At 33.7% G+C, this 72,089-nt stretch overlaps 3 protein-coding genes across 4 annotated transcripts in view; 1 reads left to right on the top strand and 2 right to left on the bottom strand.

Annotated features, from left to right (window-relative positions):
• The first annotated feature begins 25,977 nt into the window (after positions 1–25,977).
• LOC148307384 (pyrethroid hydrolase Ces2a-like) lies at positions 25,978–43,429 on the top strand. 2 transcript variants are annotated; one of them, XM_088263418.1, is made up of 12 exons: positions 25,978–26,074; positions 30,682–30,872; positions 32,602–32,694; positions 33,515–33,667; positions 34,524–34,762; positions 35,380–35,471; positions 35,614–35,804; positions 35,884–36,046; positions 36,393–36,731; positions 37,471–37,609; positions 42,055–42,269; positions 43,031–43,288. In XM_088263418.1, the coding sequence occupies exons 1-12, from the start codon at positions 26,020–26,022 to the stop codon at positions 43,171–43,173; spliced, it is 2,013 nt and encodes a 670-aa protein (XP_088119544.1). In that variant the 5' UTR covers positions 25,978–26,019; the 3' UTR covers positions 43,174–43,288. The 2 variants fall into 2 exon arrangements, with proteins under 2 accessions (XP_088119544.1, XP_088119545.1); XM_088263419.1 differs by lacking the exon at positions 25,978–26,074 and adding an exon at positions 27,259–27,590 and having other exon boundaries at positions 43,031–43,429.
• Positions 43,430–47,635: 4,206 nt separating this feature from the next.
• LOC148307383 (tudor domain-containing protein 7B-like) lies at positions 47,636–64,326 on the bottom strand. The gene is made up of 19 exons (XM_088263454.1): positions 64,227–64,326; positions 63,623–63,718; positions 62,388–62,614; positions 61,894–62,001; positions 60,468–60,677; positions 60,183–60,347; positions 58,591–58,758; positions 57,033–57,253; positions 56,807–56,930; positions 55,908–56,066; positions 55,559–55,810; positions 54,711–54,962; positions 53,745–53,950; positions 52,788–52,932; positions 51,810–52,015; positions 50,715–50,925; positions 49,790–49,935; positions 49,057–49,208; positions 47,636–48,787 (listed from the first exon to the last, which is right to left on the bottom strand). The coding sequence occupies exons 2-19, from the start codon at positions 63,705–63,707 to the stop codon at positions 48,564–48,566; spliced, it is 3,261 nt and encodes a 1,086-aa protein (XP_088119580.1). The 5' UTR covers positions 63,708–63,718; positions 64,227–64,326; the 3' UTR covers positions 47,636–48,563.
• Positions 64,327–69,315: 4,989 nt separating this feature from the next.
• The window catches only part of LOC148307382 (polyadenylate-binding protein 1-like), a 2,952-nt gene continuing 178 nt past the window's right edge, over positions 69,316–72,089 (bottom strand). The window contains exons 1-3 of the mRNA XM_088263485.1: positions 71,746–72,089; positions 70,853–71,634; positions 69,316–70,619 (exon numbers count right to left, since the gene is read on the bottom strand). The exon at positions 71,746–72,089 is cut by the window's right edge and continues 178 nt beyond it. Coding sequence (XP_088119611.1) covers positions 69,792–70,619; positions 70,853–71,634; positions 71,746–71,938 — 1,803 coding nt within the window. The 5' untranslated portion in view covers positions 71,939–72,089 and the 3' untranslated portion in view covers positions 69,316–69,791. The remainder of the gene's footprint in view (positions 70,620–70,852; positions 71,635–71,745) is intronic.

Below are 72,089 nucleotides of genomic sequence, written 5' to 3'. Positions count from 1 at the left end.
TTTACTAATATACTTATATAATATACAATATCTACAATATGTTATTCATCTTAGTTGAGATATCAATACAAAATGTTGATATTCATCGTGCATGAATAATAATTTAAATAATATAAAGTAGATTTCACAATTTTCACCACGACTTTGTGGAATTATAATGCTGTTGACTAAACGAATTTAAATATAAATCATACGTAATAATAATATGTAAATAACAGATCATTCAGTACGTAGTAAGGTCCAAAGGTTTCCCACTTGAAGGTATAAATGTAAATAATGTAAAATGAAAATCATAAATCCGATGGCAAATAATAATCACAATGAACTGGCATGTAAGCTAGCCTTCGAAGTAGGTGACTAAGTTTTTTGTTGTCCTACAATTTTATTTGACATCTACAAGCACCACTGTACGGGGGCGATAAAGGGTTGTTAGGTGAAAATTGCAAACTTCGTTTGAACTTTTCCTCGACGTTTTTTTTTTTTTTTTTACTACATATATATTATATTGTTATTACTATTTTATCACTTTTTACTTCTATCGATCAATGAAACTTATTAAATGTTTTTGTTTCTGTATACTAACATCAGTACGTAGATTTTTTTTAAATTATGAAATAGTAGTTTTATTTTTTGGAAGAATAAACGTGATGGCTTTGTTTTCCTTTCCGTTACGTAAATTTAAAAATCTCTTAATATCCCTTGTAAAGCTCAACAAGTTGTTCTTTTGTAGTGCGGAAAGATGTTTTGTCTCCCATTATTCTTTTTTTTTATTAATAAGGATGATCACGCGGATTCCATTGAAATTTATTTTGACATACAACACTTTTAACAACATTATTATTACTTCAGTTGGATGTATTAGAAAATAAAGTGAAGATATTTACTTAATAAGATTTATTAACAAAATTTATGACCGAGCAAGTTTTTTTTTTATGGAACAAATTGCCGAAACGACACTCAATTTTCAATATTCATCCGACTAATGTTTTCCGTAGACTACCAGGAATAAAATATTTGAAATATGAAAGATTTTTTTAAACATCTTTTTAAAAAATACCTCGCATCGTAACTCATTCAAAGTGTGCAAAAAATACCTTTCTAGCCCCTTCATACCGGAAACCTTTGGACCACACTTGCACTACCTACTACACATCTTCGTGTTGTATTCACATTAGTTGAGGTTATCCCGAGTCGGTGGTTATTCCTCGCGGGAATTCCGACAGAAGCGTGAAACTTTCCTACACAGAATAGAATTCATTATTGGTTCCATTATCATAATAATCCTGCCTTTATTTATCAGAACTTAGATAATTCACATCGTAATAATATCCATCCAATTATTTTGATGGGATCTTTGACTAATGGATTTGATAATAGCGAACCAAATATTTATTATTGTTTTCGTCTTTTACTAATGACAACAAACCTTATTTGAACAAAATTAATCGAAATATTAAATTAAGTTTCGTACAACATTTTGAGTGTGTCCAAATACTTGTTCACAAATCTGTTTTTTCTCCAATTGTAGGTGTTATTTTCTCAAATTTTTTGATATTTTATCAAAGATGAAAGATCATCTTCGATGAAATGTCAAAAATAATATGAAATTAGGTAAAATATTATGAAACGTTGTTTAATCTTGATATTTCCTTTTCCTAAATATTAAAATCTAGAGATATCAATATCTTCACTATATGTAATCCATTAAATTTAATGGATGCAATATATTGATATGTACAAAAAATTAGTGCGAATAGGGATCAAAAGAATAGAATATATGTTCCATGATACGTACATATGTATGTGTATCAGCAATCTACAGAAAGCACCGGTCGAGAAATTTCATGAGAAATTTAAAGTTTGTTCTCTCTCGTCTGTTACAAGTACCTGCTAGATAATACAAAACAAACGATGGGGCGATGTACTGTAAATAAGGGAAAATGTTGTAACCATTGTCACGCTGCAAAGATTTGAAAACATGTACTTGGGAATACATATCGCTCACTCCTTTCAAGAACGTCATAAATCAAAAATCGTCAATTTTTAGTTGTGCATGTTGAATGCTCAAAAAATGTACTATATTACAGCAAAAGAGGCATATTTTTAACTTAATATTTGCCCGCTACAGGGCAGAAAATGTTGTTTTTGCATTTTGAAGAAAATGTATAGTTTAATTATTATTTTTTGAATATATTAAATATTTTTCAAATGGAGAAAAAACCTTCGGATTTTACCTAAAAAATTTTGTTGCACTGTAAAAAGTTCAATAAGTGGCTTGATATTTATTTTTACAACATTGTGTTATATTTTTAAACTTTAAAAACGTTCTCCTGAAAAATCAAGTTTTTTTATTTATGACGTTCTTGAAAGGAGTGTGCGATATGTACAACAAACAGACTGAATTTTTTTAAACATTGTTCTTTTAAGCTCAAGTCACAACTCACAATATAACTTTAGGAATATCGACAGTAAAATAATTAAGTAAAAAATTGTTAAATTAGGATATGATTTATTTTACTAATTAAAAAAAAACTGGACTACTTCTTCTGACTCTTGTCCGTACATAAACGTGCAATGAATCAAATATTAACCTTTATTCTTATAATATATCTCTTATGGTATACGTACCAGTCCAGGATTAATAATTAATTAAATTTTCGATTGAAAAATTCGCATGTTTATTTTCACGATCTCTGGGAATTGAACCCGATTCTTTGCAAATGATTGTCAAATGCGCGGACCAACGCATTTGACAATCATTTACGAAGAATTAGACGACAGATGTGGTTTCCTCTGTAAAAATGTGTCATAAATAATGGAGATTTTTAGTGATATCTCAATATAGATGAAAAAGTTAAGAAGGGAGTAAATGATCAGACTTCTTTACAGAGGGAATATGGAATCATTAAGAATTCAGCATTTCTAAAGAAAATTTGTATTTATGTGATTACTGTTGAAATCTCTTTACTTTTTAATGTAGATAGTAACTAAAGATATTGATGTTTTGTCAAAATAAGAAGAAACCTTTAACTTTAGTATTTCACAAACCGCCTTAAAATTCTCGCCCTGATTTCTTTTGTGGGACTCGAGTATTTTGATGCAGTCGGCTAGATAGTGTGATCAAGTGTACTGCTGCCAGCTTACCATAGCCTCCGTCTTCACCGGAGTAGCTTCATTCCAGGAAACAATGCTCATCTCACTCGACTGCTTGTTGTGTCGGAGTACCCTCTTCTCACAACCGGAAAATTTGCGCTGGCATTTTATATATCTTCTCTCCACATTATTTCGCACGATTGATTTCGAATGCATCGAAGTTTTATAGCTTCGAGAAAGTTTGTCTGTCGGGGGAATAGACAATGCGATCACAAGAATACTATAAGTTTTACTAACGTGTCATAAATAACTGATTGTGAATCGTGATGGGAACCCGTGTTATTTTTAATTTACTATGTTTTCAACAGTCAGTTTTTCTTGCTTAACGTATAAGTGTACGAAATACGATAATAATGATAAATTTATGTTGATAAGTTCAACTGGTTTTGTTAAGGGTATCATAAATTAATTGAGAAACATCCATCAATATCAGAAAATGACTCACGATGCCAAAATAAAGTTAATATAGTAAACTAAAATAGTGGTAAAATGTATCCATTTTTAATTAAAGTTTTACATAGTAAATACCACTATTAGCTTCACATACAGTGTTTGAAAATGATGCGGAATGCATCCAAACACGTGTCACAGTAGATTTTAAGAAATAGTGGTGTTTACTAAGTAAAATATTAATTAAAAACTAAAATACATTTAAAATAATAAATCTGTTTCAAAATCATCCTTTAAATAACTAAACAACGGAGTTAAAAGACATTCAAAGTAATACGTATTTTGACGCAATTTTCAGAAGTTTTTCGAGAATATCTCAGAAACTCTTTTTAATACAGAATTCCAATTTTACTACGAATACTCTCAAAAGTTTTTTTAAATATATTACTTTAAAACCTGTAACCTTTCGTCTAAAAATAAACACATAGCAATTTAATTTGGAATTACTCTGGTATTTTCGGATTATAATTATTTACTGTATAAGTAAAAAGGTCACTCTTCATATTTTGTTAAAAAAAACTTTTTTCACATTTTATTAAATAACTATTTTTAAATACAGATTTAAATATCCAGCTGCAATAAACGCATATGGGTATTTTTACTCTAAACAAGAGTTTTCCTTCCAATTTATGTATTCATAGAGCCGGTAGTTACTTTTATATCCATGAGCTGTGAACGATACATTCCATGAATTCAGATGAGTGGCTATAAAAATGAATTCATGAATATCGAGGAACTTTCAGTAGTGGATAGGGGAGTGTTATGTCGAGCACAGCGAGGGCTACCGTGTACTATAATAAAGCAGGACAACATATCCTCTTTTCGCTGTAAAAATAATGTCCTCCGTCCATTTTTAAGAACATTCTCTGTCAATACAAGTATCTTGCATTTTCACGAAGCGTAGAGATTATTTCCACACTAACGCGTAGTAAAATATTGCTCGTAAATAAGTATACCTTTGAAGTAAGAAAAAAACCTTCGAAAGATGCAGGATTTTACAACAATTAAAGCAATATAAAGTTGAACGTGATATTTATTGAGCCGAAAATGTTCGTACATAATTAATTATATTCATTAATTCAATGTATTGTAACAAATAACCAAAAAAAGCATTACATTATAAATTCATTCAGCGTAATGGTCAGCGTGTTTAGCTACCGTGCTGGAGGTCCCGGGTTCGATTCCCAGGGGAGGTGAAAATAAATATTAGTGATTTTACACTGTAATATTTATTTAACACTACCCTGGACTGGTTCCTGAAGCACAAGAGTGATCACCTTGCCTTCATGTAAGTAATCATCAAGATAACACTGTGTCAATTCGATGCAGCGCCCTATGCACCATTGGGTGCGGATAAGGGCTATAAGTAAGTAAGTAAGTAAAAAGTAGGAGAAAAAATATTGACATATTATAATAATATATATACACAACTAACGAATCGAAATCTGCCTTCCTTATTATAGGGTTAGGTGAAGAGGATGAAACATCACTCTACCTTAAAATGAAAATACGAGTATTCTTTGCCTCTTCCACATTCATGCATCTACTCATACGTATCAGCGATTATTCTGACCTGTCCACTTTCAATAATTTTGTTAATATCAAAACTTAATGTTTTCCACACACTTCCTCCGCTTTTACTTCCAACTACATACACACATGCCCTTTATATATGTATTTATTTTGCCGTACTTTCCTCGTTCATTCTTTTGAACATATTTAATTATTTTATTAAAAAAATATTAAAAATTGGTTGCCCTACATAAATGATTCTCATTTTATAATCAAATGGCATTTCGAACGAAAATCGACAGTCATACAAAAAATAATTGCATGTATACATTTGTATAAATATATATATATATATATATATATATATATATATATATATATATATATATATATATATATATATATATATATATATATATATATATATATATATATATATATCTAAATTTATATATTTGTATATATAATTTGTTAATATATTCTAACCATGTTCCGACAGCATCTAGACTCGAAATCAAAACTATAAAGTTAAAACCGTAGACAGAAATCCAATTCTGACATGCAACAAAATATTAAACAAATATATTTATTACTATTATAATACCGTCGGCTTAATCCGTTCAACGTCTAACTCCATCTCATTACTGGAAAGAGTGAAACCATAATTTTACACTCTCTTTATCATTTATCGTTCAATTTGTGTGATACCACTTAAAATTCGTATTACCTTGGTAATACACAAAGTGAACGATGAATGATAACGAGAGTGTTATATTACCATACCACAAAGTTAACAATGCTTTTGATATACAAACTACATTATTTTGCGCGAAACCTATCGATTCTAGACCGTTTTCAATTCTATATGGAAGCAAGAATACAATAATGTATTTTTGAAATCGATTCTGTTTAATGGTTGAATCATAACGCTCTCAATCTCTACTGTAGACTTTACCCGAATGGAGTTACATTTAAGTAAGTATGTTTACGGATTCAACCGACAATATGTACGAGTACGCTTTTCAAAGATCTAACCCTTATCACGAATCCTCATTACAATTCGTCATTACAGGAGTTATTAGTTAGTTACAACATTATTTTTACAAATATCACCCATTTTAGAGATCGTTTCGTAAAATGGACCATATCAATTTAATTAAAAAAAATGAGTTGAGGTTTAAAAGTTCATTTTATAATCATACTTAAGATTTGCCTTTTCTGTGTGATCTTCCCTTATGGGAATGTAGAGGATGTAACAGCAAACAATATAAAACAAGACCTTTCCCCGTGAAACTGTTATTATGAACTTCCTGGAAGTATTCCGATATTGGTTTCTCGATTTATATTTCCACCCCAGCTACAAAACCATTGTCACATACAAAGTATGTAAAATGCAATGTACAATATAATATTGTTACAAACATGCCATGAAAGCGAAGAGGCCCTAATGCCATTTCGAAAACTTTACGAAAGTTTATTTAAAAACATAGGGTTGAAATGTTGAAATATGCATATGGCAAATATTTTTTACTAGAAAGCTGTCTAAAGATATTTTTTTCTTAAATTAATGTTTTACTTAGTAAATACCACTATTTCTTAAAATCTACTGTGACACGTGTTTCGATGCATCATTCGGTGTTTGAAAATGATGCGGAATGCATCGAAACACGTGTCATAGTAGATTTTAAGAAATAGTGGTATTTACTAAGTAAAACATTAATTAAAAATGGATACATTTTACCACAAAGTGACTGCCGAATCAACCGAACCAATTTGTGTGTATGTATGTGTATGCAGTGTTCAATGATAATTAAATTAGGAATAAATCTAATAAAACAGGTCAGCACTTCTTCCACAAGATCATCAATACGTTGTTTTCCACCTCTAGTCCCATGTTATTGGCCAAAGATACAATATTCACGATGACGCGCTTTTCTATGCGAAATTTCTCTCGTTAACGGAGCATTTTTTTATAGTCTGTTTTGCTCGTTATGCGAATTACTCGTTATGAGAGGTTCCACTGTATATGTACTATGAACCAAAGCCCCAATTCCCGCCTAAACTTTAATAATTCTAAAGCCGTATCTACGCTTAGGCAGGACCGGTTGGAGAAAATAGAATGTAATTATAACAAGCTTTAGCCATTAAGGAAATCTGTCCGCGTGATGCATATCACTTCTTAGTGTAGTTTCTCACAAACTTTGTTTACTTTTCATTAATATTAACGAGAATACTAGCGAGAAGAGCTTAGATATATAAGTTCCTTCTTCAATTATCGTTATGAGTAATTAAATAAAAGTCGACTGTGGTCTTGGTAATTTTGTCTGATTTTATTTTGTAATAAGTAAAAATGTGTAATACTGAAGTTGGGATCTACATACAATATATTATGTATGTTGGTATTTTGTTTTTATGTATACATTTATGTAGTTTATCTGGGTAGAATTTTTTTCTCCGGTTTAGTCTCGAAGGGGGTCTAAAAGACAGAAAAACAAATAAAATTATACACTTAATACATTTGCCCTTGTAGGTACCTACCTATATTTAGGTAAAGCAACGACATTATTTATTCACCTAACAATATTATCTACCAACGCTCAAATATTTACAATTTACTATGAGATTACATTTTCATTTTAGATTTTCAATTAAATTTTTATTGGGATATATTTGATGTCCTTAGGGCGTTCGTGCACTCCACGGAATTACACGGAATTTTACCGTCTGGCGCGTCAGTTAGCGTTTTAAAACGGCTAGGATTAGCTTGTGCTTTTGTCCATCTTTCTTCATCTTCGGATCGGTACTCTTGATCGTTGCGTGAACACGTTCCGCGTAAATTCGATTACGCTAAACTGTCGTAGTCGCTTTCATTTTTCAAAACCGGACTGCTGGACGGTAAAATTCCGGGGAGTGCACAAGCCCCCTTACACTAGCAACATTTGAGTTTCTATTAACCTTTAGTATATTTTTAATTAAAATTTCATAGTATTTATATATTTACATATTACACTTCTACAATGCGACCAATTGACTACTGTACTCGTACAATTAACTAAAATTACACTTCATTATATTTTTTCATTCTAATATTTATCCAATACCCTTAACTGATACCAGAAGCGGAGGGCTGATCAACCTTCTTTCATGTGTTAACTATCAAGATAACACTACGTTTATTTGATGCAATGCCATATTATGCACCATCGAGTGCGCATGAGGGTTTAAGGATGAAGAAGATTATTACATTTTTTTAATTTTCCACGTGTTAAAATTAAGCTCGATGTGAAGGTGTTGCGAAGGCTAATTATTTTTCCTTATTATCTCCCTAACCGGCCTCGTGATGGGGTCTAATGAGGGAAGTAAAGTGGGGATTTCCATCTTGGAACAACTTCCAGGAGCAAACTTTTCTCTCTTACCAGAGTAAGGAGATCGCGTGGCGGGAAACGGCGTGACGATAAAGAAGGCCAATAAAGTTTGAGATGTGGAATCTGTGTATCCCGGCAACCCGGCAACCCGGGAACCCGAGATCCCGGGACGCGGTCCAACTTACCGGCGATATGGGAAAACTTATTCATCCCGTAAACTACGACAAAAACTTGAGCTGAATATTTCCAGTCTTCAAACAACGGCAGTCCTGAAAATTGGCTCCGACTTATGACACTAGAATGCACTTCTTTTCGAAATACTTTTTCTGTCTGAAAGAAAAACTTTTTGATTTCGCAAATCGAGGTACAATCAATTTCAAATAAATGAATAATTTGAATTTTAAAGAGTCATTATAACGCATAGGTAATAATATTGTTTGTATGCATAATTCGGATTTCGATATTGCATCAAATAAAAGGGTATGTGCATAATAAAAGCTGTGAACTCATTTAACGTCATGAGATTGATCGTAGGTATATGTATGAATTCCAAATTTGGTTGTCAATCATAGGTAGAATGGTGAATGTTACAAGTGTATAAAGTGATCACTCAACCAGTCTTTTACAAGTATTAAACGTTGTAAATACCCAAACCTCCATATACTTTCTTCATTAAAATATTTACTTGGTAAATACCACTATTAATAGTGGTATTTACTAAGTTAAATTTTTTATTAAAAATGGATAGGTTTTACCACAAAGTGATTGCCGAATCAATTAATTCCATATTCTTCTTAATCTATTTTTAAAATGTCAAAAACGCCTAGATACTTATTCAATTATTTTCATTCACGAAAAGCTTTATATATATATATATATATTTATAAATATATATATATATATATATATATATATATATATATATATATATATATATATAAAAATATATATATATATATATATATATATATATATATATATATATATTATATATTTATATATATATATATATATATATATATATATATATATATATATATATATATATATATATATATATATATATATATAAATATATGTATAAATATATAGATATATATATATATATATATATATATATATATATATATATATATATATATATATATATATATATATATATACATATGCATTTTATACATTACAATATATCAACTAGTTAATCTTGCATAGATCTCTTCAATAATTAAAAATTTTGAAATGTTTTATTTGTTTTTTATTTTTTTTAAATATTCCGTACAATACTTAATATTTCCTCTCATTTTCATTTTGATGGTAATTGGTTTTGAAAAATTATTGTTATGAGTTTTGACCCCGATTTGAAGAGTTGTCCTCCCGCATCCAACGCGCTTTCCGACTAATTTACTACATTACAGATTCTTGTGAAGTTTTCGGGCAGATTTTCGTCGAAAACTTCAAGTCGTGCCTAAATAATTTTTCTTTTCCACTGTTTGTAATTATTACCAAAGGATGGGGTTTATTTACATTGGAATTCCTCACGTCCCTAAGTGCACCCGGTATAGGCTATAAGCCTTCTCGCGGTCTTAAAATCCAAACTATGTTTCCATTCCGTAGGTACGGCAGATTATCCTCTGAATTACTATTTCACGTTGCGTTGAGCCAAAGCTCTTCACTTCAGAAGTCCCAACAAGATACACGACCCAAGTTTGTACTACTAATTAAACTTATTAAGAGAGCACTCTATCTATACCACACAGTATGCTGAACGCGGTGTAAGGTAACATTATATCGATTAAGGGGGATTTCTCACGCCTTCAATATTGATAAACTTAGTTACTAGTCTATGCCAGATTACATTTAAACGGAAAATTTATCGAACGATCCTAAACATCTCAATAGACAAGAAAATATATTATTCTTCTTCTAACCCTTATCTGCACCCAATGGTGTACAGGGCACTGCGTCTTATAGAAGCAGTGTTATCTTGATCGTTAAATACTCGAAGGAAAGGTGATCAGCCTTGTTATCAAAGATCTTCTTCTTCTTCTTCTTTTAGGACTAAGTCCTGTCATTCTCCGGTCCGCTCCTGGGAGGTGGAAGACCAGCTATGCCTCCATCGTTTAGGTGGTCTTCTGCTGTCCGCCAAAAGTGATCAACCTAACCTAACCTAACCCTTATCTGCACCCAATGGTGCATAGGGCACTGCGTCTTATAGAAGCAGTGTTATCTTGATCGTTAAATACACGAAGGAAAGGTGATCAGCCTTGAGATTCAGGTTCCAGTCCAGAATGATATCAAATTAATATAAGACTAAAAAATCACGAATATTTATTTTGACTAGTAGTAGCCTTTTTCCAGTATAGTAGCCTAGCGCGCTCCACAACACTGTGGAGGCGGATGAATATATTATTTTGTTAGTCAGTTGAATTTATTTCATTTATCAATTTGGCATCCACTTTGTGGTAATATCTATCCATTTCCTATTTAAGTTTTACTTGGTAAGTACCACTATTTGTTAAACTCTTTTGTCTTTGAACACCATCACATGTTTTAACTTCATCATATGGTTCAAGATAATGATGTTGAATGCATCGAAACACTATCACAATTGATTTAAATGAACAGTTGAATTTACCTAGTTATATGAAAACTCATAATGCAATCGAAAATTTAATACATTTTTTAGTGTCCTAAAATCAAGAACTATATTCTTTACATAAGAATAACGAAAGACGCTGTAAAATATTGTGATTTGTAAAAATAGTGAAACTTCCTTTTTTGAGTATTTTTCTTCTCATTAAAAATTTGTACTGACATTTTTGGTGGAACCGTATTTTATAAAATAATATCACAACTGTTCAGTTTTTTCCACATAAATTTATGTTTAAAAAACTATTAAGTTATTATTTTACTCTATATTCTTCTTCCCTGTTCGCACTAATTAAAAGAAATACATTGATGTATTGTACTTGTATTTTAAATCAATACTGAATTCACGTAGTAATTAATATGTAATATATTAAGTACACCTCACGTCAGTATGTACTTAAAAATGTAATTTGGTAGAAGATATAATTTGTACAAAGTTTGATCCACATAGTTCTCGTAAAACAAGTGACAGATTTCCCATGTGACGTCAATGAATCCCACACACACTTTCAACTAAAAAAAAATATTACCACGAGTAAAATCCCGCGGAGTACCACAAGGTTTATTGTTAGGGCCAGAGTTAACTTCGAGGTTCTTCAGTTATGAACGTAATTTTTCTTTGTACTTAAAAATTTCTTCTTTATTTTACATCTTTTTGGAAATGCCATCGTTACTTTTTAAAGCAGCTTTTTACGTAAATGGAATTGCCGCATGTCTTTTTATCATTTAAGTTTTTCCTCAAGGGACCCAAATACATTAGCAGTACCTATATATACAACCTACACGAGTTTGTGCGAGTGCGAGTTTGCAACTCCGAGTGCTCTTACCATTGCTTCTATTTTATTTTTCCTACTTACTATTACTTCTTCATTTCTTTTCGCGATATCAACAATTTCTTTCACCCTGAGCTCCTTCACTTATATCATTTGCATCGATTGGATATATTCTAATCTTCTAATCAAGAATCTGAAGGACGGAATAACTGTGATGTTTTTTTCTCTAATATCTTTTTTCCCGTGTTTCTTGCTACGAGTATGTGTATATAATAATTATATATTTACATAATAATAATAAAATACACCCTTTTTATTTTTGAACCGCCTTTGTAGTGAGGTGTATGCCAAATACTTGTATACTATGTTTACAAAGCGGTCAGGTTAGATGTCGAAATAATCGGCGGGTATGTATAAAAAAATGCATGAACCTTGAAGAAGGGAAGAAATTTCGCAAAGACAAGAGGTATGGTGTTCTATTCTCTCTGCCTACCCGCGCTGGGAAGCGTCGTGATGGTTAGTTAGTTAGTTAGTTGTAGTGAAGTGATTAGCTTATTTGGTGATTGTAAAAGTAATATTGATGACCATTATTTAGGACAAGTGCCTAATGCTGAAGTCTGGTCACTTTGAAATCGTGTAATTAACGATCAAGATAACACTGTTTCAACTATATGTAGTGCCCTTTGCACTATAGCATGTGGATAAGGGTAAGAATTGTGTGTGCTGCAACCGTTTTTCTTTAAGATAATTATATTTCTAAAATAACATTGATTTTCGCAACAACAGTATTAAGTGTCAAAAAAACTCTTATTCAAAAAATGATACAAAAATAGCACATACGCTTTATCGCACTGCTCACTTCATATTCATCGTTCGTAAAAAGTAGACAATGTAGGACAGCTCTATAACATAACATATTTAGCCATTTATTGAAAACGTTGACAGCTTTAGTTGGGATCACTCATGCGAAGTGATAGCAGTGTACAGAACATACTGGTGTATATATATAGTGTACCAGGGTACAATTCATAGCATCAAAAAAATATTAAACTCTTTATTTTTTCTTGAATGTTTTTCGCAGATACATACTTTGCGGTACACTTTAAAAACTTTATAAAATAAAACATCTTTGTTTTAACCACTTTTTATTGGTACACATTTTCCAACCTGTTTCGACAAGAACCTTGTCATCCTCAGGGATTATGTTATAATTCTAAAACATTGAAATACTCATAGTTAGGTTATATTTAATTACCCTTCCCTTACGATACCATAAACTTAGAAGTTTTTGGTTAAAACAAAGTTAGTTTTACATTATAAAGTTTTTAAACTATTTAATTTACTAAGTATTAAATTTTTTAAATTTCTTAAAAAACAATGAAAAACTGTTTTTTTTTAAATCAATTATTTTTATGTGATTATTTTATATTTTTACAACACAATATACATATAATAACATAATGTGTGGGGATATTCTCTAAAACGCCCATTGACATTAATTTTAATAATAATAATAAATCCCTTACCGCACCCCAATGGTGCATAGGGCACTGCTTCATATAAACGCAGTGTTATCTCGATCGATTACACATGAAGGAAAGGTGGTCAGCCCTCCACTTCAGGTACCAGTCCAGTGTAATATTGAATAAATATCAGAGTGAAAAAATCACTTATATTTATTAAACCCCCCTGGGAATCGAACCCGGGACCTCCAGAACGGTAGGCGAGCATGCTGACCATTACACTACGGAGGCGGTCAGAAAAGTTAATTAAGAAAATTTTAAAGTAACTATAAATATATACATAAATGTGTGTAATATAAAAAGGACTTAAACGGGTCCTGCTCGCTAAAGGTTAAGCATGAATTAATTCATAGGTTTCTTCCACCAAAGCGACCGATTATTCATTTTTACATAATGAAAAACAATAAAATAAAATAAAAACTTAATCCTGCTATGTCAGGCGTTCATTCTTTTGCCTATTTTGGCAGCTTTTATTAATGTTATTATTTACATATATATACACAACATCTTGAGTGTGTCCAAATATGAATCTGGATTGTCTCCAATTAGGACTTATTTTTTTAATATTATTTTTTGACATCGCAACATAGATGAAGAAGAATATGGAAATTTGGGCATTTACGATCACTTTACACACCTGTAACATTCACCAATTCTACCCATGATATACAACCACACTACTCAAATTCTTGGAACTTCTATATATACATATATATTTTACAAACTCGAAACATAGTGCTTGAATTCACTAGAATTTCATCAGAGACATGTATGGTGAGGTGTAATATTTTATTAATTTATGATATATTTCTAACTTCTAATTTAGAGTATGCATGTACTCGTATATAAATACGTAAGCAGATAAAGTACAGTCTGTTCATAGTTATTTTACCTCTAGTTTTTTTATTTTTTTTTATTTGACAGTATAAACAATTTAAAAAATAAAATAAAAACTAAAGGTACATTGACTGTGAACATTTTTTAAAATTATTCATATGGCAGTATACATAATAAAATAAAAAAAACTAGAGGTAAAATAACTGTGAGCAGACTGTACCTACCTTCCTACGCAGGTACCGTGATATGACAACACTCTCCTATCCGGAAATGGCCCGGACCGGATGTAGAGGGTGACCGACGAGAGTTGTGAATGAGACACCTTTTGCGCAGCACGCTCGATTTAAATTTTGAATATAAAAATTAGAGGTGGTAGGATTAGTTACCGTCAAACAATGCCCCATCGAGAATCTAAAGATATCCACTCTTATGAAAAATATTTAAAGTTTTATTATATATATATTTATGTATATATATATATATATATATATATATATATATATATATATATATATATATATATATATATATATATATATGTATATATATATATATATATATATATATATATATATATATATATATATATATATATATATATATATATATATTTCATATTTAATTCAAACATCATATTTGCCTCACACTCGCGAAATTTAATTTAATGATAATATTGTTTCAATATGAATAACATTATCTTACAATTTATGAAATATTTTATGGCGCAGAACTAACCCAAAACGTTTTAAAGGGTGAGTAACTATGTTAATTTACTACCCATATTATTGTATTAATATCACACGCCGTGGATTGCAACATCAAAATTGGAATAATTTCCATTTTGGATACAGCGAATTTTGTAATTTGCATACATGTGTAAAATGTATTATAATACATGTTTAATTTTATATCTGGGCATCTTCGTAGTGTAGTTAACTTTTACTTGTAGTCCATATGATAATTATAATAATTAAATAAATATTATAATATAATTAAAATGTAACTTTGTTTTAAAATCAATATAAATATTTTATTATAACTTAATTATAATGTCTACCGGTTTCCAAGCTTACCGCTTCTTTACCAAGGCTGTTTAACACTAAAACACTATCTACTAAACAATATTCAAAATATTTTGACGGTTAGGGAAAGAAGCTTTGGATCTAAGAATCACTCATCATCCTAGAAGCTTAGAATCACTCATCATCCCTGATCCCTTTTGACTGTGACTGCCAATTAACACAAAAAAATAAAGTCACCTAAGATCTACCTAAGATTCTTTCCCCAACCGTCAAAATATTTTGAATATTGTTTAGTAGATAGTGTTTTAGTATTAATCAGTCTTGATAAAGAAGCGGTTAGCTTCGAAACCGGTAGACATTATAATTAAGTTATAATAAAATATTTGTAGTAATTTTAAAACAAAGTTACATTTTAATTATAAAATGGAAAATCACGAAGTTAGTGCTTCAAATATAAATTATATTATTTCCCCTAATAATAATATGTGGTTTATAAAACAAAATACTCAAATCATTAGAAACAGATGTCCAGTAGTAAAGCTAAGTAATACGTTAATTTCTGTATGGAATCGATGTCCCGGGCTGTAATCACAGCGAAAAGTTTACTACGCAGTGTAAGTAGCTTTAATTTTACTTTTTCACTTTTATTCCTAACGACTTTGGCATTTTGATACGGGTTGTTGATCAATATTACCAGAAAGCTTTTTTTACCGAAAATTAATCTCAGAATATTAATTTTTACCAAATGTAAGTAGTAAATATATTATTAGATTAAAACCAATATTTTTAGCTTTTCCACTTTTTTATTTGACCAGCGACCGGGTTTCGTCGTTACCGACATCATCAGACTGGTCTGATGATGTCGGTAACGACGAAACCCGGTCGCTGGTCAAATAAAAAAAGTGGAAAAGCTATAAATATTGGTTTTAATCTAATAATATATTAAAAATGCAATTCCATCACGAAGTGTCAGTGGATAATATAAATCTATTAAAAAGTAAGTAGTAAAAGTTGTCTCCACTACGTAATAAACAAGTTGAATTTTCTTTGTAATTATGTATATACACGACATCTTCATCTTTGACAATAAACAATACAATATCAATTTATATACATATCTATATAAGTATGTATATTGTCCTTTACGTAATTTCTGGTACCTTGCTCAAATTAATTCAATGCTGTATGCCACTTCCGTATTTTGTAAATGATATCAGATAATATAGGAAGTATATAAAAAAGTAAATACCACATCAATTCGTGTTTCCGGGTCATCAGTATTGTAATATTGTATTTATTTCAAAAATATTTAACATCCATAAAAAAAAATCCGGTGTGTAAAATTTGATAGAACAAATTTATTTTTCGATAGCGTTTATATCCCGTTAAGAGTGAGTCCGCCTCCGTAGTGTGATGGTCAGCACGCTCGGCTACCGTACTTGGGATCCTGGGTTCAATTCTCAGGGTAAACGGTCAAATAAATATATTCACTCTAACATTTATTTAACATTACCCTGAAGCGAAGGACTGACCACCTTTCCTTCAAACAAAACCAGAGTAGTGTATTGGTCAGCACGCTCGGCTAGCTTTCTGGAGGTCCCAGGCTCGATTCCCTGGGGGGGGGGGGGGGGTCAAATAAAATGATTTTTGAAATAAAGTGATTTTTTCACTGTAATATTTATTCAATATTACCCTGGACTGGTACCTGAAGCGGAGGGCTGATCGCCTATCCTTCATGTGTTAACGATCATGATAACACTGCGTTTATATGACGCAGTGCCAACTATCCACAATCGGGTTCAGATAAGGGTTTGAAGAAAAATTTGAAGAATGAGCTACAGGCTTTGGTATTAATATTATATTAAACTTGTGTGAGAGGAAATTCCTTCTAATAATACGTCAAGACAAACGTATTTATTATTCATAAATAAGTACGCTTTTCAAGTGATTTATAGCGTTTAATAAACATGTAAATACCTAAATGGTACATTTGTCTGGGAGGCGTAGGTATGCGGAGAACTTTCAAATGTAAATAATAATAATAATGCCTAGGAAGACGATAAAACGTGAGGCAATTGCAAAGTGTCACACACACGCCGGGCCTGGGAACTGGGGCCGGGCGGCGCGCGGCGCGTCAGGGGCTGCGGGCCACACGCGACATCTACACACACTACACCGCGCACCGTAACGTCAAGGAGGAGGTGTAAATCGGCTTTATTTCAAGAAAAAGGAATTGAAAGACATATAGCCGCACAGACACATTATCTATCTTCTACAGTGCTGGATTAAAGCTTTTGGTAGCCTCACAGTAATTTTCCGACTCCGCAATACTTTGGTAGGGATATGATTCCGTAATACTTTTATGTATATTTATATATACTAACTATCTAACTAACCATCACGCCGCTTCCCCGCAGGGGTAGGCAGAGAGAATCGAACGCCACACCACTCTGTCTTTGCAAACATTCTTTGCCTCTTCTACATTCATGCATCTCCTCATACATACCCGACGATTATTACGACTCCTGACCCGGCCGCTTTCAAGTATTTGACATACCTGATTGTGCCAAGTTTTCCTCGGTCGTCGGTATTTGATTTAAACATATATAAAATGTTTAAATCAAATACTGATTTTTTTAATATATTTTTAGAATATAGAATATTCTCATTAAAAATGCATAAAATAATTTTTTTTATAATTGTTTCGACTTGTTAACAAGGTGAAACAATTGTCACAAATTTTGTTTTCATGTTTTTTTTTTAAATAATAAAATACAATTTAGTACACTCTAAAAATCAGTGTTTGATTTCAATATTAAATATAAAAATTAAAATGGAGCTGTACAAATTAAACGCCAAATCTATAAATACTTTTATATGTTTGGGGTAGGTATACCTGAAAGTGTATTAACTTGTATTTCATAACGATGCTATGACTATTGAAACACATCTATAAGATAAAATATTAATTTTATTGGTTTATTCCACATTCAACTTCCTTTTCCCAAACCATGTTTTCCAATTATAATAAAATTTCTTCCAAGTGGTTAGTTTTATTATTATGATTATTATTTTTTGATTGAAATATGTTGAAATCATTTGTCCAACGTTTTTGATTCAACGACGTATAGCGCCACTGTATAGGCGCCTCACTGCAAGACTGGCGGGAAGGGTTCTATGCCCGTCTATTACAAATAAAAATATTTTCACGTGATGTTCTGATATATTTTTAACTAACTAACTAAAATTAATTAATTTCCCACTATATCTCTCCTACTTATCCTTAAAATCAATACTGTTTATGATATAGATACAAATAATTCCTGTTGCTGGTCGATTACAATGGATAGATACAGCATTAAATGCATAATGCAGAATATATAATTTTTACTATGTTTCTTTCAATCTGTTCTGTTAGGAAATTAGGGAAAAACACAATGATGATTTGTTTTTTTTCGAATATAAGTCAATTTTATGTTTTCTATCCTACGTAGTCAACTTGTTATCTCCTATTTGGAATCGATACCCTGAGTTTTGTAAGAAAAAAATATATTTTGTTACATCCGCCACTGATCCGTGAGAAATTATATGATACATGATCGGATTGAGAAATTATATGATACATGATCGGATTGAGAAAAGGCGATTGCTTATTTTGAATAAAAATCATTGAACCATTGAAAACCTCAAAAAAAAATTATAAAACTGTAATATAGTTGGTTCTGAATATTTCACAAGTCTGTTATATTTCAAGGTTATTTGAACATTTTACATGTATGTATTTTAATTGTTTATCTCACTAAAAATGTTTTGCTGAAAAATTCATGTATATCATTCACATATTGTTTGTACATATTTATTTAACATTTTCTAATATATTTAATAACATTTTCAAATCAGATTACGATGCTTTTTACACCATTTTTCCCAATATTTTATTTTATTTTTAATTGCAATTTTAATTAAAAATACGTATATACACGAAATTTAAGACTGATTCAACGAAAGAAAGTGGGTTCAAATTGCCACCATTTTGTATAGGTTAGCCAAATCGATAAAAGCTTCCATCAAGGCCGAGATCTCGAACGTTCAAAACATTACGCGAACGGCCATGCTGAGGGCTAGACGTCTTTCCGCGCTCATTTTTTTTAGAAAATGTATTGGAATTCACATTTTTTAGAATATACATATATTGAAAAAAAAACATAATAAAAATATTCCTTCCTATCAATAATTCTTTTCTTTTCAAACCCATATACAAATTTTAATTTTTTCAATACAAAAACGATGTTTTAAGAAAGAAAAAAACAGTTTCATCAAATGTTACCAGGATTTAAGAAAATTATGTTGCGATTTATCTTTTATTAGGCTTTAATGTATTCAGCAGTCACATTGTGGTTAATACATTCCAATTAGTTTAAATTTGATATTAATCATACGGAATACATCGAAACACTTTGATTCTAAGAAATAAAAATAATTTTTAAATTTAAAATTAATAAAAGCTTTTAATGTCGCATGTGGTGTTCGGCGTTAGACGTCCAACGTGCAGCGTGTTGTAGCGGCGTGCATCTTGTAGCGGACAGCGGGTTGCATGTCGCGCTGAAAGGAACAAATAAGTGAGGAAAACTAATTTTCCGAACTGTCTACCCGATGTCTGCTCTCCCGTTCCCCTTCCCCCATTAATATAGATAGTCCGCGTGTGTGAGCAAGTTCGCTCTCATTCAAATTCTTCTGCCGACCTTTTTACTGTTTTAAATTGCCTATGAAATAGTAACAACCTCAGTCGAGCCAAGGAGCCAGCCCTTGTTGAAAAGTATGCGATATAAGAGACAATGCCAGCTGCGCTTCCCTGATTTCTTTTTGTTTGCTTAAAAATACCTTAAATTGACCATTGAAATCAGATATTCCATGATCGACTTTATGCATAATGTGAAGTGACTATAAATAATTTTATACCTAAAATGAATTATTGATAGGTTCGTTTTTTGTTGATGTTTGCTCTTTGTCAAATGGTAGTCTGACTATGAACATACAAAATTTCCAGACTATTCGGTTAAGACGATGATGCTGAACACCAAAATGGTTAAGCGGTCATTTTGACTGCTCAAATGCAGCAATGCTTTTTTTACAAAGAGTTTTTTATTTATTTATTTTAGTTAAAAAGAAATAATAAATATGCACGAACTAGTATAATAAATATCACTAATCAGCATACTACTATGTGAGATAAGTATGTCAGAAATAACGAATGCCTTAAAATTAATGCGGAACGGTAAGGCTGTTGGGTATGATAATATTGCTATAGAGTTTGTAAAATGTGGTGGACTGACCACCCTCACATGGATTCACAGACTATTTAACCTGTGTCTTGAGGAAGGATACACACCTCTGGATTGGAGAAGGGCAGTAATCATGCCTCTATTCAAGGGAAAGGGATCTCGCGCAGAGTGTGGGAATTATAGGGCGATAAGCCTGCTAAGCTCTGTCGGTAAACTCTATAGTAAGATTATAATTGAAAAAGTTAGAATGGTGACGAAAGAACGGATTTGGGATGTGCAAGGTGCTTTTATGAGTGGAAGAGGTTGCACAGATCAAATTTTTGCACTACGAATGCTGACGGAACAGTTTTTGGCTAAAAATCAGAAACTCTTCTGTGCTTTCGTGGATTTGCAGAAAGCGTATGATAAGGTTGATAGGATAAAATTATGGAGCGTGCTGGAAAAATATGGAGTAGACAATAAACTTATACAAGCAGTTGCTTCCCTCTACGAGGGCAGCACAGCTAGTATAAGAGTGAATGGGGACATTACATCATGGTTTGCAATATCCAAAGGCGTAAAGCAGGGATGTGTAATGTCACCATGGTTGTTTAATCTCTATATGGACCATTGTATGAAAGAGATTGAAAGTATGGGAGTCGGAGCGAAAATGATGAATATAACTGTTAGTTGCTTGCTGTATGCGGATGACGCCGTACTGCTAGCGAGCAGCGCGGAGGACTTGCAACTAATAGTGTCAAGAATGTACGATGTATGTATGGAAAATGATCTGGCAATGAATGAAGGTAAGTCAAAGGTCATGGTGTTTGAAAGAGAGAAAGATTTGACAGAATGCAAGATTATCGTGCACAATGAATCCCTAGAACAGGTGCAAGAATTTTTATATCTAGGAAGCATGTTCACAAGGGATGGAAAAGTGGATAAGGATATTGAGAGAAGAGTGAATGCAGGGAATAGAATAAATGGTGCTTTTAACAGAGTGATTGGGAATAAGAATATGTCCATGGAAGCCAAGCTAGCGGTTCACAACGGCGTGCTAGTACCGACACTAATGTATGGAAGCGAAACATGGAACTGGCAAAGGAAGGATGAAAGCAGAGTGAATGCTGTTGAAATGCGCTCCCTCAGACGAATGTGTGGAAAATCATTGTATGACAGAATTAAAAACGACGATATAAGAAAGGAATGTAAGGCTGAACGAGGAATAATTGAAAAGATTAGAAAGAGCTCTTTGCGGTGGTATGGACATGTGGAGCGAATGGATAGCGAGAGAATGACTAAGAAAATATATGTGGCGAATGTGAGAGGGAAAACAGAACGTGGACGACCGAAAAAGACTTGGCACGATCAGATTAATCAGAACCTAAAATCTGGCGGTGTCAAAAGTCTGCGTAATCGGAGGGCATGTATGACTAGATGTATGGATGTGAAGGAGGCTAGGAGTGTATGTCAGGACAGAAAAGTGTGGCGTTCCATCCTCTCTGCCTACCCCTGCGGGGAAACGGCGTGATGGTAGTAGTAGTAGTAGTAGTAGCATACTAATCAGCTGACTAATCGGTTTAACTTTGCCGACTTCTCGACTTAATTGTGACACCTATGTTTTCAGTAATATAAAGGGTTAGTTATATAAAGGGGGAAAAAACTTAACTGAAAAATCAAAGACTTGTGTAATCAAAATAATTATTTCTTTTGGTTTTTACAATTTTTATGAATATTATTATGATATTTTTTTAACCAGTCAGCCAATTAACTTATCTAGTTGGCCAACATAGGTGATTACATTTTATTTAACAATTTAAATGAGCTTTTATTATCGATAGAGATTTGTAATAAAAACTACAAAAAATGTTTGAATGCATAATAAAAAGAAATTAATATTTATTCTTCATGTTTTTCGAGTCGATCGAGATAAAGCGAAATAATATTGTGTGTAAACAGATTTAAACAAATGTAAATCTGTATTGTTTTCGTGGACCATGTTATATTGAAATCTTGTTAAAAAACATCATGTAAAAAAACTTTACTGTTTTTTACCTTGACCAATATATATGATTATCTGTAAACCTAACAGTAAGCCTTGGACAATGGTCTTAAAAGCGACCTCAGCTTCCGGTAAAGGAATTCCTCAGACCATAGACGATAATTGTTTTATCTCTCAAAGACAATGGATGTCGTAATTGACGAGCATCCTGCACATAGCGGGGTAATTGCCCCTATAAAATGAACGGAAATCAATTAATTTTATGAAATCTTATTTAGGTAATAAAATCTTAGATCTGTTATAAGCTTATTTCAAAATTAACTAGAGTTTCTACTGAGTACTTACATACAACATTTTGAGTGTGTCCAAATACTTGTTCACAAAATCTGGATTATCTCCAATTACTTCTTAATTATTTTGTGAACAAGTATTTGGACACACTCAAAATGTTGTAAATAAATTATCTGGTCAAATTATAAGCTTAATAATAAAAATGAAAATGGTATTTTCTGGCGTTTCTCATGTGTGTGATTATAATCCAGGATTCGGATCTCACTTACTAATATAAGAGTTTCTGCTCAATAAAAAGCTTCTTTACTTCTCACCAATAGATGTCTCTAGTGAAGTTCTAGTGATTCATGAACAAGGTTTCTAAATTGGTTCATATATATAGAACTTCCAAGAATTTGAGTAGTGTGGTTGTCAATAATGGGTAGAATTGGTGAATGTTACACGTGTGTAAAGTGATCACTTAAACCAGCCTATGACGGTCGTAAGCCCCGTAAATGCCCAGACTTCCATATTCTTCTTCATCTTTGATGAGATATCAAAAAATAATATGAGTACTTACATAATTATTAAAAAACAATTTGACTGTTGTCTTTTTATTAATAACACCATAACAAGATTACGGTATAAAAATACCTAATTATAACACGCGTTCTCGGTTGTTACAAAATAATCCGTCATTAGTATTCAATGGAAAATTTAGCACCCACTAACTTTTGTAGACTTAACATAAAAATTACTTCTAAATATATCTTTCTGACGACTTAAAAAAAATTCTAACCAGATTTCGATCCATATTGTCATGAAGCTAAGGTGTTGGCATTAAATATTCTTAATAGAACTGAAGTAAAATTACAGTTATCAATGTATCAGTTATCAGTTATCGTAGTAAACGCGCTATCTTCCTTTTTGAATCGACGCTGAAAAAAGGAAATATCGCCATAAACAATAAAATAGAAAAATAATCATCCAATATGTAACATTTTCCATATCATAAATTGAATATGCTAAAAAATTATATTATATACAAAGTCGATATGATTAGAATTTCTCACGGAATACTTTGTAACAACTCTAACAATTCAACATATTGTAAATTATTATAACAAATACCTTAACAAATGGCTACCTCAAAACGGTAGTTTTTTTCGTGTTTACTATGTTATCATATTTTTTTTATATTATAACTTATAACACTGAAAAAAGCTATTTTGTTCGTGAATATATCAATTATATTTCAATAAACTTTAATAAATTTGAATGTTTTAATAATTACATATTACATACGTCGGTGTATGTAATATGTAATAAATCAACAGTAGTTGTTCACTTGAAAATCTGTCGGGAAAGTTGTGACATCATTCCTGATGTAAAATAATTGATACGGCAATAACGACGGCTTCGAACAATGGGACATATTCTGCGATAAAATACGGTTAATTATTATAACGGTAATGTAGAAATTTGTCATTTTCATTTAAAACCCGCCTCATAATTTAAATAAATTCATGATACTTATCAGCAGGTGTATTACATAGTTTATCCGTCCAACGTACAAGCGTAATACGAATTAATTTGCGTTTGTCACAAATAAACTCCTTACCAAATTCAATTATACTTGACGTATTTGTATTTTCCTAAACTCAATATCTCCTCTACTATTGTAGATGGAATATTGTTTCACTGTACCAAAGAAGACATCTTTGTAAAAAAAATATTTGCAAGTGCTAAATATACATATCCTAAATTAAGTTGAAGTGTGAAGCTATTGTGCTGGAGGTCCCATGTTTGATTCCCAGAGGGGGGAGTGGAAAGAAATATTAGTGATTTTACCGCCTCCGAAGTGTAATGGTCAGAACGCTCGGCTACCGTTCTAGAGGTCCCGAGTTCGATTCCCAGGGGGTTGTCAAATACAAATAAGTATTTTTTTCACTGTTTTATTTATTAAATATTACCCTAGACTGGTACCTGAAGCCTAGGGCTGATCACCTTTCCTTCGTATGTTTACGATCAAGATAACACTGCGTTTATATTATGCAGTGCCCTATGCACCATTGGGGTGCGGATAAGGGTTTGAATGAATATTTATTTAATATTACCCTGGACTTGACCCTGGAGCGTAGGAGTGATCACTTTGCCTTCATTTACATACGTTACTTACGTAACGATCAAAATAACACTGCGTAGATCGATGACGATGGTCTTGGATTCACGTGTTCATGAATCCAAGACCACATCTGATTTAAATGTCACCGAATGCATCCATCCTCGTGGTAATTAGGCGTGACCACTGACAACACAATGACACATAAGGCAACGCGGTGACAAACACCAATGTTTTTTTTGGCATGCTTGTTTTCGATGTGTTCACCAAATTATGGGCACCGAGGTGATTACATAAACATTTAGTCAAGGCTGTATTTGAGCCAGAACGCGGTGATATGATCTTTCCAGAATAATTCATAAAATTTTAGCTAACATGAACTATGTTTATTGAAATCAATTGTGACCACGACAACGGTGAATAATTGGTCAAAACTACTATCCATTTTATTTAAATCAGTTGGTTGATCACGATGTTATATGGTACATAGTCACTTCTTGGTTGGTCCGATGTGTTCTTTAAAACGGCCAAGCACACACGTTGACGATTCTTTTTTTAATAGTTAAGTATATTATTTTTATTTTAAATTTAAATTCTAGTTGATAAATACCATTTTAAATAATGGTATTTACCAAGTAAAACTTAAAGTAAAAATGGATAGTTTTACCACAACGTGACTGCCGAATCAATTACTGAAAATGTTATTTTTAGCCTAAACGCCTATCGACAGGCGCCCTTCAACGCCGTGGTTTGAATAGCTGAGTTCTCAAAACTTCGCAAAAGCTTTGAAAATAGCGTCGCGGATTTGAGTATTCCATGTAATTGTAAAACAAATCCTCTAAAAATATTAGCAAAACCAGGTTACGTAGCCCTATCACTTAAATCAGGTATAGGGCATAGGGTGAAAATTATTTTATGATCATAAAATCTCAGATACTAGATATAGTTTTCAGAGAATTTATGATGACCGGCAAATCCCGGTAAGCTAGTGGCTGTAGCCTGGGCAGTGGGCAGTGGACAGTGAGCAGTGAGCAGTGAGCAGCCAACGGTAGCGGCCATGGTAGGACCGGAAGTACCACAATGGCCAGACCGGAAGAGTTCCCTCCGCGGCTAACTACTGCATCATCGCGCTGTGGTTTGTAAACGTTATTTATTATGAAAACAATTAAAACAGCTTATTTTTATTTTTAGTATCATCATCAACTTAAACTACAATTTGAAGCTGGTTTATTTAAAATACAAATATTTAAGCTGATGCACGTATTACTAATTTTAGTGTACGTGATTTTTAAACCGTTTTTTTTAGTTTTTATTTTAATTTTGACAATTAATTTTGACAAAAGTTATATCTGCCTCCCCATTTCCCATTCTTTCTGCCAATTCCTCTCTTAGCTTTTTTAATTGATCGCGTTGGTAGATGGTCAAGTCTGATTTAACTGAAGCAGTATGTATATATATATATATATATATATATATATATATATATATATATATATATATATATATATATATATATATATATATATATTTATTTATAAATATAATATATATATATATATATATATATATATATATATATATATATATATATATATATATATATATATATATATATATATATATATATATATATATATATATATTTATATATATATATAAATATAAATATATATATATATATATATATATATAGTATATATATATATATATATATATATATATATATATATATATATATATATATATATATATAAATATATATATATATACAGCTCACTCCTTTCAAGAACGTCATAAATCAAAAATCGTCAATTTTCAGTTACGCATGTTTTCGGAATGCGCCGAAAATGTATAAAACTATATACCAGCAAAAGAGGCATATTTTTAAGTTAATATTTACCCGCTATAGGGCAGAAAATTTTGTTTTTGCATTTTGAAGAAAATGTATTGTTTAAAAAAAAAAATTCTCATTTAACAAATGGAGAATAAACCTTCAGGTTTTACCTAAAAAGATCTTTCGCACAGTAAAAAGTTCAACAAGTTGCTTGATATTTATTTTTAATACATTGTGTTATATTTTTAAACATTTAAAATTTTCTCCTGAAAAATCAAGTTTTTTTATTTATGACGTTCTTGAAAGGAGTGAGCGATACATGCATTTTTATTTAAGATGAAATCACAATACGTATTTGTTTTGAATCACATCTCGATAAATTGATAAAAATAAACGTTTAACTTTTAAAAATATCATCTACAGTTGAAGAAGCGGCGGAAAAGTTGAAATGTCGCAGCCAGGTTACCATTACCTGTTACACATTCAGTGTAGCATTGTTCTTTGTAAATAATGCACGTTTTATTAATATTAGACTATTTTTTTCGATACGTACATAAAGCGCGTTTAATACCGTTTCGCCATCAATAATACACGATTTAACTTAACTGGAAAATCAAAATTACCACTAACATCAAAAATAAAAATTCAGTACGCATTTTATTTTAAATTTAACACGAAATTTATTGCAAACACAATAATTATTGAAATGCTATCCAGTTTAAAAATTATTTAGAAAAATAAACTATATGTTTTCGGTACTAAGCATAATGTGATCATTCTGTTGTTTTTCATGTTTCTGTGTAAGGATCAATTACCAGTAAGTTATTGCATTAAATTGTTTGTATTTATTTATTACAATTCATTGTTACATCTTGGCCAGTGTGACAAATAATAGAAATGTAGAAAAACACTATGTTGACTATTAACAACATTTTGAGTGTGCCCAAATACTTGTTCTCAAATCAGGATTATCTCCAATTATAGGAGTTATTTTTCATATTATTTTTTGGCATGTCAGCATAGATGAAGAGGAATATGATACTCTGGGCATTTACGGGGCTTACGACCGTCATAGGCTTGTTTGAGAGATCACTTAACAATCAATTTGTCAATCATGGGGCTGTGGCCTGTTCGGATTTGGAAAGGCAATTAAATATACTGTGTAAAAAATAGAGACATTCGAGTTAGCGGCACCTCGCAAACTACAGTACTTGAGTAGCAATACAGGTACAGTACTGTGTACTTTATGAACTTTTCAATAAATTTTAAACAAAATTAGGTTATACCTACATATGATAATAATAATAAATGTTGTAAATAAATTATCTGGTCAAATTATAAGCTTAAGTAATAAAAATGAAAATTATATTTTCTGGCGTTTCTCATGTGTGTGATTAAAATCCAGGATTTGGACCTCACATGCTATTAAAAGCTTAGTAAAAAGCTTCTTTTCATCTCACCAATAGATGTCTCTAGTGAAGTTCAAGTGATTCAAGAATAATGTTTCAAAATTGGTTCATATATATAGAACTTCCAAGAATTTGAGTAGTGTGGTTGTCAATAATGGGTAGAATTGGTGAATGCTACTCGTGCGTAAAGTGATCTCTTAAACCAGCCTATGATGGTGGTAAGCCTTATTAAACGCCCAGACTTCCATATTCTTCTTCATATATGTTGAGATGTCAAAAATTAATTCCACCTAACATTAGAAATTTATATTATTTGTGCCGATATATTTCCATAAACTCGTAGATAAATCAAGAAATAACTTTTTTTTTTCAGTATGACAAAAAATACAGATTTCGAAAAACACTTTGTTTTAAAATCACTATAAATATATTATTATAACATAATTATAATGTCTACCAATTTCGAAGCTAACCGCTTCTTTATCACGACTCCTGATTTTAAAACAAAGTTACATTTTAATTATAAAATGGAAAATCACAAAGTTGGTGCTTCAAATATAAACTATCCACTTTTTTCATTAAATAACATTACAAATAAATTTCTGCCAATCGAATTCCATATACACGTAGAATATTCATGAAATAAAATATTTTCTCTCATTCCAACTTTTTCAAGAAAAATTTTCATGATAAATTATTCTTATTATAAATAGGTATAATGTTTTTATCAAGTACTTACTGTAGTATTCATTGGAAATTAATATTTTTTTTAAGTGTTTAATTTTTAGAAAAAATATACACCCTACACGTTAGAAGTCATTTTTAAATAACGTTAATTTACGTCACATAGTCACTCGTAACTTTTATCTAACTACTTCTACTACTACTACTACCATCACGCCATTTCCCTGAAGGCGTTGGCAGAGAGGATGGAACGACACACTCGTCTGTCCTGACATACACTCCTAGCTTACTATATACTCCTATAAATATACGTTACAACGAAAATGGAATTACATTTACACATATATTATATTTGCAATTAATTAAGCTGTACTTCATAGGAGTATGTAATCATTTTAAAATAAATTATGTAGGATAGTAGGATTTAATACCCGATTCCTGAAGCGTGAAGCTATTATCTGCCACATAATTTATTGTCGTTACATTGTTATTATTATTTAGATTATTTGAATTACACAAGTTAACTCTCAATATTGAAATATGTGCTATCAATAATGTTTTGCATGTCAATAAAAATATTATAATCGATTTAAATATCTAAATGTACATATTTGTACGCCTCCGTAGAGCGGTCAGCAGGCTTGGATACAGTTCTGGAGGTCCCGGGTTCGATTCCCAGGGGAGGGTGGAAATAAATATTAGTGATTTTTTTACTCCAATAATTATTCAATGTTACCCTGGACTGGTACCTGAAGAGGAGGGCTGCTCATCTTTTCTTCTTGTGTTAACGATCAAGATAACACTGCGTTTATATTATGCAGTGCCCTATGCACCATTGGGGTGTGAATAATGGTTTGAAGAAGATATATGTTCAATTCTATATTGAAGCTACTGATTTAACTACGTAGTGTGCTTTAACTGACATTTATAAATATGTTCAGTCAGGAAATGAAAGAAACTGAAGAAAAAATAATTTTTTTGTTCAACAGAATACGAGCAAAAATAAATTATCTACACTACGAAGATAAAACGTTGACGTTCATATGGAATCCCAGCCCTGGGTATCAATTCTCTACTGAATGAAATGTTTTAACTTCTCTTTATATTTAATTATCCTACGCTCTCCTAGACCTAGAAAATACCTTTATGTAGGTGCAATATTATGCAAAAATATTTGTTGTTCATCAAATTAAATATGTTATTTTTTGACATCTCATCAAAGATGAAGAAGAATATGGAAGTCTGGGCATTTACGGGGCTGACGACCGTCATAGGCTGGTTTAAGTGATCACTTTACACACGTGTAACATTCACCAATTCTACCCATTATTGACAACCACACTACTCATTATTACCTAACGTCCAAGTGACTCTGAAATCTAGCTACGGCTTATGCAACACCGTTTATCATGTCCCTACTCAGGCTTCAACTTTAAAAGTTTCATAGCCTATGCCTACTTGTGAGTGGATTTACTCTTTATGTTTAAAGTTACTATAATCACTACTCATGGAAGTTCCATATATATGAACCAATTTAGAAACCTTGTTCTTGAATCACTAGAACTTCACTAGAGACATCTATTGGTGAGATGTAAAGAAGCTTTTTAAAGTAAATGCCCAGACTTCCATATTCTTCTTCATCTTTGATGAGATGTCAAAAAATAATATGAAAATAACTCCTGTAATTGGAGATAATCCAGATTTTGTGAACAAGTATTTGGACACACTCAAAATGTTGTAAATTAAATATGTATTTCTTTATTGCTCCTGACCCATATTTAATTTTTAAGCGTTAAACTGTAAATGATCACATAGGTGAGCAAATCGTGATGTGCTGCTCGATGAAATGGCTGGTGACGTCATCGTGCCCCCTCCCCCCGCCGCACTCCTTGCGTTACCCCGTACTATCCGCCCTCTTTCACTATCTGCTGTGCTCTCTGCTGCTGTCGCTAGTGAGAGGAGCTCAGGAACCGACCGTTGTCATCAACCAGGGAGCCATAGTGGGGGTAAGCTAAGCCAAAGAGTCTTTTGATTATATCAGGGGTAAAGAACCAGTGTTTTTAAGTAGCACCATCTCTAGAGACAGCAAGGCTATCGGGTCTTTGGGAAGTTTTGCGAGGTCGATTACCCAAAAAAGACCGTCTCCAATTTTTTTTAATAAGATTCATTTATATATATATATATATATATATATATATATATATATATATATATATATGTATATATATATATATATATATATATATATATATATATATATATATATATATATATATATATATAATATATATATATATATATATATATATATATATATATATATATATATATATATATATATATATATATATATATATATATATATGTATTATATATATATATATATATATATATATATATATATATATATATATATATATATATATATATATATATATATATATATATATATATATATATATATATATATATATATATATATATATATATATATATATATATATATATATATATATATATATATATTTATATATATATATATATATATTTTTTTTTTTATTTATTTGATTACTTCCTAGCACTAATATATTCTTTTAGTGCGAGGCCCTGTGTGGTCTCACTTGTCGCACACTCCTATAGAAAACCCTACCTTTAACCTTTTCCACTCTGACCATTTTTTCTCATAACTTATCAGTTACTCTGATCAAAAAATGTGACGTTTTTCTACCATTAAAATAAATATTTTGGTTCCCTTATTTTGGGATACTCTGTCTGGCAATTCATATGACTATTCGTTTTTATAACCGAACTTGAAAGTGTAACTTTCATCGTTTTCCATGGCGGATTAACTATAAAATATTTATTATAAACACATAAAATACAATTTCTGTTATTTTAACTGTTATTTTACAAAATTTTTAAATATAATAGCTCCACAAAACGAAAAAATATGGTCACAAAAAGTAAGAGTATCCTTGGAGAACCGTCATAAATTAAGGATAACGACTGACTGTCCCAAAAATATTAGCGTATGACAAATATTCTATCATCCAAAATGATCATCTATTTTTCCTAGATTATATCTAAGTAAAGGAAAGTTTTATTGAAGAAATGTTGGTTAATTCAATATGTTGCGATGATTAATCGCATTTATCTCAAATATTTTTTGTTAGAATATACTTGGGTGATAGAGAAATCAATGATTAAAATTATACCTGCGCCGGGCCAGACATTGTGGCCCACGGAGCTGCCTACTAGAATCATACGGGCCAGAATGTCTGGCCTACAGAGTGGTAAGAGTTAAGAGTAAGCTTTTGAATGAAAGCATTTTTTTTATTACGTTTTTTTTAAATTCATTCTACTTTCGTCATCTTACATTATTTAAAATAAAACTTTGTGTAATTTTCTTCAAACATGATCATTTTATTTTTTTTACCTTATAAATCAATATCTTAGAAAAATTGTCCTTATGAAAAAGACTGTTGAAAATGACCTTGAAAATTTTGTGTCTTTAATAATTTGAGAAACACAGAATTGAATTTTGAATATAAACACATGAATTTAAAAAAAAAAAACTTATAAATAAAAAAGGAATAAAAATTAAAATGTACATATTTAAATCACCAATTGAAATAGAGACCTTTTAGAAAACATAATTAATGAAGTTTTATGATGCAATTTGAAATGTCACAGTGGGTCGGATATCTAATAATTGTGATTTTTACCTGTTGACAGGTTAAGATATATCCCGAATCTTCCAGAATTCCCATAGATGCATTCTTGGGTATACCTTATGCTGCAGCTCCAACAGGAAGATTGAGATTTGCGGTAGTAATAATTTTAAATACATTTATTATGTAGATCTTACCACGTATGTAAATTTATCTGAAATCCTACCATACTAGACATCAAATACTGCATTGATAGTAAATAGAAAGAAATAAAGTTTTATAATACTTAGTCGTGAACCCAATTAATATTTTTATTCTGATTCCTATCTGCACTGAGTGATCGGCTGTCCAAACTTAAAACACAGTAAGGGACATTTTTTTGTGGTAGGTTTTTTTTGCATTTTTGGACTAAGTAGAATCCTACTTAGTACAAAAATGATTTTAAAAAATGTCCCTTACTGTTTTTGAGTTTAGACAGCCGTGATGTATTGGGCACCTTCAGATCAACGCACTCTACTTTGATGATCAATTATATGAAGGCATAGTGATTAGCTCCAGATTCTTGAATCTAAGAGTGAAAGATACTTAGGGATTAGAAAATTACCTATATATTGGAAAGCAAGGATAAGAGGAATGTAGATTTTAAAAGGAGAATAGCAGCGATAGGTAGGGCACTCGAGGTTGCATACTCATACTCGCTGACAGTCAGTAATCATCATGGCGATTATCGTCTGTAACCACTCTAAACAATGACTTAGTACTACAGAGGAACCATTATCTCAAGGTTTTTAAGCCGGGATGCACGTCTTCTACGTATGTTGCATTTACCTTCTACTTTCAATTGTAATATAATATGCATTATTTTGTATTTCTCTAGCTCATAAAACAGCCAATGCACTCTTATCTTTCTTTTCTTTATGTTTAATAGCACAATATTGTAATGGAAGATTAACTTAAGTATATTTTTGAATATGTAGCCTCCAGAAAAGCACAAAGGATGGCAGCGTACCCTGTTTGCTCAGGACTTTGGTCCTCCATGTCTCCAGCTCCAGCGGACTACACCCGAAGGGGCTCCGGCATCACGGAAACACAGTGAAGACTGCTTGTATCTTAATATTTGGGCTCCAGATGTAAGCTACATTGTTTTATCACAATAAAATCTCACCTTATCATAATAAATCAAGTAATGAATGAATTGAACAATTTAAATATAATCAGCATCAATACATTAAAACGTGATGTGTGCCTGATTTGTTATATTTTTGTGCTTTTTGTTGTACAGGCATCCCTCAGTATGTGCAAAGTGTTACTTTCCTATAAAAGGTTGTAAATATTGAGAATTCAATGAGTTAACCTTTCAAAAACGTGGAATGTCCACCTCCGTAGTGTAATGGTCAGCACGCTCGGCTACCGTACTGGAGGTCCCGGGTTTGATTCCTAGGTGGGGTTTAAATATATAAGTAATATTTCACTCCAATATTTGTTCAATATTACTCTGGACTGGTACTTCTAGAAAATTTGGTGACGGATTTACAATTTTTTATTTATTTAGATTGGCAGTGACAGCTATATTGAAAGCTTTTAAATGTAAATTCACAGTAAAATTGGGATACAATTTTATATTGTTTCACATTTTCAATAAATTGCCCAAGTTAAAACAAAATTGCTTTGCAAGAGCAAATCTGTCAGGAAGCCTAGATGCTTCTGTATCAAATCTAGGCATGCGGTGGGACAGCTTTCAATACCCTGGACTGGTACCTAAAGGGGATTTCTGATCTCCTTTCCTTCATGTGTTAATGATCAAGATAACACTGCGTTTATATGATGCAGTGCCCTATGCATCATTGGGGTGCGGAAGAGAAGAAGTAGGAATGCCTGGATTGAAGTAATTGCCTTTGCTTTCAAGTTTGCTAAATTACATGAAACTGCAAATACTGAGGGGCAATACTATACATGTATATTAGGAACATTTTTTTTAAATTATAGAATGAGCAGCGATTTGGCAAACTGCCAGTTGTGATAGTATTCTACAGTGATTGGTCCAGCTCTGGTCCGCAAGATTTACCAGGCCAGGACTTAGCAGCCGAGGGTCTGCTGGTAGTGAGCGCCAGTTACCGCTTGAACGTCTTTGGATTCTTCTGTTTGGGAGCTCTGGAGGCGCGCGGTAACCTCGGCCTGCTTGATCAGTACTATGCCATGCTGTGGGTCCGAGAGAACATTGAAAGGTCTTTTGAATTTTAAAATCATACCATTAAAACACATAAAATCATACCATCACAAATTAAATACCATTAAAAAATAACTAAGATAAGTTTTATAGTGAGTACCAGTTATCACTGGCTGGAGTGATTTCGCTTTTAATCGACCATGGTCGACTGATTGCTTTGAACACTGAACACTTGAGACAAAAACGAAGAAGTGAAAAACGTAACTCCCATTTTTTTTAAAAAGTAGAAAAGTACAGTAGAACTTGAACTTTGATGTGTTACTTGAGCCCAGTACAAAAAAATATTTAAATCTGTATTTGGTCTACAATAATAAATGTATCGACATGATTCATTGTTTCCCTGACAGGTGACACTTATTGTCACGACACTTGAATCAATACCATGATCTAAAAAAAAAAATTGTACTGGGCTCAAGTAACACATCAAAGTTCAAGTAGCCCCGTTCTACGGTACCTATGTATAATAATACTACTGCATATACTTTAATTTACAGTATAATTTAATATTTCCATAAGTTTATTCATGAATTCAATCACAAATCTTCATCAATACTGTAAAGGAATGAAAACATCAGTAATATACTAAAATATAAACATTTTAAATTTATTTTTAAGATTTGGCGGAGATCCTGAAAAGGTTACTCTTTTGGGACATTCAGCGGGTGGTACGAGCGTGCTTTACCATATGATTTCTCCAAGAACAAAAGGTTATTTCATTAATTCATTCATATTGCTGACAAAATAATTATGCAGTAAACAACTTGGAAGATACATCTGTTTCAACGTAAAACCATATAGACTATTTGAAATAACATACATTATTTAAAATTACCCATCTCTACATTTCAGCTTTGTTCTCACGTGCCATTATAATGTCAGCTAATCTGGGACCATTTTGGACCGAAAGAGATGTGACACGTCCTTCTAGAATAATTGCATCTATTTTGGGATGTTTCTTTGACTCGCCTAAGGAAATGATTCTATGCCTAAGAGAAAAATCAAGCAACGATATTTTGAAGGCTTTTAAAACTCAATATCAAGTAAGTGTTTACTTTGTTTGTATGAAAATAATCAAAATATTTCTATTGGGTAATTTAACGAAATTGATGTTGTTTGTAGACAGGTAACTGGACAGATGTTATGATTCCGACAGTCGACAGTTTTTTAGAGGAAAAAGATAGGTTTATTCCAGTTAATCCCTCCCTGGCTGTTTCTTCAGGAAATTTTCATCAAATACCTATTCTAACTGGACTTACCAATTTCGAGGCCACCGACTCAATAGGTAAATAATATGCCTACCTGATATTAAAGAATCATAGGCAAATGGTTATTATATTATTATTATTATATGAAGCTATAACTTTGTGAAGTAAATATGTACCTTTTTTCTTCTGACTGCAGGTGAGAATTCTTTAAATTTTATTTTAATTTATATTATTTTACTATAGGAGAGGCATAAAATATTATTTCAGCTTCTAATTTGAACACCATTTTTTATTTGATTGCACTCAACGACTGCAATAACCCCTGATGTCAAGATATATTAATGTAATAGACCTTAGGGTTAAATCTGGTGTTTAATTATAGACAATCACATATCTTTAATTTCATACTATTTCCCATTCCAGAGCATTGGCAAGATTTAGCGCGTCAAGGTTATCATCAGCTTCGACACTACATTGACTATACGGCAATACCCAATATCATGGCATCACACAAACTAACATCAAGTATCAATGCAAAACAAATTCGAGAGATAATTAAATGGGAATACATTGATCAAACTAAAGAAGGAGATTCATGGGGTCTTCTCAAACAACTCCTGTACTTGTATTCCGAGAGTCAGTTTGAAGCTCCACATGACAAACTGCTATCTTATCTCGTGAAGACAGCGAAACCTCTTTATGTTTACCAATATCAAGAGAATGGCGGTGTTGATCTTAATGGAAAACAGTTAAATATAACAGGTTTGGTGTATTACATATGTACCTACATATTAAAGATAAACATTTGTATTCTTATTAAATACAAAAATTTCATTAATTGATTCGGCAGTCACTTTGTGGTCACCTATCCATTTTTATTTAATTATACCACTCTTTCTTGAAATCCATTTTGAATATTTTGTTCATAAAAAGAAGAAACAAAATTATATCCTCAAATATTTTAATTTCATACTGCATTCATCAATGAAAACCTCAGCAGACTTTTATTAAAAATAGAAATCAACTTGTGTTTGAGCGGGCTCGAATTCAGAAACTCTTACTCAGAATCTGGGATACTAACCGCAGGACCACAAATCACTCTTAATCATTAGATATTAATCGATCTGCAGTATCAATTATCATTTTAATTATCGTAATAATTATCAATCAAACCTGAATTCAGTTAAAATTCATTTTAATAGAAATATTTAAGTATTCATACATACATTATTATCTTAGGAAAAACAGGGTTTTATTGATAAAATGTGCAAATATGTCAATTTAATACTACTTTCAGGTGAGTTCCTAAGCCTCAGAATCCCCATTAGAGTCCGGACACTAAACACAGGACGATAACCCGACATAAACTCTTTTACTGACTCAATTGCAAGCCAAATCCAATTTTTAAATTCTATGGAGATTTATAAAATGGACTACAATTTTCTACAGCTCCCTTAATCATTTGTTGGCAATTTTAAAACAATATTTTTAAACATATTAGGTGCTGCACATACTTCAGATCTCCCGTATCTCTTCGGACCAACTCTATTCCAGCAGTTAACTCGGAGAAGGCTAACCCAACAAGAAGAGAGACTAAGTAAACGAATGAGAGTAATGTGGGCGGAATTCATTAAGTTTGGGTAAATCATGCTTTATCAATACTAATTTGTCTTGATCTTATTTCATTATCTCTCAGTAATATTTTTTTACACCTATTTCCTTTTTAAATAATACAGTGGAAATCCGAACAAGATTTTGATGAGAAATACTTGTAGGAAAACATTTATAAAAAAACACTCAGAGACTGAAGAACACATTTATTATTATTATTATTATATGCAGGTATAACCTATTTTTGTTTCAAATTTATTAACAAGTACATAAAGTACACAGTACTATAAAGTACACCTGTATTGCTACTCAAGTACTATAGTTCGCGAGGTGCTGCTAACTCGAATGTCTCTTTTTTTTACATTGTATATTTAATTACTTTTCCAAATCCGAACAGGCCACAGCCCCGATTAGTTTGGATGTCCGACGTTCCATTGTATTCATTGAGATATCAATCCATTTTCATACGAAAAATTCACTGAAATATTACGCTTCTTTCCCTTTCCCTTATCCGTATCAAATGTGGTCCGTATATTAGATTCTTCTTTTTCTGTTTACCTTTATACGCACCCAATAGTGTGTAGGCCACTACAACATATTAAAGCGATGTTATCTTAATCATTAATCTCACGAAGGCAATGTTATCTATCCTGCACTTCAGGGTAATATTAAATAAATATTTGACTGAAAAATCACTAGGTAATTGAACCAAGGAACTCAAGCATAGTAGCCAAACGTGTTGATCACTACACTATAGAAGTATTTCATATTGCTAGGGAAACTATAATCTTAGCATTGAGATCTTGAAATTAAATATTATTATCAAAAAGCAATTACTTTTGATTTTTGCTGATTCTGTACTTCCATTTTGTGCTACTAAGATCTCGTAAATAAATGCCAAAAATAAAAAATGCAATTTCTAAATTGCATACGTCTCAAAATAGGTTAAAGCGTTACTGCTGCTTTTAACTTTAGTATAAAAAATTAACTACATCAATATTTAGACCGGAGCAGTCTCAATATAAATCTAGTTTCATTTATGCGGAGTTAAACTTGAACCAAACCATAACTAATAATAATAAACCATATCCGCTCCCTAGGTGGAGCATATGGAGTCCACAAACTGTCTCCAGGCTTTTCTGTCGGCTGCCAGCTCCCTTGCATCCTCCCAAGTCAGATCCGCGTCCCGAAGTTCTGACGAGAACTGCCGACGAATTGTCAGCAGTGGTCGTCCTGGGCGGCGCGAACCTGATGCCTTGTAAAAGAGGCAAGCTTGATTAAGGCTCTCAGGGGGCATGCGGAGTACATGGCCAAGCCAACTGAATCGCCTTTTCTTGACGACAGTTGTGACCAAGATTTGCTGCGTCCTACGCCTTATCTCTTCATTCCTCACAAAGTCAAACCACCGCACGCCTAAAATTCTCCGCAGACACCTGTTCTCAAAGCTTAGTACACGGCTGCTCTGGGCCCTTGTAAGGTGCCATGTTTCACAGCCGTATAAGAGAACAGGAGCAATGCAGGCATTGTATAGGCGGCATTTGGTCTTCACCGAGTATAAATCCGATCTCCAGACAGCCTTCATACTGTTAAATGCGGACCCTGCGAGTCCTAATCGCACTCCCAGTTCCTTTTGAAGGCTGCCATTTTCAGTCGCGTACACTCCCAAGTACTTGAAACTCTCGACCCTTTCGATGCGCTGGTTACTCAACATCAAGGGTTGTTGGGCATCTAGGCATGAGCTGTTGCACAACACATGGGTTTTTGCAACATTTATTGTTAGCCCCATGTGCGTAGAGTACCTATTTACCCTGTCGACGATTAATTGAAGACCCTCGACGGAGTCATCAATTAAAACAGCATCATCTGCGTACTCTAGGTCGCAGAGTTTCCGGGAGGGGGAGATGGTTATACCTCGGTCAGATGGTAATGACTTTCGAAGAATGAAATCCATGAGGATGATGAGGAGAAACGGCGCAAGGACGCAGCCTTGTCTGACTCCGGTAGAGACCCCAAACCAATCCGTGACAACATCGTCAACTCTCATACGGCATTCACTATTGAGGTGAAGGGACTTAATTAGCTCCACTAATTTCGCAGGCACCCCATAAGCTTCCAGTACTTTCCAGAGTGTGGGCCTGTGCGGACTATCAAACGCTTTCTCATAGTCTACAAAACACATCGCCAGAGAACTGTTAAATTCCTGGCTCTGCTGTAGAATGTGGCGAATATTATGGATTTGATCCGCACAGGACCTGCCAGGCAGAAACCCTGCCTGGTTTTCTCTGAGGACCTGCATAATGGGGGCTCGGATTCTCTGCAAGATTACGTGGGCAAGCACCTTCCCAGGTACGCTGAGTAGCGTAATGCCGCGGTAGTTGTCACAGTTGAGTGGATCACCCTTCTTATGTAACACGGTAATCTCCCCATTTACCCAGTCTCTAGGGCATCGCTCTTCTTCCCACACACTGGACATTAATTGGTGTAAAGGGCCAATAATGCCAGTAACGCTGCATTTCAAGAATTCCGGGTGGATACCATCAACACCAGGGGCAGTCCCATTTTTCAATTTCGACACGGCAGCTATAATTTCCGCCTGTGTCGGTGGACCATCAGGTATGGCGACCGCCCGCGGAATGCTTGACGCAGCCTCCGAGGGAATATCGAGGATGATTGGTGGAGGAGGGCGATTCAAGACCCTGTGGAAATGATCACGCCATATTTCCTTTATACGATCCGCGTCAGATTCGATAACTCCATTTGTGTTTTTCACAGCTCCAGGGGTTATCGAATTCTTTCCGCAGATCTTTCTTGTAATTTGGAATAATTTCCGCGTGTCATTTCCTTGGGCAGCATGTTCCGCCGTTACAATAAGAGAATCGAGATGACGGCGCTTATCGAGTCTACATGATCGTTTGACTATACGATCTTGGCGCCTGTAGTCATCTCTGAGGGTGTCCAGTTGGAAGGGGTCACTTTCACTGTCCCTCAGTGCTTTTAAGTGAGCGCGCTCAGCTATCTTTCCCCAAGTCTCATCTGACATCCAATGGGGTCTTTCTCCTATCCTGGGGCCAAGAACCTCATTGGCGGAAGAGTTGAGAGCCGATTTGAGACTAGCCCACTGCGCCTCAATTGAGTCAACATAAATGGACTGAGGATCGGTTTCTTGCTGGGCACGTTGTCCGACCGTTTCCTCGAATCTCAATCTTATTTCGGCACTCTTCAACTTGTCTAAGTTGATTCTCTTCCGCCGAGGACATCTCGGCAGACGTTTGAGCTGCAGACAGATTCTTCCGACGAGTAACTCGTGATCACTATGAATGTCGGCCCCTCTGTAGGACCTGACATCGAGGAGCTCTCGCCGGTTAGCACGTCCATAGAGGACGTGATCTATCTGCGCTCTTGTTCGTCCATCAGGGGAGGTCCAGGTGTACTTATGGATGGACTTATGGGGAAATAGCGTACCGCCAATGACAAGGTCGTTAATACTAGCGAACTCGACCAGTCTTTCTCCATTGTCATTGGCTTGCCCATAGCCGTGCCTTCCCATCACCGTTGGGGCAAGTGATGGGTCTGTTCCGACTCTCGCGTTGAAATCTCCCAATACTACCACGCGGGTTCTTCTTGGGAGAGAGGCGATGACCGCATGGAGAGAGTCGTAAAAGGCATCTTTTGTTTGGACATCTGCAATTTCGGTAGGCGCGTAGCACTGAAGGACAGTGACAGAACTATCGGCCGTTTGGAGGGTGACGCGTATAAGCCTTTCAGAAATTGGTTCCCAACTAAGCAAGCACTTTGCTGCTCTTTCTGAAAGGAGAATTGCCACCCCTTGACGGTGATATCGTTCTTGGCCGGAGTGCAGACACATGTGACTATCCAACAACCTCTTTCCAGATCCTTTCCATCGCGACTCGCTCAGTCCTAGGATGTCTAACTTGTAGTCATCCATGATACGAGTCGCGTGAATATCTTTACCGTGGACCTGCATTGTCCGCACATTGTACGTTCCAATCCGGAAAGATGAATTGTTGGATAGGAGCCGTTTAGTGAGCGCAGTCCTAATACCACAGCCGGGTCGGGGGGTGCCAGAGAAGCCGGTGTCCGAGGCATTTCGTGGACTTATCGTAATCAAAGGGTTTAGGGAGGCAGAGTGATTGGCCCTGCGCTCCCGAGGCCTGAGGTCCGAGGACCCCTCACCAGGTTGGCTCAACCTTGTTTCCCGCTTTGTCTGGCCTCTCTTCACCAACCTGCTTGGCATGGGAGACCCTTCTGGTAGTTAGACTACCGCCATAGCCTGGTGAATCACTGAGGCACGCAAGCCCCCTCACCGCGACAAGGTGGGGATCAAGAGGGGGAAACCATAACTATGCTTGAAGAAATAATTTCATACAATTAGTGTTTGATGATCGATGTTCAATAATACCCTTTTTATGTAAGTATGCACTTAAAAATAAAATTAAGTATTAAATATGCGCAGATATCCCATGTCACCTCGGCAGTACGATGCCTGGCAGCCTTACACCTCGCGAGACAGGCACGTGAGGGGCTTGGGGAGCGGAGAAGGGAGACAAGAGAAGGGAACAGGGGTGTCCAAGTCAGCCTCCTTCTGGAACCAGCTGCTGCCGACTGTGGCCAATATAACACAGGACAGAGAGGGGCGCACTTCTACTAACCATCTCCGGATTAGTGATGGTAAACACCAAACACAAATACATATAATGTCCAAATGTCTGTCCTAAGTGCTGGATTTTGCTCCACTTAGGAGCTATTCATTTTGTGGTACATGCCTCGTTCGACCCTAACAAACCATAAACGACAGTAGAATCATAATTTTATTTCATTCCTTTCAAGAAGTTTTTAATGAGTTGAGAATATGGAAGTGAGAATATGGATGCTTTATACACTGTGTAACAGTCACCATTCTAGACATGATTGACAAACACATCACCCAAATTTCTCATTTTCCCAAAAATATAAATTGTGTTATCAATAGAAACATCAATACAACTTTTCAAAATTGAGTGTTATGATGTAGAATTGTGAATGTTTAAACCCATCACTAAAACCAGCTAATAACATGTTGTAAGTCCTGTAATTGCACAGACTTCTGTATTCCTTCCTCGATGAAAACTCCCTCATCTATGTTGTGTGCACCGGCTATGTTTACAATCCACACTGGCTTAGATAATGGATGAAGAAATGCGGTTCAAACCGTTTGACAATAAAAGAGAAACATGCGACATAAAAATCCCATTATTAATCATTTTTGGATGATTAAAACAGCATTCATTTCATAAATTTAAAAACTCGCTATTTGTTCAATTGTTTTAGACCGAGTATTTTTTTTTGGAAAATATTCTAGTGATTTCCTCGGAAATATTACTATGTTAATTTTAATGTTTTAAGCACCTACATGTTCTATGATTTAATTTTTCATCCTTGCCATTTTTCAGATGGAAATGATACTATCAGACATGCCATGTACACACTTTTGGGGTTAGTGTTAGCTCTTGTGGTATTACTTGTAGTGTGTGTCATTCTGCTGAAGAGGACTGCCAAGGAGCGCCAACTCGGCAGGGACTTCGGGACATTCTGACATCACGTGGACAGCGCAAACACGGGAAGATCGTGGCAAAATAACATTACCAGCAACAAGTTATGAGCTAATAAATTAATAAATCTTGACACAAATAAAAAATAAAATATCTCAAGTCTTTATCCACACATAAATATTATTTGTATGTGTCCACTTTTATAGGGGTCTCTTTTCAAATACAAATCCGTGTAAAATTTATATATTTTAAGCGATTAAAGAATAATCTTAATTGTTCATTGACAAAAGAAGAAAAAAAGTTTATATAAGATTAGGATTATTTTTGAGATTTTAAAACTCTTGTTTTCCTTGCAAATTACTGAAATTTTGAATTTGAATATTGATTTGAGTGTTGCATGAGAATATTTCATTTTTATTGTCAATATTATTTAAAAATCCGTTTGTGCTGTCCAATGATGTACATATTACACTAAGACCTCACTTTGCGTCGTAGATACGTTCCAATATATCGCGACGCAAATTGAAACAACGCAAAGTGAATTGATATTTTCCATTGGAAATCATATAAACATTAAAGATAGCGAAAATTAGTCTAATTCAGTTACGACGCAACTTCGAAAAAACGCAAAGTAAAACGACGCAAAGCGAGGTCTGAGTGTATATATGTAAGGATATTAATATCCATAACAATTTGAATATAATATTAGTTTTAATTAGTTTAAATTATATTTCATATGGAATAGTTTACTTGAATAACAAAAATGTACAGATGAACATTATCGTGTATTATTTTAATTATTATTCCTATATAAATGGAATTATTATTATACAGTTATTACGGGAGTCAGACAAGGCTGTGTCTTTGCGCCATTTCTCTTTATCATCCTTGTGGATTTCATTCTTCGAATGTCATTGCCATCTGACTGAGGTATAACCATCTCCCCCTCCCAGAAACTATGCGACCTAGAGTATGCAGATGATGCTGTTATAATAGATGACTCCATCATGGGTCTCCAATTAATCGTCGACAAGGTAAATAGGTATTCTACGCACACGGGACTTATAACAAATGTTGCAAAAACCCATGTGTTGTGCAACAACTCATGCCTAGATGCCCAACAACCCTTGCCGTTGAGTAACCAGCTTATCGAAAGGGTCGAGAGTTTTAAGTACTTGGGAGTGTATGTGACTGAAAATGGTAGCCTTCAGAAGGAACTGGTAGTGCGATTAGGACTCGCAGGGTCCGCAGTTTTAACAGTATGAAGGCTGTCTGGAGATCTAATTTATACTCGGTGAAGACCAAATGCCGCCTTCACAACACCTGCATTGCTCCTGTTCTCTTATACGGCTGTGTAACATGGCACCTTACAAGGGCCCAGAGCAACCGTGTACTGAGCTTTGAGAATAGGTGTCTGCGGAGAATTTCAGGCGTGTAGTGGTTTGGCTTTGTGAGGAATGAAGAGATAAGGCGTAGAATGCAGCAAATCTTGGTCACAACTGTCGTCAAGAAGAGGCGATTCAGTTTCAGGCTTGGCCATGTACTCCGCTTAGAGAGTCTTAATTAAGCTTGCCTATTTTACAAGGCATCAGGTTCACGCTGTCCAGGACGACCACTGCTGACAATTCGTCAGCAGTTCTCGTAAGAACTTCGGGACGCGGATCTGACTTGGGAGGATGCAAGGGAGTTGGCACCCGACAGAAAAGCCTAGAGACAGTTTGTGGACTCCATATGCTCCACATAGGGAGCGGATATGGTTTTATTGTTTTTATTATTATTATAATTATAACCAAGACAACAGATACCATTTGGAAGGGAAAAAAACAATTATGAGTTTACGAGAATTTACTGAAATGTCATTTAGATAAACACAGACATATAACAAAGCATCCAGTATTAAAAGTGTCATGGATACCTTCAATAAAGCGAGTAGTACTTTTTTGTTTTAAATTGTATGCACTTTTTCCCCGGCCTTTCATGCAGTTTATCTTACAATGATTAAAGAAGTGAATTAATTAATTACAGTTTATCTTAAGTGATAGGAATAATAGAATAAAATCAATCCCATTCTTAGTACTGTTGGGCAACACAGTGTGTGTTGGAGTAGAGACCGCTATTGTGGTGAAGGTGGTATGAGATTTAACCCTTTGTACTCTTTTTTTTACACGGAATACCAGCTACTTGATTGGGTATTGTGTAAAATTATTAATAAAAATTACAATATTTTTAGAAAATTAGGATAAAATATTTTTTTGTAAGGCAGTAAATAAAAAGTTGTATATTATTTATTATTTTGGCATTAACTTTATCGTAAGACATGATTAAATTATAAATAAAACACTTGTTTAATACCATTGATACTCAAGTGGTAAAAAACAAGTGTATAATCGAAAGATATTGTAGTTTAAAAATATATGTATTTATTAAAATACAATTTGTTAATAAAATAATTTTTTTGCATATTCTAAACTAATCTACCATCACGTCGCTTCCATGATCCCCGATGGAACGGAAGCGGGTCGTCTCTACTTCGAAGGTTTATGTACTCACCAATGTCTCAATGATTTTTCATTGTTAATTTTTTTTAATAAATTAATTTACAATGTATGAGTTAGTGGAACATATCGCTCACTCCTTTCAAGAACGTCATAAATCAAAAACGTTTTTAAAGTTTAAAAATATAATACAATGTATTAAAAATGAATATCAAGCCACTTATTAAACTTTTTACTGCACAGATGTTTTTAGGTAAAACCTGAAGGTTAAGTAAAATATTTAGTATATTTCAAAAAATAATTAAACAATACCTTTTCTTCAAAATGCAAAACAACACTTTCTGCCCTGTAGCGGGTAAATATTAAGTTAAAAATAAGCCTCTTTTGCTGGGAAAAATTCCGAAAACATGCACAACTGAAAATTGACGATTTTTAATTTATGACGTTCTTGAAAGGAGTGAGCGATATCTCCAACCCCCAAAAAAAATACGCCACCATTTCAGCGATTTTCTTGATGAACCTAACGAACCTATTACTTATATCACTGCTGCGGCGCCATCGGAGTTGTTAGAATCTTTTCTGTCGCCGTGACGGCGACAACGACGGTTAAGAGCAAATAAAAGTCAGTTTAAATTTAGGACTTTAATTCAGTATTTAAAAATATGAAAATACAAACATCAACAGCAACTTATTGAAAAAACAATATTTAGTATTTTGAATAAATAAGTTTTCTACACTACCTAAAACAACTTCATATTATAAATGCAATACCAAAAATATATCAATAAATGTTTGAACCCAACAACTATAGGTAAGATTCTTTTTTAAAGCATAAAGAACAAAAAGAAAAAAAAACAATTAACAACTTAGGCAGATTTTTTATGGCAATAAATATAACATAAAACAAAAATTTGATGCTGACCATAGCGGGAATAATCCCTTAAACAGATATGGCGATTTTTATAAATGTACATATTATACATTATATATAAATGTACATATTATATAATATATTAGGCAAAGAGGCAAATTATAAGAGTGGAAAATATTCTTTATCCGCTTGTTATTCCAAAATTAATTGAAATAATTGGATGTACCCATCATACTATGACTTTGCATATTTTTAAATTCTGAAGATGAGTTATCCTTATGCGTCATTAGCCAATACTTGAAGTGCCAGCGAGAAGGCAAAAAGATGCTTCATTTATTTTGATAACATTTAAGTAGATTAAGTTATTTTGACATATTTTATATAATAAATAAAATAAAAACAAAGAACTGAATCCTCAACAAAAAAACATTGGTTTCCAAACATGTGTGCGTATTGAAATAAAAACATCAATCATACAAATTATTTTATAACAATAAAAATAATTTACTTTAGAAAACATAATAAAAGTAGGAATAGGTTTTAAATCACATAAAGCTTACCAATAATAACATAACCCTAAACATATATAGCACCTTCGGCATTTATTTTTATTCAAAGGTGCCTACAATGCAATCAATATAACATTTTTATAATTTTTAATTTAAATCAGTACTACAGGTATGATTTTCCGTTTGTGTATTTTTAAGAGTTATATGCCGGGTGGTTATTGATTTAATTATGTAGTGGACCAAAATGAACATAATTGTACATGTACAAATATGTATACATTTTTTTGTTTTCTTTGGAGTAATGCAAATAAGTAGTTTCATTTTAAGATTATTAAATACAAATGTTTAGGCATAATAAGAATAGGTACTTCCAAAAACATATTCTACATAAATGTATTCATCAAAAGTAATTACAAACATATGCATACATATATCTCACTATATCCTTTCACAAAACAGTCTTAGATACAATGCATAAAATGAAAAAATATACCTGGATTTTTTTTTACTGAATTATGAGGTTTAACAACTGTGTAGAAAAAAAAACTTGTAAAAATGTGAACTTAACTAACACTACAGATACATGTATAAATTCACAAAGTAAATGGCGGGTCATTCAGTTATCTAGTTATTTTCAGTGAAGATAAAATCTTTTCATCTTTATGTGCGAGTATGGAAACTGTAGTTATAATCAGCGTTTATGTGATGACACTGCACCATTATCTACTGATAAAAATAATAACTTAATTTTCTGTACTAACTCATTCATATCAGGCTCACTGCCACAGGAAATCATGAACCGATCAAAAAGCTCCTGATTGAATTTGCAAATTTCTTTGCATAGTACGGAAGGCCTCGAAATGTATAAAATGATATTGTGATACTGTATCTTATTAGATATTTTCCTAAACATAATAATAGAAATTAGGTTAGTTTGTAACATGCAGATAACAATATTATTATGTAGGTATGTCTGTAATTCCAATAAAAACTACTTACTGAATATTGATGATTGCTTTTTATTTATTAAATAATATGAATAATTATCGCTCATTACTTTTTAATTATTTTATCATGTATATGTTTCCATTTTTAGTCTATTGCATAGAGTTCCTATAGCTATAAAAATAAAATAACATCTATTTCCCTCAAAATCCATCTATAATGGCCAGCAATGTGAAACTAAATATGTACCCGGGAAGGATGGTAACAAGTGAATTTCAAAAAGGTTAAAAATATGGACACTTTGACACGCTTCTGCTGTCACAGATTTACCTTTCAGAGAATGTGAACAAACCTTATCGTCGTTATACATATTAAATGTTCCACAACATATAAAATGACAACTGAATCCAGCCAACAATAGGTGTGAATACCCAGACTTCCGCATTGCCATTTATGAATACTGAATGCAATGTCCCCAAGTTTACAATGACAAAATAATATAATACTAAAACACGCTAAAGGGGGATCATATAATGTTAGAAGTGTCATTAGATTAATAAATAAATAGATTTCTATAGAAAATTGATAATCAGGACCTATGTGTTTCTATATTCTTATTTGGTAAGTATGGCGCGGCCCTCTTTAGCCAGAAGCACATTGAGGTAAAGGTCCTCGGAGGTGGAAGTATCCACAAGGTCCAGTAACAAGAGAACTTCTCCTTTATGCAGGGGATCTTTTTCCACATTTTCCACAACCGATACAAAACATTGATTTTCCACCAATGTCTGAAACCTCAAGCAATCTTCGACAGACCAATCCAGATTTTTTGGAGAGACACCTAAAAAAAACAAAGATCTCTCAACAAATTATTTATTTGATATGGAAAAAAAAATTAAACCCATTCCAAATCAAAATTGATATTGAGTGTTTTTCAATTGAAATATTTTATGATAAATGTTACCATGAGATGATCTTCTTGCTTTTGTAAAATGTAAAAATCAAGATAACATCGTATCATCTATTGCAATGTTGATAAGGAAATAAATATGTCCAAGGCGATGCAACAAATAAAATGAAATAATTTAATTACAAAGATATAATTCTTACCAAACAATTTAGCTTTGATCGCCATTCCAGGAAGTTTCTTGAAATTGGAAGACAACTCTCTCAAATCCTCCACATTCACCATACAATGGTCTCCAAAATCAATAAAGTATATGGAGGCCATATTTAGGGATACGATGCCTTGTAACTGTACTCTATTAATTGGCAAACAAAATTACAATTATTATCAGCCATACAATGCATAATTAAAATAAATAAAAATTGGTGGAAAACTGGTGTGCAGAAACACATGGCAATGAAAAATTTTTTTTTTTAAATAAACATAAAAATAACTTGCTTGCCAATAAAAAAAATGAAGGGACACCAATTGTAAAAAATACAGTCAAAATACGGTTATTACGAAGATGTGACCAACTGAATTTGCTTGTTATAAGTGTTACTCATCATACCCAAACATGAAATGGAACAGACACATAACACAAAAAGTCACAATTCAAACAAACAAAATTACACTATACACCCGTAACACAGATACATATTATATTTTTCTGTAAATCCACTTATCCAATAAAATTTAGAAAATCCTGAACTTCTTTGGGTACAAAACCATTGTAGCAAAGCTTAATCAACGTTTGAACGATCACATTTTCTAATTTTTTTCTCTAAATTATAAATTTGTGCACATAACATAGAACTAGAGTTACACTTGTTATACAAAGAATATTAATAATTAGGTCTGTGAAGTAAGGATTGAGTCAGATGAGTTTAGACTAACCTATACCAAGAGTGATCTTTGGAATGTACAGCTGCATAAACACCTCCAATGACGGGGACTACTTTTTTGGCTGGTAACTTGTCACAGGTAATCTGCAATTCTGACATCATTTCCGTCAATTCTGGCAGAAGATTAAATGGCTGAACCTAAATGCAAAAAGACCACAAGATATTATAAATTAAAACATAGAAAAGACTGAGGCCCATAAAAAAATTTGATACTATTTTTTTAACAGTGACCGAAAATTTATAGATTTTTTCAAATAATTTATTTTATAAAATAACAATAATAATTTTAAAATATTCCACTCTTAACAGTGAACTGATGGAATTAAAAGTTTACAGAAATCAAGTATGTTGTGAGGCCTTCTTCGTTTTGACTATTATGAAAATTATTATTATTTTTATTTTAATTACTTTGTATTAATCTGTTTCTTATTATTTTTAGCTATAATTACTGCCTTTACTCTATATCTATTTTTCTATGTGCACATACTTTTTCATAAATTTTCCAATCTCTATATTTATGTACCTGTGTATATGTAAGTTTTGTACTGACATTTCTTGGAGGAACTGCATTTTATATAATAAAATAACAACTTTATAGTTTTTTCACATTTGTATATAGATGGAAAAAACTATATAGTTATTATTTTATTATTGTACTATGTATTTACTGTTACCTTTACTATAATGTTCACAGTTTATTTCATTCGTAAAAATTGGCTGCGGAGATGAATAAATACACAAGTAACTAATTTAAAATGGTGCTGTGATTCACAGAAAAAATAAGAAATTTAGAAATTGATCTGTTTATGTTATTAATTCACATCCTAACTTTTGACGTTTGAGTGTCGACTTAAAAGTAACACAGCACCGCTGATTTTAATTTCCATACAAGATCTAAACGAATTTTAAAAACTTACCACAAAATTCCAAGGGCTTGCAGACATGGAGACCTGGACATTAAAATAATCTCCTTTTTCGGGAATTGTGAAGTGAGGCACGCCGTCTGTTGGAGATTCTGATCCTCTTCTAGAAGGAAGGTCAGTTCCTACTGTCTTTCCGGGATAAAGACGTTCCTTCTTTTTAATAGAGTCTGCTGATTCCGCTTTCATACTTTCATTTATATTTAAACTAGACAAAAAAGAAAAGAAAATCAAACAAGTTTAAAAGCATTATTACTTTTATGGATAATAAATATAATCACAAGTGCTATGTATCATATCATATCGAGGGTGATATTGCAATCAAGCTATGTATGTGTGTCATCTAATTTCTTAAAAAATATGAGTATCTTTCATCAAAAAAAAATTTCACACCAGATGTAAGATAATTTTGTCAAAACATTTTGATGCACCAAAAATGAAAAATACAAACTAAAAAAGATTCACATTTTGTTATTGCTGAAAAAACTGTCCCTCTCCCCTTTTACATTTCAGTGTGTTTTATAACAGCAAAACAGAATCAGGGTGTTCTCAAGTTAGAGTCGTAGCATTGGCTGTAATTAGCCAATAATTTCTATGACTGCGGAAAAATTATGGTCTATTTTAAAATGACAGTACGCTGCGAATTTTGTACTGTGATTCTGTAAGTCAATCTTGTTTTCACTCCTATAAAATTGGCTATTCTTAAAATAGCTCATTTGAAAATAACCAACAGAATATATGTAGAAATAATCTTCTTCAAACCCTCATCCGCACCCGATGGTACATAAGGCACTGCATCATATAAACGCAGTATTATCTTGATGGTTAGCACATGAAGGAAAGGTGATCAGCTCTCCGATTCAGGTACCAGTCCAGGGTAATATTGAATAAATATTAGAGTGAAAAATATCACACATATTTATTTGACCGCCCCCTGGGAATTGAACCCGGGACCTCCAGTACGGAGCCAACCGTGCTGACCATTATGCTACAGAGGCGGACAAATAATACAAAATAAATAGAATTCAATTGTATTGAATTCTATTTATTTTGAATAAATAGAATTGAATTCAATTGTAAAAAAAAACATACTTGGCTAAATCTCTTTCTATCTTCAAGGTATTGTTGATGTTGCACAGAATATTTTGGGGCTGTGTACGCACATACAGCTCCACCACCGGAGTGCCGGGGGTAACCTGCTTGCACAGCACTGAGCCATTAGGCGGGATGAGATCGTTAATCTTCCTTATCATGTCCTGGCTGATGTTACCTACATTGTGCAATGTTAGGTACAGAGCCTGTAACAGAGAACTTCCTTCATTATCTGCATACATTCCTGTCGGCTTTATGAAATACAGTAAAGCCTCGCTAGTCCAAACCCTAAAATACAGTGCCAATCTGGGTTGTGTTTGGATATGGTATAAAACTATGTTTAAAGTTAAATTTAATAGCACAAAGTGCTAAAAAATCAAAAAGCCCTTTAAAAAATAATAATATTAACACACTTCGGACGGGAAAGGTATTTCTACCCGTTTGGTCGATTGATGCTAAAAGAGGGGAAGGGTATTTTTAGCTTATGCGCCAGCCTCATTTCAAAGGCAGAAAAGTAGGAATTATCCAATGTTTTTATTTTAATATTATATACTGATCTCTTTGTTAAGGTCAAATCCTGTCGCCAGCGGTGCGCAGACGTAAAAAATACTGTCAGAAATGTGTTAAAACTACTAAAGCTCAAATCTTATTTTTGTGGGTTTAATGATTTTTTGTTGTAAAAACTCAGATGGGAGTTTAATGGCTTTCAGCTTTTTGTACAAATACAGCATACTTTTCATTTAAAATAAAAATATATATATTTTTATTTCTTATTGCAAGTTAAGCTTAATTACACTAAAGGAAGATCTTTTTACATATTATCAAATAAATGTTTCACAATTCATTTATACGATAATAAAATGGATATATATAATTATAACTATATAATTATTTGAATAATAATCCTACTTCGCATGTGCTAAGAGTTGGAACTAAAGGGTGCGCTAATTTGAATGACTGGGGGTAAATTTAAAATACCTGAGCAGGAAATTCATTCAAAGCTTCGGATATCCTTCTTAAAAGCAAAACATCTTTAACTGGAACTCGTTCGGTAGCACCATAATCTATGTATCTCACAAATACGTGATCGTTGCTAATACCACTTCGAAGGAAGGCTCTTTTCCTGAAATTTGATAACATATGTTGCACAAAGAGATTATAATTACATGATGTTTATTTTTAATAATTGTAATGGATACCTCATTAACAGCACATGTATCCATATGGACACACACATTTTATTCTTTGAGTGGCATGGATTATTATTACTATTACATAGTTTATTACTATTAAATATTCTTTTAGATTTCTCACACATAACGTTCCAAAGAAAGAAAAAATAAAGAATAGAAGAAGAAAGAAGGTTTTTAGAAAATGATTGTGTAATTAAAATCCGGCCACATTTGGTCTCGCACTAATGAGTTGTTTATTCATATAATAAAGGCTCGAAAATTTCTATTTCAAATGGACAAATTCATAAAATAAAAAAGTCCATACACAACTACAGTGGAACCTCTCATAACGAGTAATTTGCATAACGAGGAAAAAAAATGAAAAAGATGCTCCCTTAACGACCGATGTTTCACATAACGAGTAACAGAGGAAGGGGAAGTCCCCTTTTCACGACATTCACATTGTCAAATGTGATTTTGAAACAGAAACTGTGGAGTCTAGAGTCAACGAGATTGTGTCATTAGTCAATATCATGGGACTCGAGGTGGATAACATCGATATTGAAGAGCTTGTGAAAGAGTACAGCCAAGAGCTGACTACTGAAGAGCTTATGGAGTTGCATCGTGTTTCACAGCAAGAAATTATGGAGAAAAGTTTGTTAATGGAGGAGGAAGATAATATTTATAGAAGGAAATTGGAATTATCACCAACTAATTTTAACTAATTTTTACTGTACACAGAAAAAACAATGAGATGTAATACCAATCTCCATGGGTAGACTTGACGAGGTAGAGCACACTGGGTGTAGGTGTCAGGGGTCCGAAGGAGGCTTGAAGGGCCTCCTTCGGGAAGGGACCCGACACTATCTGCTGCATCATGTGTTGTAGCAGCCTCCAACTGTCATCGTGAATCTGCACACACACCTTTCCAGCACATGTTATGTCCGTCACATACACCTCGCTGTATTCCTGGCAAATCAGAACACCATATTCAATTATTAACAACAAATTTGTTTCGAAATCAGATTTAGTGTTAGAATTAGACATTCTGTGGGTAGGTCCCTTAATAGATGTTATATTTTTGATAAATTAAAATGTACTTCGGAGAGGCTACTAACATGTGAGAGGGAACTCTAGTTCACCTTTTCACTTTTTTTATCCGCACCCAATGATGCATAGGGCAATGCATCATAGTTACACAGAGTTATGTTGGTCTTTAATTGCACGAAGGCAAGGTGATTAGCCCTGCGCTTGTTGTTCCAGTCCAGGGTGATATTAAATAAATATGAGAGTGAAAATCACCCATATTTATCTTATTTTGTCAATAACATTAGTGATTGAAAAATGTCCGTCCCGATAGGTAGATTTGTATCTGAGTAGCAATCCAACTCATCCAACTAGGACTGTTCCAAATTTATCCAGAAATAATACCTAAGATGATACATTCCGCTACTCTTGGGGTTATCTCAATTTTTAATTGGTGACATAATTAGTCCCATAAATTAGTAATGCACCAAATATTAAACATTAATTTACACAATATATTATTACGCATAAGCAAACCCAAAACCGTTTTTTTTATCCATGCTTTAGCTTCATGTAATTAGAAGTAATTCATTTCATTTGCAATATTAAAATAACACGGTACACGTCAACATCCTTTTAAAGTAAGGAATTATTCTAAATTAAAACATACATTTAATTATTCAAAATTTAAATAAAAACTTACTGATGTCAGTTTTGGAGAATGAGCTCGTTGACTCATTCTTATAAGTAGTTCTTTATTAATGTTAATATCTGCATCTGTGGATGTATCGAACAACACCACGGTGAGAGTTACATCATCCGAGTTGTCTTCGGTCTGGAGAACTTCCGCCACCAACACTTTGCCAGTTACCATTTGGGATAAATGAATATTCAAACCCCAAATGTCACCAGCCGATGCATATTCTTCTAATCCGGCAAGTTTACACAATATAGCCTGAAAAGAAACAAAGAATCTTAAATTTTCAGCACAAAAAAAAACATGTCAAACACTTAAGAAAAAATATACATTGCTAAAATTTTGTACCTATTTTACTGCGTAATAATCTCATTGCCAGATTATTTTTCTTTTAACTCTTATAATATTACTTATTTATTTTTTTTACAAAAATGTTAATAATATTAGTATATAACCACTCACCGAGATTTTTATGTCTACCGGTTTCGAGACGTACCCGTCTCTTTTTCGTTGACTGACGAAGAGACGGGTACGTCTCAAAACCGGTAGACATAAAAATCTCGGTGAGTGGTTATATACTAATATTATTAACATTTTTGTAAAAAAATACATAAGTAAAAATGACTAACAACAATATGAATGCTGTAAATATCAATAATATTGAGAATCTTATAATATTCATTAATATGTACAAAGTAAAAATACTTGGAAGAATAGTTTAATATGACTTTTGAGAAATTAGCATCATAGCATTCTCAGAGCCCTTGAGATGATTCTTTCGATAATAAACGAGATTGATGCTCCCAGAAACCGAGCAACTTGTACTGTGCAAAATATAAAATAGGCAATTTCACCTGCGGTGGCAAGATGAGGAACTCCTGCGGTAGGTCATAAAAGGCTTCGAAGGGGTGCTCCTCCTCGTCCCCACTGTCCACAAAGAAGCAGATAGCCGTGCGAGCTATGGGGTCCAACTTCAGCACTCTAGCGCGCACCCAGCAATCCTCACTGTTCACGCCGTACCAGCCACCCTCCACTATATTGCTGCTTTCCCGTACATCACTTGCGAAGTAATGCTCCATGTCCGTTGTCAGAGCCTCGAACAGCTCCTAAAGGTTCCACATTAAGATGTCTTTCAAATCAAACCAGTCAAACATAAAATATTAATAATAGTAACAAAAATAAAATAGTAAATGGCTAACTTACACTATGATTATCGCCGATTATTCGCAGCCAAATTTCAACGGTCGAGTGGGCTGACATGACAAATACGTTCCACAAGTGGTCCTCGGGGAACTGGAGGGGGCCAGGACTCGCAGCACGCTCGACACTCGTACTTGAACAGGTAGACGATGTCTCGGCAGTCTGAAACGTTCACGCAATTACACTATTTATGCTGACAAACAGCGGGGATTTATTTTGCAAATGGAAAATAGAATCTAGTATGTATCAAAAAATCTGAGGCTTCCAACTTTTTCTTTTTGTTAAAAAAGCCATAAAATATAGGTACAACCTTAAAACTTTTCTTTTGTTATAATCATGCAGTACCTCTATGCAAGGATGTTTTTAATAAATTGGGAAATTCTGGCAAAACTATTTTTTCATACTCAAATCAAAATTAATAAATAATGTTAGACAATACAAGTTATGCAATAGTTCAGTCTGCGCCATATTGCATCATCAATATACCAGTCAGTGCGTCTATTGTGGCACTTGAAACTCGCCTTGTGGGAATTTAAGGTCCTTACTTTTACTATTATATAAACATTTCAATAGTTTAAATTACCATCTAACCATTTATTATTTCATCGTTAGTATAAAATTGTTACATTAAAGACACCAAGTCATTCAGTATTTTTGACGCATAAATCCATCAAAATAACAATTGTCAATGAAAAAGTATTTTGTGAATCCTAGTCGATCGAAGATTATATATTTTATCAATGTTTGCAGGGAACTTTGATAAAATCAAGTCATTTTGAACCAAAAATCAAATCAAACAGCTGAGATATAAGAAGACGGTAACGCGTATGGGCCTTATTCCATTTTGCATCCCTGAATGCCAACAATAGTGAAAGATTGAATTGAACAAAAGAAATCTTTACCGTATTATTTGGATCACCGGGCAACAAAATCATTACTCCGTTAGCTCCATCTTCTTTGGATATTAAAGAACAACAATCCACTAAATTTAGCCAATCCTTTGGTAATTTTTCTTTGTATTGTTCTCTGAAATAGAATGAAGAGACAGTTAAATGCCATATTTGTACAAGGATTTTTTTTTTAAACTTTTGTTCTGACAAGTGACAATTTTGTGTTAAAAAAACTTACTTGTACATAGCTGGTATTGTATAGGCGAATAATCCATTGGGATGCAATGACACAACAGTTGATATTCTATTGATAGCAATTTTTGGATCGGTACACGGCTGTGTATCCTCCTGGATCACTTTCTGGAGATGAGAAAGAGCCTTCCCCGCTGCAATCTCAACAGCCTGGTCCATGGAACATTGCGAATCGGGATATGATGTAAAGGAATGAGTATTCCCGATCTGAAAATATTTCAAAGTATATATCGCTCACTCCTTTCAAGAACGTCATAAATCAAAAAACTTGATTTTTCAGGAGAATGTTTTTAAAGTTTAAAAATAAAACACAATGTATTAAAAATAAATATCAAGCCACTTATTGAACTTTTTACTGTACAACAGATCTTTTTAAGTAAAACCTGGAGGTTTTTTCTCCATTTGAAAAATATTTAATACATTTAAAAAAATAATTAAACAATACATTTTCTTGAAAATGCAAAAACAACACTTTCTGCCCTGTAGCGGGTAAATATTAAGTTAAAAATATGCCGCTTTTTCTGGGATATAGTACATTTTCTGGGCATTCCGAAAACATGCACAACTGTAAATTGACGATTTTTGATTTATGACGTTCTTGAAAGGAGTGAGCGATATGTCAATTTGCCATGAGGAAATTTGCGTATTAATATTATCTCCCAGGAATAAGGACAATGGAAATTTTTATGAATTATGCAAAAAAATTATATGCTGCTAAAATGTTAGACAAATAAATTGGATTAATATCAGAAAATAAAATGACCCATTTTGTAGTGCTACTGAAGTGATCATTTGAATTTATCTGTCTTAAGAATTTTTATGTTTTTAAGTTTTGATTTATGAAAAATATATGCATGAAAACTTTGAATGTGGGTTTTTCACTTGATAGGTACAAATGACACAAAACAAAGTGCACATTCAAGTCAATAGTAGTGTTAAGGCAGGCTGTCTTAATATTTACTAATAAACCTATTGGCCATAAATAATTTGTTAGGGTCATTTTTGAAATGTGGATTCATTTCAAAAACTGCATCGGGTCGTAAGATATCACTGTAACACTTAAAGCGAATGCACAGGAAAAGTCACATTTGTATAAGGCTCAGATAGCATCTACCCGAGTGATTAGCATGCTAAATTCTCCATACGTAGGTTGCATATATCAACAACTGGGCGGATAATAGAAATATCCACAGCATGTATGGGCGGAAATAAGAAAACAATTTTGGATAACATGCATTAAAAACATGGAAGTAATTTTGAAAAAATCAAATCATTTGTTAGGTATATATCCGACTGTGGGTACCTGAAATGAAAGGATTATCAGATGCTAACAGCTTATGTTAGAATTTAATTTATAAATAGTATAAATTATATTTAAACAGTAGAATTTCTGGCAACATATTATGTATTTTGAATTAGAAATTATGTATGAAAACAGTGTAAGGGGGACCATAATTTTGTAATATTAATGAAATTATCGTGTTCAAATGAACGAGCTTTGACTTACATACTTTTTTGTTACAACAAAAGTCAGTGTACTTTACCTTAACAGTGCAATCATGCTGCGATCGCCCACGCCCCCCTTTTTCCTTAGTTTCATGGGTTTTGTATACTGGCACAGGCAAACCCATTTCCTGACAACATCTTAGTAACCTAGATTTGTTATCCTTCAACTCTAATTTCTCCTGCTTTTTTGGTGATTCGTAATGTATCTGTAAAAGCAAAAATAATCATCCTTATTTTATACCATGCCACAAAGATACCAATGCTTATAATATACAAATTTTTATTTTAACTCTCTCATTCATCAAAAAAGAGTTAAGATACAAGATACATAGCATCCAAATGACTTTAAACAATACATATATAGGCAGCCCTCACTTAATGGCCGAAAATGCAACTGTTATTATACACATACCAAAACACTGTGTTAAATCTGATGAATGAATGAGACACTAAATTATATAAGTGAAGAGCCGTACAATGTTATTGATAATATCAAGATGAGGTTGTAAATGAGTTTTTTTTTACACTTTATAACAAGTTTGGTGCAATGGAACCTTGTCATTAAGTAAAATATAAATTTATAATTTATCAACATAAATTTTAGTAAGAGTTAAATGTTAGGCAACAATTTTTTAATTTTTTAAAAAAAGAGAAATACAGTTGAACTCGGTTATAACGAGGATGAAGGAACCAGAAACCAAAATTTCAACAAATTTTTCCTCATTATATCCGAGATCTCGCTATAGCCGTGCTCGTAATAACCTAGATCGACTGTATTTATGTTTTTATTATTTACACAAATATTTCTATTTCATATTATTTCTGTGAGTGTAAACAGCTCATTATTAGAAATAGGTATTAAACTGTGGTAGAGTGGGTTCGAACCGAAAAAATTTGACTTAAGAGTCCGCGACACTAACCACGGGACCACAACCCGAATTATTTAATGAATACTTATGTTTAAAAAACTACAGAAAAAAGCTTATTCCTACATACCGTTGGTTCTAAGGTAAAACTCATCATGTATGATGAATTTCATCATGATGGCCTACATCTCATTTTACCAATTCAACATTATAACTTTTTTTTCCATTTACAAGGTTTTTGTTACAGATTTTAGAAATAAACCCCGAGGATTTTTTTTAGAGAATCGAATAATCAATTATAAAACATCGAGAATTTGAGGTTCAAAAATGGAATGCACCCATTCAAGGTCATTGTGGCAGTGCGGGGCATACATTATCTGTATACGAGAATAATGAATTCATTTTTAAAATAAAATTCAATAATCTGATTCTTCTCAATTATTTAAAAAAAATTAACACTGGAATTTAAAGATCTGGACTATCGTTATGCACATGAAAATTATCACCTTTAAACCGAGGATATTACAGTATCTAGACATGTACAGAGCTATCTTCATCAGTAAAATTATTAGAGGCAAGACTTGAACTTGGAACAAATGGAGGCTACAGACTGTCGTTTGCTTATTCCTATTAAACTTTTTTACAAATAGCAGCCATTTACAAATATGTCATATTCTACTAGGACTATATTTAAAAACTACGTATGTATTATACTGTTAATTCCATTATATTTTCCCCAGTGTAATTTTTTTTAATTAACATACCATAGGTTCGGATTTGTGTAAAGTGTTTTGTAATGCGCTCATACGGTCAGCCGCTGTTAGGCGCAATGCTACAGGAGTCGGAGTCGGAGTCGGAGTCGAGATGGGAACCGGTGTGGTAACAAGTGGTGCTGCCTGCTGATTACCGCTTAACCCATTCTGACTTGTCTGAAATCAAATTACAGCCAAAATTAATATAAACAAGAAGACAATTGAAGACATACTGTCCACTGATATTGTTTAAATTTTCATAACGGAAAACCTGACTATATTTTACTAAGCACTCACGGTTGGTGATGACAGAGATCTAGCAAGAATGTCCCCCGGTCGCAGTCCACTTAACTTTGAAATCGGTGCGGCTTTCTTTACCTCCTGAGCGGGTTTTACTACAGAAGGTAGGGGTTTTGCAACTTTTAAGGTTGGTTTGTCTATAATGAGCCTGTCTTGAGCCTTTTTCATTTCCGGTGCTTGTACCGCCGAAGGTTTAACAGGAGGAGTCTATAAAATAATACAAAGTATAAGTTCATATATATACAGAATTGACAATGTTATGGCTGTTAATTTTATGCCTTTGTCTGGCAATTCGTATGACCATTCGTTTTTATAACTGAACTTGAAAGTGTAACTTTCATCGTTTTCCATGGCGGATTAACTATAAAATATTTATTATAAACACATAAAATGCAATTTCTGTTATTTTAACTACTAACACTAATATCACAAAATTTTGAAATATAATAGCTCCACAAAACGAAAAAATATGGTCACAAAAAGTGGGAGTATCCTTGGAGAACCGTCATAAATGAAGGATAACGACTGACTGTCCCAAAAAATCTTAGCGTATGACAAATATTCTATCACCCAAAATGATAATCTATTTTTCCTAGATTATATCTAAGTAATGGAAAGTTTTATTGAAGAAATGTTGGTTAATTCAATATATCGCGATGATTAACCGCATTAATCCAAATATTTTTTGGTAGAATATACTTGGGTGATAGAGAAATCAATGATTAAACTTATACCTGCGCCGGGCCAGACATTGTGGCCCATGGAGCTGCCTACTAGAATCATACAGGCCAGAATGTCTGGCTTACAGAACGGTAAGAGTTAAATATCAATTGCAATATGTATAATTAATATTTTCCTTGGTCGGTTTTTGTATGCCACAGAATATCAATATGCTCACAATATTATTACATAATAGTAATCAACTAAAAAAGAAGAATGTACCATGTAATAAAATAATCTTTTTTAAGTAACTATTTACTGGTTAAATAATATCAGATGATGTAAAATATGCTGAGTAGATTAAGACGAAAACCTTTATTCAAGAGCAGAGAAATAGGGTGACGGGTTCAAGTGAGGGCCCAGATGGAAGCTATCTTGTCAATGTTCATTTTGAAGAGATTCCTACACGAAATATGTAATGCTTTTTTATATTTTTCTTCTGACCCTTATCCTAATGGTCCATAGAGCACTGCATTGCATCGGCGCAGTGTTATATTGATCTTCAATTACATGAAAGTAAGGTGATCCGTCCTGCGCTCCAGGTACCAATCCAGGGTGATATTTAATTAACAAAAAGTGAAATATTGCTTATATTTACTTCAACCCTCCTGGGGATCCAACCCTCCAGCTCTAGCTGCTACACTACGGAGATTTAATATTTTTAGTATGTGAATGAAAAAATTCTAAATACATAGGCACTTACAAATTTAACTTTTGGTTTGTCATAGGCATATGGTGCTTTTGAGGGAGATTTATAGGGTCTCCAGGCAGGAGTGGGTTTCCAAGAAGTGTTGTTATTTAATTGTCTCGGCTGAAAGAAAATAAACCATTAATAAAATTATGTTGATCCAAAGAAATCCTTACACACACAAAGAAATTAACTACAAAGTCAAAGTTTATAATAAAAAATGGTCCCATTGAACTTCTTAATAATGTGTAATTTATTTTTAAAATAATAAAATATTTGAAAGATTAATGCTACATAGACAGTTATTGCTGAATTAATAATGCTAGAACTATTCAATGTTTATATTTGGGTCAGGTATGTACTTGACATTCATGAAATGATATGAATAGAAACATAAAGCTGAATAGACTTTTTTTAAAAAGCAAAATGAATGTAGCATAATTATGATAAGTAAATTTACTGGCACAAAATGAGCACGCAGTTTGAATAATGAAATATAGAATACTTACGGGTCGTTGAATATATTTTTTAGTGGTTCTTCTGATACGAGTGGATTTCTGACGAGAGATCATTTCAGTAATGTGGGCAACTTCTCGCGGAGCGCTTGCATCCACAAAGAACATTCCATTTTTATTAATCAACTGGAAATCGGGAATTTTCTCAAATAAATCTTCTAATGACCTATATCCCAATTTTTTATATGGAATCAGTTCGCCTTGTAGTTCCCTATAATCACCTGAAATTATAAATCTATCATCAATACAGAAATGGTTTATGAAAACTCTTTTGGGAGGGTAACATTCCCATTGCCAACCATCATCATTCTCAACCTTTGATTATAACATCATACGGACAGCTTTTAGGAGGGTAACATTCCCGTTGCCAACCATTATCATTCTCAACATTTGATTATAACATCATACGGACAGCTTTTAGGAGGGTAACATTCCCGTTGCCAACCATTATCATTCTCAACCTTTGATTATAACATCATACGGACAGCTTTTAGGAGGGTAACATTCCCGTTGCCAACCATTATCGTTCTCAACCTTTGATTATAACATCATACGGACAGCTTTTTGGCTTAATTGCACACTTTTCGCTCAAACTGTTAATCTGCCACTAACCGAAACAAAATATGGCATGTGCATATATATATAATGCGGTGATAGAACAATTTTTTTTAGAAGGAATAACCCGCAAAGCCTCTATTTTAAGACGCTTGTCTGCAGGTAGTATAGTAAGGATTGGGAAGGTAAATGTGAAAAATACATCACATTGTTATTGCAATGTTTATTAAAAACTAAAAGTCAGTTAACTATTAACCACTCATTGGTTTTAAACGAGCAGTGTTCATGGACGGCGCATGTGTCGTATTGTGACTTGCTTGCGTTATATTTGTTTATACAGGCATCTCTTATTTTTCAACCACTTAATTAATTTAACAATAATAATATTTGGATGAAGTATATTTGTCCACCTCCATAGTGTACTGGAAGTCCCGGTTCAATTACCAGGGCGGTCAAAATAAATTGACTAGTACCCGAAGCGCAGAACTGGTCACCTTGCCTTTGTGTAATTGATTATCAAAATAACACTGCCTTGATCTGATGCAATGGCCTGTGTACCATTGGGTATAGATAAGGGTTAAAACAAGACGAAGAAGAATTTATATAGCGCCATTCTTATAAAAAATCAACCCGACTTTGCAAAAAAAACACTTCAAAGAAATTTAAATACTTACGATTACATTGATCAATGGAGACCAAACCCGAAGTGGATAAAATAGTCGCTTTTAGTATGGGAATCACACTTTTTATGTCAGCCATTATTTAATTAACTGAAAACAAAAACAATAAATATTAAAGAAGTGAATATAAAAGTTTTTTTTATTAGAATAATATATTTATATTTCAGAAGGAATCTCAATATTAATGATAAGGTTTATTATTATTTTTAATGCTTCTATATAACACTTTCTTTTAGTATTCCAACATATTAACATATTCCAACTTATGTATTATATGTTAGAAATATTTATGTAATGATTGTGAGAAAAATAGTAACTTTCGATTATTATAAATGATTTTTGGTAAGTAATAAGTACATTTCCCTAATAAAAAAACATAAAAGATTTTTTTATCTCAAAGAAATATAATTGCATCTTTCTATTTGTTTTGAGTAAATTCCGATACAGTGCAACAAAAAACAAGTGGAACAATCAACGACACACTTTCTAGATTAGCAACACAAAACACAACCCATATTAAAATTTAAAAATAAATATTATTAACTCGTGTAAATAGCAGTACACAAAGTATATTTAAAAAAAAAGCAATTTACTCAACTGAAATTATACGACAATCGGAAGACGAAGTAATACTTTTCGTGGTTTTTCTGTCTTCGCATTCAGAATTGACAGCTGCTGGTAAACGTTTGTGCATATTCGGCGATTTGTTAGTTGGCATTTAGATTTTTTTAGCATGGCAATTAAAGTATACGATAAGTACCTACCGGTTATTTTATTTCTTATAAGTGGAAAATATGTATTACGCATTCAGAAAATTTGATTCAGATTCATATACATACAGTGGAACCTCCCATAACGAGTAATTTGCATAACGAGCAAAAAAAATGAAAAGGTGGCGAGTGACATTTCGTATAACGAGTTACAAAAAAGGTCAAGACCCTTTTTCACAAATTAATTTGCGAGCCGGAACTTCCGCGACAGTCAAAACAAAAATCGTTTCGCTTAACGAGTAAGATTCTGGAACGAATTATGCTCTTTATGAGAGGTTTCATTGTATTTGAAATTGTAAAAGACAAAAACGCTATCGCTAAACCCTTGTATGCCTGGCTGCCCTTCACTCGCAAAAAATATTTTTATGAATCCAATTTACGTCGATTCCTAAGAAAAAAAAATTAGATCACAAATAAACATAAGTAAAGGTACTTATTGAGAGTTGTCGATGTTGTCATGGATTGGTTTGGGGTCTCTACCGGAGTCAGACAAAGCTGCCTCCTCGCGCCGTTTCTCTTTATCATCCTGATGAATTTTTTCTCCAAAAGTCAATACCTTTGACTGAGGAATAACCATCTCCCCCTCCTGGAAACTCTCCGATCTAGAGTACGTAGATGATGCTGTTATAATTGATGACTCCGTCGAGGGTATTCAAATAATTGTCGATAGGATGAATAAATACTATACGCACATGGGGCTTACAATAAATGTTGTAAATGCCCAGCAACCCTTTAACGAACAACACCGACGTTGAATAACCAGCTCATTGAAAGGGTCGAGCGTTTTAAATACTTAGGAGTGTACATGACTGAAAATAGCAGCCTTCAAAAAGAACTCGAAGTGCGATTAGGACTCACAGGGTCTATACTCGGTGAAGACCAAATGCCGCCTAAACAATGCCTGCATTGCTCCTATTCTCTTATGCAGTGAAACACGGTATCTAACAAGGGCAGCCGTCTACTTAGCTTTGGGAATAGGTGTCTGCAAAGAATTTTAGGTGTGTAGTGGTTGGACTTTGTGAGCAATGAAGAGATAAGGCTTAGAATGCAGCGAATCTTGGTCATAACTGTTGTCAAGAAAAGGCATTTCAGTTGGCTTAGCCATGTACTCCGGATGCCTCCTGAGAGTCTTAATCAAGCTTGACTCTTTTACAAGGCATCAAGTTCGCGCCACCCAGGATGATAACTGTTAGCAATTCATCGGCAATTCTCCTCAGAACTTCGGGACACGGACCTAACTTGGGAGGATGCAAGGGAGCTGGCAGCTGACAGACAGTTTGTGGACTCCATATGCTCCACATAGGGAGAGGATATGATTTAATACAAAGGTACTTACTTACCTTGCCTTTAAGTAATTAGGAAGTGAACTTAGCAGAAAAACTTTTTTTTTAAATACTCCAGGTAATAATTTCAGAGATACTTACAGACAGAGGTACTTTCATCCTGGTTTAACATCTCTAAAGGTGTCAAACAGGGATGTGTAATGTCCCCTTGACCGTTTAATCTATACATGGATAAGTGCATGAAAGAGCTGAATGGTTTAAATGTTGGAGCTAGAATGAAGTATTCGACTGTTTGTTGCCCTTGGTACGTTAACGATGCTATTCTTCTTGCTGATAGCAGAGAAGACCTGCAGACGTTAGTGACAAAAATGTATGTATATGTGCGAGGAAAGTAATTTGCTGATGAATGTTAGCAATCCAAATTTATGGTTTTTGAAAGAGATGAATGTAGACCTGGTTGTAAATAGTCGTTAACAGGAAAATTTTGTATGTTTTCTAGGTATGGAAAGATTGATGGAAAGATATAGAAAGGAGTGAATGGTGCACTGAAATCATTTTTAGAAAATAAAAACTTTATCAGCAAAAGCTTCTGGCAGTTCTATAGTTCTGGCTCCAACTCTTGTGCTTCGCTTCCATATGTACAGAAGTGAAGCGTGGAGATGGCAAAAGAGGGATGAAAACAGACTGCAGTCAAAATACGATCCCTCAAACGAATGTGTGGCAAAACGATGTACATGTTGGAATGAGGAAAGAATGCAAGGCTGAGATGAGCATTATTGATAAAATTAAGAAAGGTATGTTGAGATGGTTTGGACATGTGTAACGTATGAGTGAGGAAAGAAAGGTAAAACAAATTTATGAGGCGAATGTAGTTGGAAAAAGAAGCAGTGGAATAGCAAAAAAGAGCAAAGCAGCCAGGTCAGGAGTCGAAATAATTGAAGGGTATGTATGAGGAGATGCATGAATGTGTATGACGCGAAGAATGTTTGCAAAAACAAAGTGGTATGGCGTTCTGCCCCTGCGGAGAAGTGGCGTGATGGTTAGTTGCTTCTATGACAACCCCATAAATCAGGTTGGTCGTATTATGTATAATCGAGTTCTTAGACACAAAGTAACATTGATTTGATTGAAAAGGGGCTTTTTCTTCTGTGTTTTACTGCATCCTCTCCGGTCAAATACAGCATGACCGATTACTGTAGCACACCCAGTCTGCCCATGTTTTTGCAAACTTATTGCATCATGTTATTTGAGGTGCTTGTGAACTTGTCAACTTTCACCTACATCAAGTGGAGGCCATTTCGCTCACTCCTTTCAAGAACGTCATAAATCAAAAAACTTGATTTTTCAGGAGAACGTTTTTAAAGTTTAAAAATATAATACAATGTTTTAAAAATAAATATCTAGCCACTTATTGAACTTTTTACTACGAAACAGATCTTTTTAGGTAAAACCTGAAGATTTTTTCTCCATTTGAAAAATATTTAGTTTATTTCAAAAAATAATTAAACAATACCTTTTCTTCAAAATGCAAAAACAACACTTTCTGCCCTGTAGCGGGATAATATTATGTTAAAAATATGCCTCTTTTGCTGGGATAAAGTACATTTTCTGGGCATTCCGAAAACATGCACAACTGAAAATTGACGATTTTTGATTTATGACATTCTTGAAAGGATTGAGCGATTTGTGAAATAAACTTAAGGACACAAATCGCTCACTCCTTTCAAGAACGTCATAAATAAAAAATTGTAAATTTTCAGTTGTGCATGTTTTCGGAATGCCCAGAAAATGTGCTATATCCCAGCAAAAGAGGCATATTTTAAACTTAATATTTACCCGCTATAGGACAAAAAGTGTTTTGTTTTTGCATTTTGAAGTTAAGATATTGTTTGATTATTTTTTTAATATAAACAAAATATTTTTCAAATGGAGAAAAAAACCTTCAGATTTTACCTAAAAAGATCTATTGCACAGTAAAAAGTTCAGTAAGTGGCTTGATATTTATTTTTAATACATTGTATTATTTTTTTTAACTTAAAAACGTTTTTCTGAAAAATCAAGTTTTTTGATTTATGACGTTCTTGAAAGGAGTGAGCGAAATGTGAGACGCTGCTCTGTTCATATAATTTTATTTAAACTTCTCTCTTAATGAGTTTTCAATTACGAGAGCAAACAAGAGTTTAATAACTTGAGATATTAGATCTTATTAATCAGATACAGCTGATTTTTTCAATAATTCAAAACCCTTTTCCACACCCCAATGGTGCATAGGGCACTGCATCATAAACGCAGTGTTATTTTGACCATTAACAGATGAAGGAAAGGTGATCAGTCCTCCTCTTCCTCCTCCTCTCCTCGTCAGGGTAATATTGAATAAATATTAAGAGTGAAAAAATCACATATTTATTTGACCCCCCCCCCCTTGGAATCGAACCCGGCACCTCCAGGACAGTAGCCGAGCGTGCTTATCATTACACTACGGAGGCAGACTAGCTGATTAGTCCCTTCAAACCTATTTCCAGCTCCGGGTGTAACGATTAGCGTGTTTAGCTACCGTGCTGGAGGTCCCAAGTTTGATTTCCAGGGGAGGGAGGGAGGTGAAAATAAATATTAGTGATCGTACACAATTTATTTAATATTTCTCTTGCCCGGACCCTGAAGCGCAATTTCTCTTGCCTTCATGTATGTAACGATCAAGATAACACTGTGTCAATATGATGCAGTGCCCTATGCACCATTGAGTGCGGATAAGGATTAGAAGAAAAAGAATCCTATTACCAAAATTTTGATCAAGTGACCAATCCTATCCATTATTACGCAAAGTGTGTGCCGCGGCACACTGGTGTTCCGTGATCAGTTGGTGTGCCGCTGAAAAAAGTCTAGTTTTGTGAAAATAACACAATTGCTCCAAATTTTGATTGCCTGTGCTCAGTTAAGTAGTCTCAGATTTCGCATTAAACATATGTTAAATATGTTACCGTAAATATGGTAAATATGCACCTCTGAAATTTCTTAATTTGATAGGTGTACCTTGAATAAAAAAGTTTGCGGAACACTGCGTTGGGCCTTCAGTGTATTCCCAGATTTCTCGGACATCCTCGGAACATGACACCACACACTAACGGAATCACAATTCTAATCCTTTACTCCTGCAATTATATATATATATAAACCCTTATCCGCACACCAATGATGCATAGGGCACTGCGTCATATAAACGCAGTGTTATCTTGATCGTTTACACATGAAGGAAAGGTGATCAGCCCTCCGCTTCAGGTACCAATCCAGGGTAATAATATTGAATAAATATTACAGTGAAAACATCACTTATATTTATATTACCCCCCTTGGGAATCGAACCCGGGACCTCCAGAACGGTAGCCGAGAGTGCTGACCATTACACTACGGAGGCGGACGTACTTTACTCCTGCAATTACTGTAGCATTATCTATGTAGTATAAAAACCACTAATTTTATATTCATTAAGACATGAATTATCATTTTATATTTAGATTCCACCCCATGTAAGAAAACAATAAATTTTCTCTCAAACATCCTCCCATATCACACAAACTCACAGTTGCATGGAAACAAACCTAAGTTCAATCCATAAACCAAAAAAAAAACACAAATAAAAATTAAAGAAATTTATTTAACCCTGGTAATATATCCATACATATCGTTGAGGTGAGAAAAATACAAAAAAATAAGTGTTAACTTTATGTGAAATTAAAATGATTTTACGTTTGAGCAAGTCATATAATTACGTAACGCAAACAAGCAAATGGACATTTGTGACCACTCTTGTAAAATAACATAATCACCTTCTAGGTGTGAGAAGTAAACGGTAACAAATTAAAAACAATTTCACCTCGAGGCAAAATAAAAGTATCGCGGATAGTTAAAAATTAAAACATTTACCCAAGTTTATTTTTGTAAGGCGAAAGTGATTATTTTCCCTAAAGAAAGTCGTACACAGCGGTATTCTGGGAAAAGCAGATGTTTGTTACCTTAGTTTTTCATGTATATTTTTCATTTTTTTAATTGCGAATTATTTTTTCTTTTTTTTTTAACAATATTACAAACGCGGGAGTAATTGACAGAAAAGTTTTACTCCTTTTTGGTGGCCTGCTGTTTGGCCTGATGAGCTTGGAGTACAGCAACAGCCTCCTCCACTTTGGCCTTCAGAGACTCTCCGTGCTCTAGCATGTGCAGCAGCTCCGAATTGTCGATCTCCAGCAACATCCCGGTGATCTTACCCGCGAGCTCAGGGTGCATGCGCTGGATAAGCGGGAACAAGCGTTCACCCAGCATCTGCTTTTGCTCCTGCAGAGGCGCGGAGGCCAGCATGGAGGCTGTGAGCGGCTCCTGGCCCTGGATATGCACAGCCTGCTGCGGCGCAGGCGGGTTGCGCATGTTGGCCGTGTACTTGTAGGAGGCGGGGCGCGTGGCCGCCAGCGGAGCACGCGCCGCCGCGCCTTGCTGCCCCGTGATGGGGCGCGCCGCCAGCGCACCGCGCAGCGCAGCGGGTGGAGCGCGGGCCGTGGGCCGGAAGCCGCCCATGCCGGGGTAGGCTGCGGCCTGGGCGCCCGCACGCACCGGCGGCTGCGCCTGCCAACGCGGAGAGGCACGAATGGGGGCCATCTGCGCCGGTCCGTAGAAGCGCTGCGCCGGCGGGATGGTCGGCACAAAGTAGCCGCCGCCGCCGCCAGCCTGGTAGATCTGTCCCATCTGCTGCATACGCATGTTGGTCATTCTCTGCATGTACTGAGATGCGAGGTGAGCCTTGCGTTCTTCCTTCCTCTGAGCCAAGGCCACATAAAGCGGTTTACTTCCCATTATTCTGCCATTCATGTCAGTTACTGCCTTGGTCGCTTCTTCGGGGGCAGAAAAACATACAAAACCGAAACCCTTGCTGCGGCCGTCCTCGAGCATGACCTGAAAATATTTCAAATATCACTAACTGACTCAGCAAAATTAAAGTGTATTTGTAAAATGCTAAAACATTACAATTCAATTATTGATTTGATTATACAATGAATAGTTGATAATTCAAATGATACTTTTCTGAAAGGAAAACAACACAGACAACTGTGTATGAGATACAGACACACCAGAAAAGGGTGCAAACCTATAAAATAGTAATAATCATTGTATGAAGAAAGTAGTACCTTGGCAGACGTAATAGTGCCGAAGGCCATGAACTCCTTACGAAGACGTTCGTCATCGATAGTGTCATCTAAGTTCTTGACGTACAAGTTCACACCCTGGAAGCGACTGAGCCGTTCGATCTTGAGCTGCTCGAACTTGCGTTTCAGTTCCGTCTGCCGGTCTGCCTTCTTCTGGGCCCTGCCCACATACAGAGGCTTCCCTTCGACCAGCTCCTTGCCATTGAGTTCGATCACGGCTTGTTCCGCTGCATCAGGATCTTGGAAAGCCACAAACCCAAAACCGAGAGATGCTCCACCCTTATTCATTACTTTATGACTGGTGATACGTCCGTACTTCTCAAACATTTCTCGTAGCAATTCATCGGTGATATCTTCGCCGAAGTTCTTAACGTAAACGTTTCTGAACAACTTGGCTCTTTCTCCAAGTTCCTTTTCGCGTTCTTTGCGAGGAATGAATTTGCCCACATAAACCTTCTTGCCGTTCAGCAACATTCCATTTACTTTATCGATTGACTTGTTAGCGGCCTCCTCAGTTTCGAAATGGACAAACCCGTACCCTTTAGAGGCACCGGTCTCATCCTGGGCTACTTTACAACTAAGAATGTTGCCAAATGCGGAGAATGTATCATACATGGCCTTGTTGTCAATATTTTTATCCAAATTTTTAATGAAAACGTTACCAACGCCAGACTTTCGAAGAGAAGGATCTCTTTGAGACCACATAATTCGAATGGGCCTTCCCTTTATCATGTCAAAATTCATCGAGTCCAAAGCTCGTTCCGCTGCAAGAAAAATAAAATACATAGTTATACCTCGCATATTTCCTAGAGAAAACGTGTTCAATATGGAACGAAGAATTTCATACAAATACAATAAATAACCGTAATATTTACCGTCAGCTGGTTGCTGGAAGTTGACGTAGGCATAGCCCAGCGAGCGACGAGTGATTACATCTCGACAAACGCGTATTGAAAGCACGGGTCCCGCCGTTGAGAATTTTTCAAACAGCATAGCCTCGTTGATGTCATAGTGGAGATCTCCGACATACAGAGATGCCATGGGGTAATTAGGCGGTCCTGGATTCATGTTTAAGCTTTATTGCAACTTTACACTGAACACATTTAATTTATACACAAGACCACAACGTGGATATCGTAAACTTTTCTTTTCAAAATGGCTATAGTATTCTGGAATGCCCACGTTGTACACGCACGCACTTATTCAAAATAAAGTTACA

This window comes from Brachycentrus maculatus, unplaced genomic scaffold (genome assembly GCF_059751285.1).
Source record: "Brachycentrus maculatus isolate JH-2025_06_01 unplaced genomic scaffold, ASM5975128v1 h1tg000199l, whole genome shotgun sequence".
NCBI lineage: Eukaryota > Metazoa > Arthropoda > Insecta > Trichoptera > Brachycentridae > Brachycentrus > Brachycentrus maculatus.
The sequence above is the reverse complement of the archived record's forward strand: the minus strand, read 5'-3'. Positions and strand labels throughout refer to the sequence as shown.

Bases quoted from the DNA above. Each gene is read 5' to 3' on its own strand.
- LOC148307384 (XM_088263418.1), top strand. From the start codon at position 26,020: ATGGCCAGACCGGAAGAGTTCCCTCCGCGGCTAACTACTGCATCATCG. The intron at 34,763-35,379 runs GTCTTTTGAATT...TTTATTTTTAAG, and splicing joins GTCCGAGAGAACATTGAAAG to ATTTGGCGGAGATCCTGAAA. The intron at 35,472-35,613 runs GTTATTTCATTA...TCTACATTTCAG, and splicing joins GATTTCTCCAAGAACAAAAG to CTTTGTTCTCACGTGCCATT.
- LOC148307383 (XM_088263454.1), bottom strand. From the start codon at position 63,707: ATGGCTGACATAAAAAGTGTGATTCCCATACTAAAAGCGACTATTTTA. The intron at 52,016-52,787 runs GTATTTTAAATT...TCTCTGTTACAG, and splicing joins TGAATGAATTTCCTGCTCAG to GCTCTGTACCTAACATTGCA. The intron at 49,209-49,789 runs GTTAGTCTAAAC...GCCAATTAATAG, and splicing joins AAAGATCACTCTTGGTATAG to AGTACAGTTACAAGGCATCG.